The 72,089-nt window shown below is 35.9% G+C and overlaps 3 protein-coding genes across 3 annotated transcripts; 2 read left to right on the forward strand and 1 right to left on the reverse strand.

The window, feature by feature from the left end:
* The first annotated feature begins 18,702 nt into the window (after positions 1–18,702).
* On the forward strand, positions 18,703–46,887 carry LOC101896797 (poly [ADP-ribose] polymerase). Its single transcript, XM_005175548.4, has 7 exons — positions 18,703–18,911; positions 43,136–43,277; positions 43,333–43,678; positions 44,105–44,641; positions 44,760–45,332; positions 45,392–45,548; positions 45,614–46,887. Exons 1-7 carry the CDS (start codon positions 18,792–18,794, stop codon positions 46,745–46,747), a joined length of 3,009 nt encoding a protein of 1,002 aa, XP_005175605.2. The 5' UTR covers positions 18,703–18,791; the 3' UTR covers positions 46,748–46,887.
* On the reverse strand, positions 19,502–22,547 carry LOC131802483 (uncharacterized). The gene is made up of 3 exons (XM_059122836.1): positions 21,657–22,547; positions 21,127–21,604; positions 19,502–21,070 (listed from the first exon to the last, which is right to left on the reverse strand). Exons 1-3 carry the CDS (start codon positions 21,845–21,847, stop codon positions 20,663–20,665), a joined length of 1,077 nt encoding a protein of 358 aa, XP_058978819.1. The 5' UTR covers positions 21,848–22,547; the 3' UTR covers positions 19,502–20,662.
* Positions 46,888–66,866: 19,979 nt separating the features above from the next.
* On the forward strand, positions 66,867–70,398 carry LOC131802484 (uncharacterized). Its single transcript, XM_059122837.1, has 2 exons — positions 66,867–69,590; positions 69,651–70,398. Exon 1 carries the CDS (start codon positions 67,490–67,492, stop codon positions 69,353–69,355), a length of 1,866 nt encoding a protein of 621 aa, XP_058978820.1. The 5' UTR covers positions 66,867–67,489; the 3' UTR covers positions 69,356–69,590; positions 69,651–70,398.
* The last annotated feature ends 1,691 nt before the right edge of the window (positions 70,399–72,089 follow it).

Consider the following 72,089-nt stretch of genomic DNA (forward strand, 5'->3'; position numbering starts at 1 on the left):
ATCGAAGAGGGAGATTGGACTCTATTCTAATTTACAGTGTTATAAGACAATTTGATATACAATCCCAGTTTAATGGGGTATTGTATGATTCTAATACATTGTCTGCTTGCCCGGTGATCTTGTTTCTTATAACGCTAATAATTCCGTAATATTTGGCAGTGAATTTGAAGAATCCTTTCAACGCTTTTTTTCCATGATATAAATTCCATACTGTTACCTGAAAATTCTCTTAGAGTTTTTACGATATCTGGAATTTTATCTAGGTCTCCTATATTAGCCCTATGTTCTTGATTTATAACCTGATCCGTCCCTGAGAATTCATTATTTGTATGTATTAGATAAGTCGTTATTTGAATTTACTAGTTCTTTTTTCTTTTTAGGGTTGTTTTTATAATTATGGTTTTGAATTGTTTCTTTATATATTCAGTTTGTAGTATTTTATGAAAATTATTCTTTTCTTCTTGTGTTATTTAGTTAATAATTATGGTTTTGAATTATTTCTTTATATATTCACTTTGTAGTGAAATTATTATGAAAATTATTCCTTTCTTCTTGTGTTTTTTAATAATGTTTAATTTAAATTGTTTAATAATTGTCTTAAAATTAGAACTTACAAAATAAATATTTTAAGCACCATCCCACCGCTGATTCCGATTTGGTCCTTTTTGCGACTGCTACTTGGGATCTTCTTTTAGACAATTATGAGGATGTCCTGCGTTGCTGTGTCACGATATTTTTTTTAATGTTCGTTAATATGCTTCTTCACTTTCTTTTTTTGTTTAAAGTCGAATCAATTGACTGATTTGGATAGTGGTTCACATTCACTTGATATTTTTTATTGCTCTTTTGCCAGTTAGCGATTTATTTATATTGTCTCTTACTTGTTAAAGTTTTAGAATGTTTTAGTTATTTTATTAGTTCACTAAATTTTCACTTATATATTTAATTTCTTTTTTTATTATTATTTTTTGTGTTATTAGTGTTTTTTTTTTTTTTTTTTTGTTACATTAGTTATGTTTCTTTCTTAAATTTATAATGTATCTCTTTTGAGTTTAAGTCATTATAAGTCACTAATATATTTTAATTTTTCAATCATAAATATATATATTTTTATAGCTATTTTTGTTTTTGGCCAATTAGTGATTTATTTATATATTCTTCACTTCTTTAAGTTATAGAATGTTTTAGTTATTTTATCATTTATTGAGATTTCTTTATATGCTCTTTATTAAAACTGATTGTTTATTATTTTATTGAATTAATTTTGTTCACCTATTTTTCACTAATTTTATTATTTATTGAGATTTCTTTATATGTTCTTTATTAAAAACTTTTTGTTTTTTATTTTATTGAATTAATTTTTTCACTTATATTTATTTGTATTAACTTTTAGTTTGAAACGCCGTTTTATCGCGATAGACACTTAGCAGAACCCTCGAACGTTGGGCGCCAATTAATAAAACATATAATTTATTTTATTAAAAAAAATAATTTAATTTATGTTTTATTGGAGTGAACCTCCTTTATTGAGTTATAATAAACAACTGAAATAATCTTATAGTTTCATTTGTCATTATGGTTATGATTCTGTTTTCTTAAATTATAAAGAAATCACCTGATGTGATGGCAGACATGGTGTCAGCAAATTTTGGTGGGAACAGAAATGAGAACGGATGCACGTGCTACTGCAAGTATCGTGGGAAATGCTTATTTTTGTGTATTGCAAGAAATGTTAATATTTTCAATGTTAACTCCTCCGCCCTTAATTTCGATCGTCCGCGTTCGTTATAAAGAAAGCAGGGTTATTATCAATTATTTCTAAAGGGGCTGATATTTGCAATTTTTTTGATTTAGCAATTTTAAAAAACTTTGGAATTATTAATATTATGATCAAAATTATAATTAATGTAAAACTTGTTGCAAATCCAATAATTTGTTTATTTTCTATTAATTTTATTATTGATGTATTATTAATGTGAAGTTGCTCTAAACTTTGTAAAGAAAGTGTTTTTTCAAAGGAGTTTATAGATGGTAAATGTATAATCGCAGGTAATGGTTTGTAAAGGATTGTCTCAGTGAGACTATAATGTTGATTTCCGATTGTTATCGATGTATTTTGATATCTAATTACGTATGTTCCGTTCAGATTAACTAATTCTCCGTTAATTTCAACTTTATTTTTAAATTCATTTAATATTATCAAACCGGGTGTAATATTTTCAACTATTGGTATATGAAATCCGTTAGTAAGAGTACATTGTGATTTTTTTTCCTTTCAGTAAGTTAGGTAAACATGTATCATTACTTAAATCTAACAAATTTTCGTTTTTACATATTTTTATATTGTAAGCTATTTAACATTCTTTTCTTACAGCAAATATTTTGTTTTTACAATTAATTATTTCATTATTTTTGAATTTATATATATAATTATTTTTCTTGAAAGGTTTAATTCATTTTGACTCGCAGGTCTCTTTTTCAGTAATTGGTATATCTATAATGAATATTAGTTGGTCTTGGCTACTTGCGATTTTGGTTTCGCTAAATTCTAATGCTTCTTCTATATTAATATATTCTATTTTGTTTGTTTCAATTTTTTCTTTAATAATATTTATTTCATCTTCTTTTAATATATATGAGTTAATAATGCCAACTTTTGACCAATTTATAGCATGTTCTATATTTATTAATTCTTCTTTAATAATTCTTATTTTTTCTTTTATAATAATTGCCAATGCATTTTGCACGGATTCGCTTTCTAATACAATTTTAGATAATTTGTTAGTTCTTTCAGATATTTTATTGATATCATTAATAATATTTCTGTTTATCGTATATTGTTTATTATTGTTATTTATCAATTCGTTATTTTTATTATTTAATAATATTAAGTCATTACGATCCGGAGTTCCGGCTATAAATTTCCATATCGTTCCTAAGTAATCGATAGATCTTTTATTCTCATTTCTTAATCTAAGTTTACTTAATGCTAATTTGGATTGGGATATTTCATAAGTTAGGAAATGATGGATGGGATTTTTAAGGTTTAAATTCTGATAAATGGTGTTATTTATTTCCTTCAAAGCTATTTGGTATTGGGATATGTTGATTGAGTGGATAATTTTAAAGGTTCCTGTTTGTAATTGAGTGTGTCCTGTATCGAATGTTATTATCGGCGAGTTGGAATAGTTTAATATTTCCACTTAAGCAACACATATTGTGCTGAAAAATCTGTAAAAATGTTTAATTTCGGATAAGACTTTTATGAATTATTTTATTATTTTTTGTAATGACATTATCTGAATTATTTTCTAAAACAATTTCCTTTCTATACCTTGATGAAAATTTGTTTCTTGGGTGTTTATTTATTGTCACAAAAATTGTTTCTCCTATAGCATAATCTTTATATGGTTTTCTATTTTTATTATGATATTTTAAATCTAATTCTTGTTTTGCTTTTAATCGTTCAATATTATCTTTTCTAAATTTTTCTAACTGTGTTGGATCTGTTGTTACTCTATGTCTAAAGAATGATTCTATTGGTTTAGAATTTGTTGTACTATGGATAAAGCTTGATATAGTAGGTCGGAAAATGAATCAAACGTCTTTTCCGCTTTGATACATCGCATGATTTCATTCAACGTAGAGTGAAATCTTTCTACTTGCCCGTTTGTGGTACTAATATGTGGGGGTGTTTTAAAAATTTCTATTCCAAATTGGTTTTCTAACATGAATTTTATTGAAGTTGCTGCTAGTGATTTTTCATTGTCGACTACAATTTGTTTGGGAAAACCAAATGAAGTTATTAATTCGCGAAGAGGTTCTTTAATATCCTCGACAGATCGTGATTGTACTATTTTTGCCTGAGCGTATTTAGAAAATTTATCTATACCTGTAAATATTATTTTATGTTTTACGTAAAATAGATCTAAATGGACTATTTGACCTGGATATTCTGGAATTGGAGTTTCTTTCAAAATCGGTTTGTTCGATTTTAGATTGCATACTAGGAAAGTTAAATCTTTTTAGTAGCTGATGTTTATTTTCTTTTGCGTTTCTGTGTGCTCGTTTATGTTCTTTTATTATCTCATTTTCCAGCTGTGATTCATTTGTCAGATCGGTAACGATTTCTCTTGAAAATCTTAATTTGAAATTTCTAAAATGAATAGGATAGACTCTTTGTAATCCTCCTAAAGTTCTTTCATCTGTGTGAATGCCGTTTATGACTGATGGATTAAGATATCTTTTGAGTAAAGATACAAGTTCTTCGCCAGTATAGTTGTTTTGAAATATTTGGTTTTTATAAACATTTATGGGCGAGTTGGAAAATTGTATTAAATTTTCAGAAGAACTTTCGTCGCTATGCTGCGTTGGTGTTAGTGAATTAATTTGTGGTGCTCTTGAAAGTGCGTCTGCAACAAAATTAGTTTTTCCTGGTTTGTATTGCAGTTCATAATTATATTCTTCAAGGGTAGGTTTCCATCTTCTAAGCTTACTATTAGTATTTTTATTGCTAAGTGCATGTGTAAGAGGTTGGTGGTCTGTAATTATTTTTACTTTAGCAGATCCATAAAGGTAATTTCTTAAATTTTCTAATGCCCATATGATAGCGAGCATTTCTCTTTCATTTGTAGCATACATAATTTTCTTCAGTTTTTCTTAGAGTCCTGGATATAAAAGCAATTGGTCTATTTTCTTGCGATAATACCGCACCTAACGCAAAGTTTGATGCATCAGTGGTGAGTTCAAATTCTTTTTTAAAATCGGGATAGGCTAGTACTACGTCTTGACTGATTAAGGAATTTTTTAGCATATTAAAAGCTTATATTGCTTGGCTATTGAGAGAAATTACTTGTGCATTTTTTAAACCATTGAATTCGTATTTTCCGTTATTAACCGAAAACGGTGTTTTTTCTATATCTTGTTGTCTTAATGGGATTTGATGGAAACCGCTTTTGAGATCTATAACCGAGAACCATTTTTTATTACCTAACTGCATCAATATATCGGATATTTCGGGTATAGGATATCTATCTGCTATAGTTATCTGATTAAGTTTTCTATAATCTACTACCATGCGAAACTTTCTTTTTTCGGAAGCGTCTAGTTTTTTAGGTACTATCCATACAGGAGCGTTGTATGGAGATCTTGATGGTCTAATTATACCGTTTGCAAGTTATTCGTTAATTTGTTTTTCCACTTCTTCTTTTAATGAAGCAGGATAGGGATAACTTCTAGAATAGACTGGCTTGTCTGATGTAGTTCTTATTTCGCCTTTCACAATTGTTGTGTATGTCAATTTTTCATCTGGGTCCAGGAATAATTTAGGATATTTTTTTGTTAATTCTCTGATTACATTTTCCTGATCTAGAGTCATATGTTGGGTTCTAATTCCTATAGTATTAACGTCACTAGTATATTGTTGGTTTATTTTTATTTTCTTTCCTCCTCTTATTACTAATAAGCTGCGTTCTATGTAAGTTATTGCTGAAAGTTGTTTTAAACTGTCGTTCCCTAATGTGGCATGAAAAGATTTGAGTGTTGGAAGTACAAAAAATTTTATTGGAATTTCATTATTTCCAAAAAGATTTGCAAAGACATGGTGGGTTTTCATTTTTGATAATGTTGTTTGATAGGTTTGATTGAATGTAGTTTTTATTTGAACCTGTATCTAAAAGAATTTTGAGAAATTTTCCATCGTTAGTCCTACAACTAATATAGGGTAACGAGGATTGCGTTAGCCTAAAAATTAATATCTGTAAAACTTTCTTCAGAATTTTGTGAGTTTTCTTGATATATATTAATTAATTCCTGTAAGGTTTGATGTTGGTTTAGATCATCTTCTGTTTCATGTTTTGCCACGGTGTGAAAATTTCTTTGCACTTTTAGAGGTGGTCTAATTTGAAGTGATTGTTGTGGTGGTCTTTTCCCTTGGAAATTTTGCATAGGTCTTGGTCTGTTTATATAATTTATGTTACGAGTTCTTATACTGTCGTCAACTTCCATTGGTTGGGGTGGTTTAGGAGCAAAAGGTCTAGGTGGTGGTTGTAGGTTATTTTGGAATGGATTAATTTGGAATTGATTATTTCTTGACTGATTGTTTTGGAATGGGTTAGGTTGGAATTGGCCATTTCGTGATTGGTTATTTGGGAATGGATATGATTGGAATTGTCCGTTTCTTGTCTGAAAAGTCTGATTTCTAGTGTCAAACCATGGTTGGTATGGTGACGTTGGTTGATACGAAAATTGTGGATAGTTTGTTGTTGGTTTATTATATCTTGGAGGCAATTGTGGTGACTGAACAAATTTCTTTATTTTGGGGCGTGAATTTTGTTCTAAAGGTTTGGTTAGTTCTAAAGGTTTGGTTTTCGAATTTTTGGCACAATGCAAGTGCTTGTGGTAAGTCTCTATGCTCTTTTATTGCTAAAAGTCTTGGCATATCGCCATTTAGTCCCCTAATGAATGAATCTAAAGCTTTTTCTCTATAAGTTTTAGTTAAAATGTTTGTAGCTTCATTCCCTATTTCTAAGGATGATAATTTATTTAGGATAAGGGTTAGGCATCCATATACTTCATGGTAAAATTCTTGGATACTTTGCCTACCTTGGGTCAAAAAGGTTAATTGATATTCGAGAGATGATACATCTCTTTTATCGGCGTAATGTGTTTGTACAAAATACTTTGTACATACTTTTGAGGCGCTGGGAAAATGTAGCAATAAAAAATAAATGTTCTAAAATTAAATATTTTCCAGCCGCCACATGTGAAGAATTCAGTGATCTTGTGCGCTGACGCATACGATAATGTGTGAGATAATAAAGGTTATGACCCACAGGCACAGATATCGATGCGCTCAGTAGATGCACAAGACCACTTGAATGAAACTACAAGCAGCCCTGCAATGTTCTCCATTCAATATTAGAATAGATAAAAATAATTGTGTGGCTGCGATTAGGTTAAGTTAGATTAGTTTTAGTACTACGTAAGGAACATATTTTAAAAATAAAATCAGAATTGAAATAGCACCCTAACGAAGCGGTCGTGTTTCTTTTCTCACAGAAAAAGGGATAGAGTTGACAATCGAAGAGGGAGATTGGACTCTATTCTAATTTACAGTGTTATAAGACAATTTGATATACAATCCCAGTTTAATGGGGTATTGTATGATTCTAATACATTGTCTGCTTGCCCGGTGATCTTGTTTCTTATAACGCTAATAATTCCGTAATATTTGGCAGTGAATTTGAAGAATCCTTTCAACGCTTTTTTTCCATGATATAAATTCCATACTGTTACCTGAAAATTCTCTTAGAGTTTTTACGATATCTGGAATTTTATCTAGGTCTCCTATATTAGCCCTATGTTCTTGATTTATAACCTGATCCGTCCCTGAGAATTCATTTGAATTTTGATTAATAATTGAATTAAAAATGTGTATTCCCTCCGTTCTAATTGCTTGTGATACTATTCCTGTTATTGCATTTCTAAGATTGACTGACATACCTTCTTCAGGTCTATTTTCTGGGGGGTTGAGTAATGGTGGTCGGATAAGATTGTTGGGATTTTACATGACGGAAGATAGGTTTTTTATGTTCGGGAAAAGGATTTTAAAATTATATCTTATCAATTAATTTTAATAATTTTTTATTTGTATGTATTAGATAAGTCGTTATTTGAATTTACTAGTTCTTTTTTCTTTTTAGGGTTGTTTTTATAATTATGGTTTTGAATTGTTTCTTTATATATTCAGTTTGTAGTATTTTATGAAAATTATTCTTTTCTTCTTGTGTTATTTAGTTAATAATTATGGTTTTGAATTATTTCTTTATATATTCACTTTGTAGTGAAATTATTATGAAAATTATTCCTTTCTTCTTGTGTTTTTTAATAATGTTTAATTTAAATTGTTTAATAATTGTCTTAAAATTAGAACTTACAAAATAAATATTTTAAGCTGCATCCCACCGCTGATTCCGATTTGGTCCTTTTTGCGACTGCTACTTGGGATCTTCTTTTAGACAATTATGAGGATGTCCTGCGTTTAGAAACTGCAGGATGTAGAGTTCCGGGTTGCTGTGTCACGATATTTTTTTTAATGTTCGTTAATATGCTTCTTCACTTTCTTTTTTTGTTTAAAGTCGAATCAATTGACTGATTTGGATTAGTGGTGTTTCTTCTATTCACTTGATATTTTTTATTGCTCTTTTGCCAGTGAGCGATTTATTTATATTGTCTCTTACTTGTTAAAGTTTTAGAATGTTTTAGTTATTTTATTAGTTCACTAAATTTTCACTTATATATTTAATTTCTTTTTTTATTATTATTTTTTGTGTTATTAGTGTTTTTTTTTTTTTGTTACAAGTTATTAGTTATGTTTCTTTCTTAAATTTATAATGTATCTCTTTTGAGTTTAAGTCATTATAAGTCACTAATATATTTTAATTTTTCAATCATAAATATATATATTTTTATAGCTATTTTTGTTTTTGGCCAATTAGTGATTTATTTATATATTCTTCACTTCTTTAAGTTATAGAATGTTTTAGTTATTTTATTATTTATTGAGATTTCTTTATATGCTCTTTATTAAAACTGATTGTTTATTATTTTATTGAATTAATTTTGTTCACCTATTTTTCACTAATTTTATTATTTATTGAGATTTCTTTATATGTTCTTTATTAAAAACTTTTTGTTTTTTATTTCATTGAATTAATTTTTTCACTTATATTTATTTGTATTAACTTTTAGTTTGAAACGCCGTTTTATCGCGATAGACACCTAGCAGAACCCTCGAACGTTGGGCGCCAGTTAATAAAACATATAATTTATTTTATTAAAAAAAATAATTTAATTTATGTTTTATTGGAGTGAACCTCCTTTATTGAGTTATAATAAACAACTGAAATAATCTTATAGTTTCATTTGTCATTATGGTTATGATTCTGTTTTCTTAAATTATAAAGAAATCACCTGATGTGATGGCAGACATGGTGTCAGCAAATTTTGGTGGGAACAGAAATGAGAACGGATGCACGTGCTACTGCAAATATCGTGGGAAATGCTTATTTTTGTGTATTGCAAGAAATGTTAATATTTTTAATGTTAACTCGCGTATGTTGCCTATACGAATGGAAAAAATTGCATAGATAAACGCATGTACAATGACAAGCATTGATTGGCATTAAAATACGTAAAAGCATATCGAGCGATTCCATTTCCATTGTCCGGATCGTTAGATCCATTCTCCCAATTTTGCTCGTCTACAAAATATAATGCTTATAATATTCTTCCAAAATATCTTACTACTAGTTTTAAGATTCTACAATTAAAATAAGTCATACCTCAAATCACTCCAATATTTCCTCCACTTGGCATCATCCTTCATAGTCCCTTTAAATTGTCTTACTTGTCGTTCGCCAAATCCACATTTTCCTCAAGGAAATTTAATTTAATCCATTTTCATAGAGAAAATTTGTATGAAAAAAATATTTTTCAACTGAAAACTTTTTTGATTCAATTTTCATGATTGCATAGAATCGGAATAGCTTACTTTGTGAAAATCTGAAAAGACTAGTTTCATTTTCTATCGTTCCTTTCATATGAAAACATTAAAACATATGTTTTTATGTTTTCATAGAACTCGAATCAGTATTTGTATGAAACGGTGAAAAAAGTTTTCATTTTACGTTTTCATGAAACCAGAATTGACCCCCAGGTGTTCTACCTACCCAATATTATTCTCAGTTTTGTATTTTTGTCACACGTCCCTCGTGTTGTAAAAGAATCAACCTGAAACTTGACATCACTTATTAACATTTAGCCGGCCTGGCGTTCAGCACGTTCGATGCATTAAATTGCCGATTATAAAAAGTTATAATGGGAATGAGCGCAACAGATTGACTTTGTTTATTTCACGATTCATAAACAAAATTCTTACAGATTGTTTACATACGCTACACAAATAAAACAATTAAACACATTGCTAGTAACTGCCAACAAAATTTGAGTATTTTCCTTTTTTTATTTTTTACGAAAAAACATTTAAAGAAATGTCTGCAACTCTTTTCCTTTTTCCTCTCTGTTCTTTAAATACGGCCACCAAGGACGCTCAATCAAACTTTCCCTCTTTTCCGGATTTTCCCACAATTTCCCTGATATTTATTATTTACCTATATCAGGTGTTCTACCTACCCAATATTATTCCCAGTTTTGTATTTTTGCCACACGTCTCTCGTGTTGTACAAGAATCAACCTGAAATTTGGCATCACTTATTAACATTAAGATATACCATTTTTTGATATAAAAATTCGCTGCAGCTCAATTTTTTTTGGCATTTCCATTTGTTACGTTTACATGTTTGGACATATTACTCTGACGCTGGTTACGTTTGGTGTACAATAACACTTGCTGTTACCTCTATTATTTTACCATGGAGAGAAACCACAAAATCTGAATGAAAGTTGGGGTTATTCCACAAAATTTAATCTAACAGTACGTTTACATATAAGTGGGTTAACCCACTGGATTTGGATTAAAATTGTCATATCCATTACTAATAGTTCAAATAAATCCTCTTGAAGTAGGTTAACCCTGCAAAAAGTTCTAACGTAAACATAGCATTATATAGTAAGACAATACAGTTATATCCCAAAATGGATTTTTTTGCCCAATAACGTCGAAAATAAGAAATTTGGTTACAACTGAATTTGGATTGTGTCAATTTATTTTATTTTTTATTCAAAACAATACACACACAAATACAAACTGTATATATGTTATGACAGAATAGGGGCACCAAAAAAAAAAACAATTGTATTTGGGAAAAATTGTACCTTGGTCTGTTTCAGAACTGAAAGAATGTAAAACCGAGTTTTCCATTACTATATGGAAAAAAATTGGAAAAATAGTAGATCCTTGCAAACAAATTAATGTCTTTTTGGTTTCTGCGTAAATTCAAACTAATAGGCAGATTTGTACCTCAGATAAGATATTAAAATAGATATATAAAATTAGTTACATTCGCAAACATGTAATATCCTGTACCATTGTTTTTTTCTTTTTTTTTTTTTTTTTGTTTCCTTTTGTCATTTTAATACATTTTACATTTATTTTGGTTCAAGTTTCAATAAAAAGGCCACAACAATCCTGCTTATAACTCAATGCTTCGGAACATTGCTATTTCAAAAAAAAAATAAAATGTTTTTTTTCAAATAAAAAAGTTTCTTATGCGACACCAACCAGAGGTTATGATATCTATTTTTCAACCATTTTACAAATTTGAATAATTTGACATTCACATTGCAGCAGCATGTTGGCATTTTGGGTGAGGAGAGTAGTTTTTGGTTGGACTAAAATTTCATCCAGTTTCAACCTCGCATTAGCAGAACAAAACTAATACATGTATACGCATGAAAACAAAATATATAAAAAAATACACACACTAAGCTGTGTATACGTATTCAATTTAAGACAGTTTCATTAGTCTCGTGTGTTTGGGAAAACACTTTGTTTGGACTAAAAATTACTCTCGAGTGAATTGGGCAATTCAAGACACTTTCAGAACTACGACGAAATGTGTGCCATTCTTAAAGAATTGAATTGAAGAATTGAAAAAATAAAATATGAAATTTCAAAACTAAAAATTGAAAAATATAGTGCAATTTTAAAAACTTTCAGGATGACTGAAAATTATGAATGAAAGATATAATGTTGAAAGGCGTAGTGAATTCAAACGAAAGTAGATTTTGTTTTCTCTATTTCATCCGAGCTACGCCTTTTGTCAACGAGTTTGAATTTCGACAGAAAAATGGAAAGAAAAAGGTAATACTTTCAAAATTTTTGTATCGACAAAAAACTTTTTTGACATGTAACTCTCCAACCGAATTTAAAGACAAAAAAAATAAGGAAAAAATGTAAAACATCAACATTTATACAAAAAGTTCAAAGCATAAATGAAAATTTTTAAATGAAAGATAAAATAAATCTTTTGAGGAAAGACAATTTATTTCTTCCAGTACCTGCAAGAATCTACGAGTTTTGCCATATTTTTTTCATATCATCAAGGGAAAATCGGTTATCATAGTAAAAACTTTTACATTCTTGCAGTTCTGGAACAGACCAAGTAGTTTCTTCTATTATTATTATTGATGCAAATTGTATATATTTTTGTACAAATTCCTATAAAAATCAACACACAAAAAAATTACGAAACGTGCCGTATGAACGCGTTAAACCGTGTACCTAATTCTGAGAGCGAACAACGTGATTGAAAATGCAATGAGAACATAGCATAACCTTGTTCGAATGCCAATAGTCTGGACATACCAATACATACCGACTTATGCTAGGAACACAATTGGAGCGAACGACGAATTTCGCCCTACGCGGCGACAAAATGAGCCGCGAAAATTCGTCGTATGGAACACAATACCGACGAAATTATAAAACAGCTGACGAAGTTGTTTACTTTTTGCTCATTTGTTGACTACAATGAATTATACAAGAACACATAATTCTTTACGTTCTCTATTATAATTTCACTTATGTCCATCTTCTCTATTATAAATTCACTGATATCCATCTTCACTCAGGCGCAAGTACACAAATAAATAAACAAATTAATTATGTTTTTTTTTATACGAGTAACAGATAGTAGAGTGACCATAACAAATTTTAAAGTAAAAAGTAACTTTATTTACTAAAACACATACAATTCGTACAAGTATGGCCACCTTGTACTGTTTTGTTCGCCGGTCGCCGGCGTATGAAATAGAAATAAAGCTAATTGAGTTCGCGGCGACCGACGAAATTTTCGCCGGTGCCGTGATTGTGTGCACTTCCATATACACATATGTGTTTTATTTTTGACGACGAACATACGCCGCGAAAAAATTCGTCGTTCGCTCCAATTGTGTTCCTAGCATTATGCATGGTAGAAGAATATAGGTAGACGCGTCGACACAGCAGCTGGGACAATGAACTGTCAAACCAATTTTGGAATTGAAAATGTTAATGAAAAATTATTTAAATTTATAAAAAATTTTGAAAAACGCGAAATATGACGTAGATAAGAAAACATATAAAAATCTACTTATATTTGAAAAAACATTTACATTTTTTGACATATCAATGCTCCCAAGAGTTGATGCATCTACCTGTATTCTTCTGCCATGGATTTATGCATGGCAGACGAATACATGTAGATACATCAACGCTTCGGAACATTTTTTATACCCTCCACCATACATAGTATGGAGTTCGTCATTCCGTTTGTAACTCATCGAAATAATCATTTTAGACCCAACAAAGTATATATATTCTTGATCAGCGTAAAATTCTAAGACGATTTAGCCCTGTCCGTCCGTCTGTTGTAATCACGCTACAATTTAAACGAATTAGGATAGGAAGCTAAAATTTTGCACAGATCTCTCTTTTGTCTGCAGGCAGGTCAAGTTCGAAGATGAGCTATATCGGTCCACGATATCGTATAGCCCCCATATAACGGTACCCCCGATATTCGGTATTTTGAAGATGTTAGCCACATTTTTCAATGGAATTGTCTGAAAATTCACACAAGTAGTTCCTTGTGAATACTTCACCCCCTGAGAGAGAATTGTCTATATCGGTCCACGATATCGTATATCCCCCATATAACGGTACCCCCGATATTCGGTATTTTGATAACTTTACCCACATTTTTCAATGGAATTGTCTGAAAATCCACACAAGGAGTTCCATGTGGGTACTTTATACCTCAGCACATAATTATCTACATAGGTCCACGATATCGCATATCCCCCATATAACTGTACCACCCGATATTCGGTATTTTGAGGATTTTACCCACATTTTCAACGGAATTGTCTGAAAATCCACACAAGCAGTTCCTTGTGGGTACTTTATATCTCAGCAGAGAATTATCTATATAGGTACACGATATCGTATATCCCCCATATAACGGTACTCCCCCGATATTCGGTGTTTTGATGATTTTACCCACATTTTTCAACGGAATTGTCTGAAAATCCACACAAGGAGTTCCTTGTGGGTACTTTATACCTCGGCAGAGAATTATCTATATAGGTCCACGATATCGTATAGCCCCCATAAAACGGTACCCTCGATGATGATGATTTTAACCACATTTTTCAACGGAAATTGTACACAAGGGTTTTTTGTGAGCACTTTACGGTACCCCCGATATTCGGTATTTTGATGATTTTAGCCACATTTTCAAATTGTATAGTCTGAAAATCCACACAAGGTGTTCTTTGTGAGCACTTTACCCCCTGAAAGGGAATTGTCTATATAGGTCCGCAATATCGTATTTCCCCATATAACGGTACCCCCCGATATTCAGTAGTTTGACGATTTTAGCCACTTTTTCCAATGGAATTATCTGAAAATACACACAAGGAGTTCCTTGTGAGTACTTTGCACCCAGACATAGATTTATCTTAATAGGTCCACAATATCATATATACCCCATATATCGGCACCTTCCTATATTAGATATTGTAAAGATTTAAAAAAAAATTAATGGATTTTATTTTTTTGAAAATTTTCTAATTGGTTCCAAATGATGGAGGGTATTCAAAGTTCGGCCCGGCCGAACTTACTGCTTTTTTACTTGTTTTCGAACGTTCCCACGCCTCACATCCCAACCCCTGCCGACCGAGGGGGAAACCACCTTTTACGTAGGGATCGCGAGCACATCATGATCCGCATCATAATTGGAATTTAATAAACCAGCTACAGAATCTAATTCGTCAGCTAGTTTGTCAAATAACAAAACATGTATTTTAATTGTTTAAAAATGAAATTATTCTAGATTTAATAACTTCTAAACTCATACCAAAATCTACATTACAGTACAAAGAATTAAAGTCACACACACATGCTACTAAGAGGTTCGCCCATTGAATAATTCGTGTGGTGAAAATCGGTATATAAAACTTGGTAGTATATACTAGATTTAATTCTAATAAATGAGATTAGGAAATCTGAAAGTATATTACCATTTAATATTTTTATTACAAACATGCTTTTAAGTGTAGGTAATCTAATTAATTTTAACCTGCTAGCATAAGAAGGCAAAACAAAATCACTATTCCAATGTAAATCTTGTAAGGCAAATAGCAGAAATTGTTTTTGCACGGATTCTAATTTATCTGAGTATATTGCATATTGAGGATCCCATACAACAGAACCGTATTCTAATATAAGTCTTTTTTTGTTATATAAGGATCAGAAAATTCTTTGGCCCACCGTTTAACAAAACATAGAACACCATTTGCTTTATTTACCATCGTTATTATATGGCTACTAAAATTTAATTTTGGATCCATCAAGAGGCCAAGATCGACAAATGAATCTACAGTTGATAATGAATTACCGTAAATATTATATTACAATATCAGAGAAGAAGATCTGGAGAAGCACATATGCTTACATTTGCTTAATTTTAAATCCATAAAAATTAACCTGCTCCATTGAAAAAGGCTATCTAAATCGTTTTGAAGTAAACTAGCTGGTTTATCACAATTATGGGAATTGAATAATTTAATATCATCTGCGTACATTAACAATTTCGAGTAATTTATGGAATTAGGTAAGTCGTTGATAAATAAAACGTGACTTCCTTGCGGAACACCCGATTTAACGTTAATCGATTTGGATAGATAACCTTCAAACAAAACTAACTGTGATCTATCTTATAAGTAAGATGATATTCATTTGACTAAGTTTGTGTTGAAACCCATATAATTTAATTTATATATTAGAGTTCATGGTTAAGCCTATAAAAAGCTTTACTAAAATCAGTATAAATTGTATCAGTTCGTTTACGCTGAACAAATCTCTTTTTCTTGTTGACGTAAATTGTATAAGATTTGTTGTAGTTGAAAGACCACTACGAAAATCATGCTGATTTGGACTCAATAGAGATTGAATTTTCAGTGAAATTTCTGGAGTTATTAATTTTTTGAACTATTTTGGAATGGCACTTAATTTTGCAATAACTCTATACTTTGGCACATTAGTTAGACTACCAGACTTATGTAAAGGTATAATATAAGATTTTTTCCAGAAAGTAGGAAAGTGACCAAATTTAAGTGAATAATTAAACAATATAGTTAAAGGAAGTGCTAATGTTTCTGAACAATATTTAAGAATTATATTAGGTATGCCATCCAGGCCTGGAAATTTAATCGATTTCAAACTACGCAGACTATTGGACACCTCTTTGCGTTGTAGAAAAGGCATACAAATTTGATCAGCCTGTGACAACTTATAAGGATACGAATCTTTAATTTGGCAAGATGTACTGGAATAGGTTGTAGCAAAACAATCTGCGAAACATTCAGCAATATCTGTGCCTGTGACAAATTCTTTATTTTTATATTTCAAGACTGAGGGATTTGAGGAAACCTTTCGTTTTAGGTTAACGAAATCATAAAAAAAATTGGGATTGGATTTAAAATTATTTTTTATCTTGTATAGTATTTTTAAGCCTGATGTTTATATTAACGAAAAAGCTTGTTTTTAGAATTTTCTAAACTTTATAACTCAGGGGTTATTCATGGATATTTGTTAGAATTTTTAACTCTAGTAGTTGGAAAACATTCCAATTTAAATCTATTTAGAATATCATACAATTTATCAATGACATATTCCAGATCTTTATGGCTGTTACACAGGCACACAGAGGCCCAATTTACGAAGAAAATGAGGGTATTAAGTTTTCGAAAATTAGTTTTTTGTAATTAAGGACAGTTTTAAATGAATCGGATTGACTTTCTTCAATTACATAACTGTGAGTCATGGAGATATATAAAGTTTTAGGGTACATATCTTCAGGAGTGCATATTGGTGGAATTCTGAATATATCAAAATGCTGTGTTATATTTACAAACTCCAAATCAAGAATTTTGCCGTGGGAATTTTTCACGCTGTTTATTTGATAAAGATTTAAGTCACAAAAACGATTTATAACTTCAAATGTATGCTGAGTACCGTTCTTTTTGGATGGCAAAGGAATCAAAGCTTCAGGATCTTGCATTGAAAGCCACCTAATGGAAGGCTTATTAAACCACCAAGATTCAGGATGCAATCTGAATCTTTTATTTTTTCAGTGATTAAATTTACTGATTATAAATGTCAAGTGAAGATGATGGTGGAATATAAGAGCAAGTTACAAACAATTTAGATTTGCCCAATTCAATGGAAACACCAATCAACTGCAATAAGGACGCCACCACCTTTTTTACAAACACGATCTTTTCTGAATATTTGATATTTTTTTGCCAGTAACAGTCTAGGGACGATCGCTAGATATCGGAAGAATTAATTTCTGAATGTCATGAGTAGATTGTAAGGTTTTATTAGAAACATCACTATCAATATTCATAACATCAGGATCAGCGAACGAAAACAAACGAAACGATTCCCCTCTTCCAAAGACACAAACTTTAAATTTATTTTTCACTCGTTTTGTACTCCAAACAAAACAAAACCACAAACATTTCAATGCCAGAAGTACACAAACAATACGATTGCCTTAATGTACATCGGCTGTGATTTTCCGTTAATATACAGGAAAACGTTTTCAAACGTTTGCAATGAGTTTTGTACTGTTTCGTTTCCAATGATGCGTTATCAAGCATCTACACAAACAGTACAAAATAAGAAACAAGTCCCGTTATCTTAATATCGGGTTCGTACTTCGAAGAAATACAGAACGAAACAATGGCAAACGTTTTCAATAGTTTATTTTCGTTCACTGATCAGGATTATTTACCCCTTTATTTATATCGCTGTTAATTGCCGGAACTGGGTGTGTAACAACGCTGGCATACGACTGTTCACGCCCAGTTTTACTTGTATCAGTGGTATTAAGTGAAAACGGTTTTGGAACAGTGTTCTGCACAGAAACAATGGCTTTGCGACTAGGCATTCCCTTAGTTGGTGCCTTTTTCGCAGCTCTTTTGCGTTTCTTACCAGACACTGACGGTGACGACGCAAACTCATCTTATTCTTGGTATTTCTCAAACAATGTAATGAAATTCTCAAATCGGACTGATAGGGAGGAAAAATATTTTCATCGTTGTCTATTCCGACTTTAAAATCTTTACAAAATTTTAAAAATCTCCAGAGTTTCCTACATTGCACTCAATACCAACGAACACCAACATTATTTCTTATTGTGTCTACGACTTTTGCATTAATCCTAGCACATTTAGCATGCCATTGATTAAGACAAAAACAACAGGTAATACACAATTCATCCTCTGCAACAATATTACACAGTTCAAAGGGCACGACATTATATTTATCTTAATTATAATTATTTCTTTTTTTAATTATACACGTTACAACTATATCTTTAAGAGCAGATCTGTAGCTGGAATTTTTTATTTATTTTGATATGTCAAAAAATTTAAAATGTTTTGACAAAAATAAGTAGATTTTTAAAAGTTTTCTTACAAGACTCAAATCGGGGGTTGTTATGATATGCATTTTCGAAAATTTTTACAAATTTCAATAATTTCTCATTCAATATTATCAATTTCAAAATTGGTGTGACAGTTCATTGTCCCAGAGTCGATGGGACTACCTGTATTCTTCTACCATGATTGCTCATCAACTTGATTTATCGATAATACATACTTCGATTTGTAGGTCCCTTGATGCGTCGCTTCTTAGCTAGTTTTAATTCAGATATTTCATATATTGGCGCCGTTACTGTTGTGAAATTGTTTGAGGTTGCTTTGTGTTTGTATTTATTGAAATGGATGTCTCTATCGATTTGCCATTTAAAGCCGAATATGCTAAAACAGGAAGAGCTGGTTGTAAAGGATGTAAGACTAATATAGGCCAAGGATCTTTGCGGATAGCCGCTATGGTCCAGGTATGTAGAAGTGAAAATGATGTATTTGTATGTAAGATTTTCAACTGCTTGACGTCCATTACAATAATCATTGCTTATAAAACGCCGGATAGTACTAATAGTACTCCTTAAGATTGATAAAAAAAATGGAAAGCATGATTAGGCTTCAAGGAACAACTCTAGTTTAGTAAAAACTCTTCGATTTTTTCGAAATTTTTTTTCCAGAGGTAGGTATTTTTACCCTGATTCCGGAACACAATTTGTTCTTGGGGGGCGGACATAGGCAATATATATCGTTGGAAAGCTTATGAAAATACCTACCCAACAAGTGGTCACATGAGTAAATGCTCAAGGTTCAGAAGTTATAGTCAAAATATCGATTTTTTGGACACATATTTTTTGTAAAACTCCCAAAAAGTCCAAAAAGGGCCTATTATGGGGATCAACAAAATTGATGGCAAATTATAGCTGACATTCTTACCTTTCCAAAATGCTACAATTTGGGCAAATACTTTTTTCGGGTCCAGAGATATGGGTCTTTCCGTTCGCATAACCCGATTCTAACCAGTTTATTAAAATTGTTTTCAGTAAAACAAGGTTTAAAAGGAGCAAGTTGAGTTTAGGGGCTGTGCTCTGATCATTTTGAAATTTTTACCACAGGTAGGTATTTTTAAACTGATTACGGCAATATAAATTTTTTGTGGGGGAAATAACCGGTTACCCGGTTATTGGACCCGAAAGTTCAGATACAATGTTCGGTTTTTATCCGGTTCCACTGAACCGATACAAACAAAATGGGTATCATTGGAAAGCTTATGAAAATACCTATCCAACAAGTGGTCACATGAACCGGTTACAAGAACCGGTTCCAGAGTAATGCAAGAAAATTGATATTTTTTACCAGTACTTTTTGAAAAACCCATAAAAACTCAAAAATGGACCCATTATAAGGTATTAAAATCTACATACCGTATTATAGCCAACAATATTGCCTTTCCAAAATGGTATCATACATGTTGATATCTTTTGTAGTTCCGAAGATATTAGTGATAGAAGTCATTAATTTGCAATTTTTTCTCCAGTCAAATGTATCTAACCTCTATAGCATTTTTAAACAGCCGGCCTTCGGCCGGGGTTTGAGATTTTCTTCTCTGGGGTATGTCCAACACCGGCTACGCGATCGCTAGTTTTTCTTAACATCGTAATCTTTGTAGGTAGCCGGCCTTCGGCCGGGGCTTGAGATTTTCTCCTCTGGGGTATGTCCTACACCGGCTACGCGATCGCTAGTTTTTCTAAACATCGTAATCTTCGTAGGTAGCCGGCCTTCGGCCGGGGCTTGAGATTTTCTCCTCTGGGGTATGTCCAACACCGGCTACGCGATCGCTAATTTTTCTAAACATCGTAATCTTCGTAGGTAGCCGGCCTTCGGCCGGGGCTTGAGATTTTCTCCTCTGGGGTATGTCCAACACCGGCTACGCGATCGCTAATTTTTCTAAACATTGTAATCTTTGTAGGTAGCCGGCCTTCGGCCGGGGCTTGAGATTTTCTCCTCTGATGTATGTCCAACACCGGCTACGCAATCCATAGTTTTCTAAACTTTTATAATTAAAACACCTTTTATTCTTAATCAATTTTTTTATACTTTTTCTTAATAAATAACGCTAAATTACAAACTATATGAACAAATTAGGAAACAAACTTAAATTAGAAATAACAATAACAATAACAAATTTAAATATTAAAAATTAAACAATTAAACAATTAAAATTTTCCTAGGTGCGCCTTCTTTTTTGAGGTGGTGCGTCCTCATCTTCTGAACTATCGGACTCCTCAGGAGCACTCACCTCCAATACCATATAGGGTTCCGCTGAATCCATTTGGAATTCCTGCCTTTGCTTTTCAACTTTACTATTTGTGGGGTCATAAAGTTGACCAGCAAAGCGCAGGAATTCCTCAAATGGATTTTTCAGATTTGCGTGACACCACCTCAAGAATATAAATTTCTGTATATAACCGTTGAAAAATATTTTTCTACGGTTATATGCAGAAAGTGATACCTTGAGGTGGCGCCACAAACCCTCTATGGTATTAGTGTGGTGCCCCGTTTCGGGATCCACAAAATGTTCAGAATGGTTCACCTTTCGATGGGTGTACCCCTCCTCATCCAAGGTATCATAAGCCTACAAAAATAATATTTATTATAAAATAAATATGTCAAGATATTATATATTCTTACCTTCCAAAAATCGGAAATAATCACGGAACCGGGTCTTACATACTTTTTAATGAGGGGCAGCAAGGTTTCTTTCGAGCGGTCTTGAACGGGAACAATAAAGCATTTATTTGTTTCCCGTTCAACACCGCCGAAAACCCATTGCCCCTCAACAGGATGGCCACGGTGGTACTTCCTCTTTCCGATTTTAGACTCGTCGATCTCGACAATTATTCCAGGGCCGCCTATTTGCAATTGCGTCTGGAATGAACTAAAGACAACAACTTCTCTACAGAAGTTGTTCCAGTCCACTGCAGTCCGCTTATCAATTTTCGTCTCCCGTATTATGTCTTTGAGAGGGCCTCCCCTCTCAACCCACATAAAACTGAAGACGATAATTTGGCAAATTGAGAGATGCGAATTATCAAAAAACGTTCCTTTTCGTAAGGAACGTTTCAGATTACAACTCCCAGTTCGACGGCCCCGAAACTTCTTCTGACACCTAAAAATAAATATAATAAGAACTTGAAATTTATAAAATATAATTTACTTACCTCCAAATCCACCCATCGCAACAATCAACGTATGGACCCAGCTCCATGCAATGCCCACGATTGCATTTTAATTGTCCAACATCAGGAATTAATCCCCACTTCTGCAATTGGTGGAGGGCACCTTCAGATAACGCTCCACTGCGTTTATAATCGAAAATTTTATAAATTTCCAAAAGTTCGACACTTTCCATTGTAACGAAAATTTTAATTAAAAACTAGCTAAATTATAACGGTACTTTTTAGATATTCCTTTTCCACCCACATTCGCAGAAATTCTTTGTATCTTAATTCCCTTTCTACTCAGTTTCGTGAAAAGGAATGCAAAAAATGACGTTATATTAAAAGCACTTTTTAATCAACACCGAATTCAAACCAAAACAGATTAACAAAAACGTTAAACCCGACATAAAACTTGGCTTCACTCATACTACTTTCATAAGTAACAACTTTAAAAGCCAATATCTTCGGAATTACAAAAGATATCAACATGTATGATACCATTTTGGAAAGGCAATATTGTTGGCTATAATACGGTATGTAGATTTTAATACCTTATAATGGGTCCATTTTTGAGTTTTTATGGGTTTTTCAAAAAGTACTGGTAAAAAATATCAATTTTCTTGCATTACTCTGGAACCGGTTCTTGTAACCGGTTCATGTGACCACTTGTTGGATAGGTATTTTCATAAGCTTTCCAATGATACCCATTTTGTTTGTATCGGTTCAGTGGAACCGGATAAAAACCGAACATTGTATCTGAACTTTCGGGTCCAATAACCGGGTAACCGGTTATTTCCCCCACAAAAAATTTATATTGCCGTAATCAGTTTAAAAATACCTACCTGTAGTATAAATTTCAAGTCAATCCGAGCACAGCCCCTAAACTCAACTTATGCCGTTTAAAACAACAATGGGCCCATTTTCGACTTTTTGGGGGTTTTATAAAAAAGATGGGTCCAAAAAATCGATAATTTGACTATAACTTTCGAACCTTGACCATAAGCTTAATAAGCAACGATACCTATATTGTATATATCGAGTAATTGGATCTGGGTCTAGTCGGGGTCCTGAACCCGGACTTTGGGGTAAAAAGTCTGGGGTCCCGGGTCCGTCGGTTCGAAAAAATTGATGAGTTTTTACTAAACTAGAGTTAAACCTTTAATTAAGTTTAGCCCCAGTTGGTGGAAAATTTTTATCGAAGATAGGTCTTGTTATCCTAGTCACAGTGACATAATTTTTTTTTTTGATATCAGTACTTCCCGATACATAGGGTTCCAAGATCCACAAATATCGCTTTTTATTTGCTATTTCTAAACCAATAATCGAAATAGAAACCTCATAATGGTTCTTGTATCCTGATTAAACAACAAAACATTTCTGGGAGGTGGGTCCACACTTCCCGAAATACAAGGTTCCAAATGTTAAAAAGTACCTTCCTTATATTTTGTCGGTTATTTAAAAAAATATCGGACATACCTCAGAGGAGAAATTCTCAAGCCACGTCCGAAGGCCGGCTATTTTTAAATTTTTTGGTTTGGAAGCCTATATTTCGGGAAGTATGAAACCACATCCCGAAAATATTTTATTGTCATTAGGGTACAAAAACCTATCTGTAGTGACATTTTGAAGTTTTCATTTCGGCTATTGGTTTAGAAACAGCAAAGTAAACAAGTAAAAAAGCAGTAAGTTCGGCCGGCCCGAACTTTAAATACCCTCCACCATTTGAAACGAATCAGGAGATTAAAAAAAATAAAATAAAATCCATTAAAAGTTATGTTAAAATCTTTAAAATACCTAATATCGGAAGGTGCCGATATATGGGGGGATGTACGATATTGTGGACCTATATAAACAAATCTATGTCTAGGAGTAAAGTACTCACAAAGAAGTTCTTGTTAGTATTTCAGACAATTTCGTTTAAAAATGCGGTTAAAATCATCAAAATCTCGAATATCGTGGACCTATATAGACAATTCCTTTTCAGAGGCTAAAGTGCTCACAAGGAACTCCTTGTGTGAATTTTCAGACCATTCCATTGGAAAATGTGGCTCAAATCATCAAAATATCGGGGGGTACCGTTATATGTGGGCTATACGATATCGTGGACCTATGTAGACAATTCTGTTTGAGGAAATAAATTGCTCACAAGGAAGTCCTCGTGTGGATTTTCAGACTATTCCATTGGAAAATGTAGCTAAAATTATGAAAATACCGAATATCGGGGGTACCGTTATATGGGGGCTATACGATATCGTGGACCTATATAGACAATTCTCTTTCAGGGATTAAAGTGCTCACAAAGAACTCCTCGTGTGGATTTTTCGACTATTCCATTGGAAAATGTGTCTAAAATCATAAAAATTCCGAATATCGGGGGGTACCGTTATATGGGGGCTATACGATATCGTGGACCTATATCTTAATTCGTTTTGACTGTAGCGTGATTACAAGAGACGGACGGACAGGGCTAGATCGTCTTAGAATTTTACGCTGATCAAGAATATATATACTTTGTTGGGTCTAAAATGATTATTTCGATGAGTTACAAACGGAATGACGAACTTAATATACCCTCCATACTATGTATGGTGGAGGGTATAAAAAAGGGGTATTCTTGGAACCCTATATCCATTTGAAAAATAACTCGTGTAAAAATATGTGTGTAAATGTAGAAATCCAAATTCCAAACAGTTCTGTAAAAAAGTTGGCTTTAATCATCAAAGTAACAAATATAGACAAACGTTGACGTATATAGAAATTGAAGAACCCATTTCAGAATTCAAATGTGTTAAGTAATTCCGATATAAATTTTTGGCTAAAATGGTCAAAGCACCAAATATTGAGAAGTACCTTTATATTGCAGATATAGGAAAACGTGGACCAATATAGGCAATGTTCTGTCAGAGTAGGTACAACATATTATGAACTCTAAACAGACCAATTTTTAACTTTTCTGTTAGAAAGTATGTTATTATAATATGGGGGCTATACGAAAACGTTGACCTATATGGCTCATCTTCGAACTTAACCTGACTGCAGACAAAATATAACTCTATGCAAAATTGTATCTTCTGCGCCGTTTAGACTCTCGTGATTACAGCAGAAAGACGGACTGACGGAACCTTGTTACAAATTTAACACACGTATTTATGTAGTCTACGAGTGCATATTGAATTTGTCGTATGATAGCAGATTAACTTGAACTGTTCAAATGAGTGGTTGCTTCATATATATTTCATATTTTTTGTTGTGTTGGTGCAGTTTTTTGTCATATGATGCTTTTGTAGGTGAATCACAGATGATTTTTACACTAGCGTTAATGTGGTTAAAACAGAAACGAACCGCTATTTCTGTAAATAAAACGAAACATGAACCGAACCTTTGTGTAAAAAACACCTTTAAAAGCAAACTAAAAACTGTATTTTAATTTAAAAATTTGTTAGGATTTTTCCCGAAACGTAAACAACGCTTTATTAAAATCATATAATTACGACCCATTTCCAAAAAAAAATATGGTGCAAAGTTAGTGTGAAAAACTGAACCGAACCAATCCAAATCGACAAGTTGTTTGCATCTCTAATTTAAAGTTTTATTGATCGTATTATTATTGTTATGAATGTTTTATTAAAGTTTGGATGCCATCGATTTGATACGTCAAAAAAATTGTAGTTGGAATTCGCCATAAAGTTGTATAACCGAAACTCAAACGGAAACAAGAAATAAAACTAGAATTGTTTGCACGCTTTATTAAAATCATATAATTAAGACTAATTAAAAGAATTTTGAAATGCAGGTTTTGTGCCGAACTAGATAAGCACTGAACCAAACCAAAAACCAACTTAGGTGAATTTTTTAGCGATAATAGTTTTTTGTTGAATCAGCTATGCAATTTTAGGGAAAATTGGGAATGTTGAACATGTAATTCTTAGAAGTTTTATCTTAAATAAGAATTCATTTAAAATCCATGAATTGAAAAATATTTTAGAGGAGAAAGGTCTTAATATTTTTGGTGTGACAAACTTACAAACATACAATTTCGAACGAAGCTATAAAAATACCGGATTATATTGCTTACAGAAGGGATAGACCTGGTAGCAGAGGAGGTGGTGTTGTTTTGTTTGTTGAACAGGATATGAGTCATAAACTTGCGTGTAAAGTTCTTATGGAGATGCTGAATATGTTTTTTGTGAGGTTATTGTTAATAACAGTGTTTTCTTAATTTGTTTATTTGCCTCATGGTGATATATTGGCTTTGGGAGATGAAATTTCTGACCTTGTGGTAAGGTATTCCAATGTCATCATTATGGGAGACTTTAATAATAATATGTTTGATTTGAACCGGTGTGTATTTGTACTTGGTGTTTGTAGTCGATTGAATTTATCTGTTGTTCATAATTCAATGCCAACACATATTGACGTTGCGCACAATTTGACTTCGTTGTTGGATTATTTTTTGTGTCATGTTTGATTTTGTTAGCGTATTGAAATCAATTCTCTTGTCCGGGCATTTATATTTTTGTCTCTCAATGTACCTAATTGTCGTGGTCGTCTGTGAATATGCGGACTACAGTAGCAGTAGCGTTTTCGGATGCTTTGGCTTTATGCAACTTTGACGACGTGTTTGCAGAGGCAGATGTTGATTTACAGGCTAATATATTAAATTGTGGTCTTCAATGTTTGCATACAGTTGTCCCAATCAGAAGAAAATTTTATAAGAATAGTGATTGGTTTAAATCTTCTGACATCCGTTATTATTTTTCCCTTACAGATTCTGCATATAAGGCGTATCTTCAAAATAGGACTTTAGATAATTGGATGAATTTTTGCCGTTGTCGGAACCGTGCTAGAAAGTCATAAGGAAGTTGAAGTTAATTGTTTGTGAATAAAACCACAAAAGAAGTGTGGTCAATATTAAATAAGAATGGTTTGAGTGATGAAAAATGTGAAGTTGAAAATGTATTGTTGCAGTGTTTTCTTAATTTGTTTATTTGCCTCATGGTGATATATTGGCTTTGGGAGATGAAATTTCTGACCTTGTGGTAAGGTATTCCAATGTCATCATTATGGGAGACTTTAATAATAATATGTTTGATTTGAACCGGTGTGTATTGGTACTTGGTGTTTGTAGTCGATTGAATTTATCTGTTGTTCATAATTCAATGCCAACACATATTGACGTTGCGCACAATTTGACTTCATTATTGGATTATTTTTTGTGTCATGTTTGATTTTGTTAGCATATTGAAATCAATTCTCTTGTCCGGACATTTATATTTTTGTCTCTCAATGTACCTAATTGTCGTGGTCGTCTGTGAATATGCGGACTACAGTTCTGTTGACGCAGTAGCGTTTTCGGATGCTTTGGCTTTATGCAACTTTGACGACGTGTTTGCAGAGGCAGATGTTGATTTACAGGCCAATATATTAAATTGTGGTCTTCAATGTTTGCATACAGTTGTCCCAATCAGAAGAAGATTTTATAAGAATAGTAATTGGTTTAAATCTTCTGACATCCGTTATTATTTTTCCCTTACAGATTCTGCATATAAGGCGTATCTTCAAAATAGGACTTTAGATAATTGGATGAATTTTTGCCGTTGTCGGAACCGTGCTAGAAAGTCATAAGGAAGTTGAACTTAATTGTTTGTGAATAAAACCACAAAAGAAGTGTGGTCAATATTAAATAAGAATGGTTTGAGTGATGAAAAATGTGAAGTTGAAAATGTATTGTTGAATTCTTGTATTTGTCTTCAATCAATCTATGGATGTCTTTAATATTTCTTGTGTTCCTGTAGGGGTTTTTGTTGGTTTTGGGTCTATGAAGTTATTAGTGCCTGTAATAAAATTAAGTCAAATGCAGTAGGTTATAATGGCTTTAAAATTAAATTTCTATAGTAGTCTGATGAGTACAAAACCATATCAGTAATGACAATTCTTTCTAAAATAGTTGAATATGTATTGAAAGATCAAACGTTAGAATATATAAATGAGCGTACACTATTGTACTCGAGTCGACGTGGATTTAGAAGTAATCGTAGCACAACATCTCTTCTGGTTGGATTGACTGATAATATAAGAAATTCTGGCAGAGCTGGTGATGGTTGTGTTTTATTATCACTTGATTTGGAAAAGACATTTGACAGGTTTAATCACGCCAATTATATCAGTAAGCTGCATCGTTTCTTCAATTTTTCGTCCTCGGCTTGTAATTTAATGTTTTCTTAATTGTTCGGGAGAAAACAGTATGTCTGCTGTAAACATGTTGTTTCCAATCTTCTTCCAGTAAGTAGTGGTGTGCCACAGGGATCTGTTCTTGGCCTTCTATTGTTCGCCATGTATATTAATGATTTGCTACGTTGTATTAATGGTAGCAATTGTATGTCGTTTGCATTTGCTGATGACATTAAAATTTTGTTTAAAGGAGAATATGTGTATGTATGTGTTGTAGTTATCAATTGATTTTAATGTTAATATTTTGGTAACTTGGTTTTCCTGTAACAGTGACTCGATAAATACTCAAAAATCTAAATTTATGTTTTTTGGCAACTTGCAACGTTTAACGTTTCCATTTATAGGACGCCTATAAATGTTGTAAGCTCGATGAAATGTCTTTGTTTGTTTCTTGATTCTGGTTTGGTGTTTGATGTGGATGTGAATTCTTTAGTGTCCAAGGTAAACTTTATTTTAAAGAAGTTGTATTGTTTGGATACAGTTTTGCCTAAGAAGATTAGAATTCAGTTGGTACATGCCTTAATAATGCTTCACTTTTTATATTGTATTGAGATTTTTGGGGGTAGTTATGGTTTTGTTTCTCGTAAGATAAAACTTGTTTCATAGAGTAATGCGATATGTTTATTGTTATTGTGTCAAACGTAGTGATTTCTCATTGTTTGCTCATTTCAATATTGTTTAAAATTTTTCATGGTTTTCTTGTGGTCATTTGTATTTATGTTTCCCTTACATAGCAGTTTCATCTAATAATTCAATCAATTGTTAATTTTGGTCATTTTTTTGTTAATTTGTTTTGATGTTTAATTTTAATAAGAATTTTAAGATTAAGGATATTATAATTAATTTAGAGTAGTCATGTATAGAAGTTTTTGGAACCGTTCACTGCCTTATGGGCTAGGATACAGTATAAATTGAAAATGAATAAAAAACACGAGCTACGTTCTATCCTGAAACCAATATCAAAAAAAAATGGTGCAAAAGTGTGAACCACTGAACCGAACCAATCCAAATCGGTAAGTGGATTGCAGCTATGGTCTATAGTTTTATTACTGTTATGAAAGTTTGGATGCTGTCGATTTGATACGTCAAAAAAATTTTAGTTGGTTTCGTCATTAAGGTGTTTAATCCGAATTCAAAAAGAAACAAGAAATAAACCTATAATTGTTTTTACCCTCAAATACATAGGGTATATAAGTTTTGTTACGACCAAAATGTGCCTCAGCGAAATAATGGTTTTGGACCCTATGTTTTTTGGACGAAATCCGTTTCAGACATATGGAGTCGGACTAAGGATGATTGGCAAACTGCACACAATTTTTTTTTAATTTTTTTTTGTTTATTTCTCTTTTGAGACGAACATAATGAACTGAAAATTGTAGTTAAAGAGATATAAACAAAAAAATAATATAATAAAAAAATTATTATCGTCGCCCACTCATTTTGAATTCATGGTCCTTATATTACAGAGAACCGTAATAAGACCCACCATAAGCTTTAGGTCAGATATCGTCAAGGAGATGAGTGACGCTGGTCACCGTTCGGAGATCACTGGCCATATTTTTTGAAGATATTACAACTCCTTCCAATCAGCAAGTCAGGCAGAATTTGCTTACCCATTAGCCTCGTCCTGACAAAGCCTGCAGTATTCAGTGTTCATTGCCAGATATATTACAATGACCAGGGCCCAACAGAGTTTGACAGACGACTTAAACTGTTTTCTGTTTTCCACCAGCTCCGTGGCTTTCCTGATAGCAAAGGTTTCTGCCTGAAAAACGCTTCAGTCGTTGTTTAATTTAAAACATTCAGAAAAGACCTCAGCTCCCGTTCCATTTTCCATCTTTGAACCATCGGTATAGATAGACGGCTATACCATTAAAAGGTGGAGTGTTCCGGGTGTCCCTGTTGGGTATATGGATGTCCAGTGATTGGAAACTGTATGTGATATATAACCACTTGTTAGCCCGACTTCCTATATTCTCCACATTTGTAAGGGAACCATGAACTGTTGTTGAAGGCCCCTTCTATGTCGAGACAGGCTGCCAAAGTGAAGCACCAGTCATGCATGTTCTTCTCCACAAAACCTATGACGTCATGCTGCGCTGTTTCAACAGGTTTTCTTTTCATGTAGCCATGATGAGCAGTGCTTATCGAAGTCAAAGGTAGTAGAGATTGTCTCAATATTAATTAGTCTTTTTTGAGTTTTCAATAGAAAGGACGAAAAACCTGTAGTCTTTTGGAAGTACATGACTCGGTTTCCCCGCCTTGGGAATACAAGTTACTGCAACTTTCCTCCACAGTGATGGAATGTGAGAGAAACGCAGACAAGCCTTAAAAATCTCTTTCAGTGATGGTATTATTACCGTCGATTCATGCTGTAATATGGCGGGAATAATGCCCTCCGGTCCCGGTGATGGATTTTGGGGGGCTCACAATCCTATCAATCAGACTCACCCCCTCTGCCTCACAGTGCTGATTATGTCGCCCTGTCAGTCGATCATTTCTCGCATTGGGTCAGTCCAGCTTCCATCTTTTCGTTTTATACATCCAATGGATTTGGGGTCCTTTGAAAGAACTTTACGAAATCTGGAAGCTTCATTGACATCTTCTATAGACTCAGTAAAGCTCACCCATCATGACCTTTTGGCCTTCTTGATCTCAATGTTGTATCTGTTGAAAGCAGATCGATCGTGCTGAACCGATTCATGCTGTAATATGGCGGGAATAATGCCCTCCGGTCCCGGTGATGGATTTTGGGGGGCTCACAATCCTATCAATCAGACTCACCCCCTCTGCCTCACAGTGCTGATTATGTCGCCCTGTCAGTCGATCATTTCTCGCATTGGGTCAGTCCAGCTTCCATCTTTTCGTTTTATACATCCAATGGATTTGGGGTCCTTTGAAAGAACTTTACGAAATCTGGAAGCTTCATTGACATCTTCTATAGACTCAGTAAAGCTCACCCATCATGACCTTTTGGCCTTCTTGATCTCAATGTTGTACCTGTTGAAAGCAGATCGATCGTGCTGAACCGGAAGGCAATATCAGCGAAAGTCGGTGGCTGCTCATAGAGGACCTCTGAGAGAGCTGGTCTTACTTGGCGAAGATCCCATTAGGCTTCAGTTCGGCAGTGCCACCCTTTACAAAGGAGTGAAAGTCATCATAACGAGGAATCCAAAAACCTCCTCCTCACCGCGGTAGCTGGCTTTCACGGCCTTTGGGAAGGAAGTGAACTGCGGCCAAGATTACCTTCAGTCGCTTGGGGTAGCTGCACTTCGGCACGGGATGGATTCGGTCCCGTCTAACGCCGCTACAGTAAGAGGGAAGAGGCAGCAGCTGCTTAGTATTATGCAGATTAATATACATCACTGCCAGCGGCAGCAGCTGAACTTCTCCTATTCCTCACTAAGGCTGAAGTTGACATAGCCCTGGTACAGATGAGCGAACGGTACATCACTTACGCCACCTCAAATGGAGGTAAAGTTAGAACGTGTATCGTCGTTGAAAAGAACTTGAACTTACTCTTCCTTAATAATTTCAGCGGAGGAGACGCCACAGGGGTTAGATTGGAGACACAATCTGGAAGCTGAGAAGTAAAGGCAGTCGCATCCGACATAATTCTAAATACATAATCTAAAGATATGTAATAGGGAAAACGAGGCTACATTTCAAAAGAGATGGAGATGAGGTCATTGAACTCACCCTAACCAATATATATGAATCGCTCATACTGAACTGGAAAGTATCCTGAATGTTCGTTTTCGGACCACCGGAAGATCATATTCCAAGTATTGGTAGTGGGCATTCATCAATAACCAAACTCTGTGAACTTCTTGACAAGATTCTTACTTGAATGCTATGAAGAGGCGTGTCCGCTTACATTCCCCGGCAAGAAATGCCAACCGGTTTGGTGGTCTAAGCACTTACCTGGTCTTAGGAAAATAAGTAGACGTCTATATAACAGGGCCAACAAGACCAAACTTAGTACGGACTGAGAGGCGTAGAGGTCGGCTTTCAATAAGTACAATAGCGAGATCAAGCGAGAATGGTCTTATCACCATTACTATGACTTTTGGTGATAAATAATGTAATAATAGATCTGGAACACAATGGAACTAAAGTCGTTGCTTACGCTGACGACGTAGTTCTTTTGATTGGTGGGAAGTTCCTGCAAACTATTTCAGACCTAATGCAGGGAGCTCTTGTAAGACTTTAAAAATTGGCGCGTTACAATGGGCTTGACGCCAAGCAGTCTAAAACAGAGCTTGTTCTCTATACGAGGAAGCGGAAACTCCCAGAATTTTTACCACCATGGCGTCACATTGAGTCTTTCGTCTGAAGCCAAGTATATCGGCACCATCCTTGACCAGCGTCTGAACTGGAGGAGAAACATGGAGGAACGCGCTAAACGATGCTTGATACAAATTCAACTCCTGCAACAACTTCATAGGGAAGAGCTGGGGACGGAAGCCGTATATCATCAAATGGTTATATTAGTCAATCGTCCGTCCGATTCTAACTTATATAGCAGAGAATCTTGGACCCAGAACACTTCACTTTTCAGCGGTATAGCTATCTATACCAACGGCTCTAAGATGGAAAGTGGAACGGGTGCAGGTGTTTTCTGCGAAAACCTGAATATCCGGAATTCATTCAAACTCAATAAAGATTGTAGCGCATTCCAGGTAGAAATCTTTGCTGTCAGGAAAGCCGTAGAATTGCTGATGGATCGAACAGTTGAACTGGATGGACCGGTGACTATATATGTCGATAGTCAAGCGGCCCTGAAAGCGCTAAATTCATCCACTATCAAATCAGTGGCAGTCCTGGGGGTGCAGGATTGTTCTGGAAAAAGTGAAATCCTTGATTGAGCTTTGCTGGGTTCCTGGTCATAGAAACGTCTCTGGCAATGAAGCTGCAAATGAATTGGCAAGAAGCGGTCCCGAGTCAACTATTCAGGAGATTGAGAGCTCGGTGAAACCACCCTTGTGTCACTTCTTCCAGATTATACACAAACACTATTCTGGAAAATTTCAGCATAACTGGCAAAATGCAAGCGGCTGTATTGCTCCAAAATACGGTACGGACTATTGTAGGGTTTGTCAAGACGAGGAAGAAATAGAAACACGGAACACTTACTCTATCAATGTCCAGCTCTTCGAGTCAGACTGAGGCTCACGGGTAAGTAAAATCTGCATGATCTTTCTCACTCTCCAATACTGTTCTTCAGCTAGCTAGAAGACTAAAAGGCTAAAGACAATACGATAAATTCTTCGTGGATTTACCCCTTTTTAACATAAGATTTTTTCTTTATTTCTTTATTTTTCACTCTACTAGAAGATCACAATGGACCAGCAGGTCTCCGGGTGGAACAGTTGCTATGCAACCGCGCCTCATTTAACCTAACTTAACCTTGGTCTTGTTGGCCCTATTATATAAGCGTCTACTTACTTTTTGATAGGTCCTTAGACAACCAAACAGGTGCTCTAACGTAGTTATCTATGCTTGAGGCAGAGGCTACCGATAAATCAACTTTAGATATCAGTCTCAGTTTAGTGGATTCCTATGAGATTTCTGACGAAGTCCCTCTACTGATATTTTGTATATTATTCTCCATTGATCCGAGAAGGAACATTCAGTGGAAACCTTCCAATTCAGTATGAACGATTCATCGATGTTTGTAAGGGTGAGATCAATGATCTCCTCTCAATTCTTATTTTGAAAAGTAGCGTCATTTACCCTGTTACATATTTTGAGATTATATTTAAGAATAAAATCAAAAATGGACTTACCTCTGGCATTTGTATCATTACTCTGCCTAATTGAGAAGGGTGGGTGTTGGCATCGTATCCAACGACGAGATTAGCCTTTTACAAAAATGTACAAAATGTAATTATCTTAAAATATGTGAAATATGTATTGTGAAATGCTGTATAATCAATTAATCATCGGTCAATCAATCAATTAATCATTAATTAATATTTTAGAAGCATGCACAGGGATTCGGCACTAGAAGCAATTGTAATAGAATTTATGGAGAGCCACCAGGACCTAGCGAGGGGCTATGTCAAAGGTTATCGAGTGGTTGCCGAAAAAAGTTCGTCACAGCTTACCGAAAAACAAAATTCTTCGGGACCACATGGTCAGACTAGACAGAATACGTTAAAAAAATTGTGTCACAATGAAAAAGAAAATGCAAAACTGGTGATGGTCCTTTTAAACAAAAATATGTGCTCAGTGAAATTAAGGAACCAATTTCAATGTTTATTTTTGCACAAAAAAAAAAAAAAAAAACTTTTGAACAGAATATTGACACTTCTACAGTGTTTCTAATCATGTGTTTTGTTTTGATTCCTGATTCAAACCATTTCGATACGAGTTTGTGACATACCTGTATGTTGGTGTTTATATCTGCTGCAGTACTATGTGTTTCTTGTAGGTAAGGCTTACATATGTACTTCCATGTTGACCGTGATATGATTGAAATATCTGTTGCTGTGTTGTTGTTGTAGCAGCTCATACATCTGTGTTCGTTCGGTTTCCATTTTCTGACTCAATTCAATCAGGTTCTGCCTCTAAGTCCAGTCTCAAAAAGGATGCAACCTGTATGGGTTGTGTCCATAACGAGACTGGAGTTAGGTGAGTAGGCTTAGCTGGGCAGCGAAATAAGTGCAGCGTGTCATGTGGGCCTGTGCCACATGCTGGGCAGATGTTCTGCTCGTCGCCGTTAATTCGGGCCCAGTAGGAATTTAGGCGGCTGCACCATCCGGATCTTAATTGAGCCAAAACTATTCGGGTTTGTCGGGGCAGCTCTCGTTCTACAGCTGCGACGGGAGGGGGATGGTCTCCTAGCACAGTATTCACTCTATATCCTTCAATGGCTTCTGAGACCGCATTAGAGTGAATACTATTCAGTCCCGCTTGATAGGCCTGTTGATCTAGAGGCTCTCTCTTATACCTCTGTACCTCTCTCTCTAGATCATGAAGGTCTTTCCTAACATGCCTGGGCGGAGGTTGCCTATCCACAAGATGGTGATTTGGATGGCTCTGTCTATAACACCCAAGCAGGTATTGCATTGACAGCATTTTGTTATGCTGTCGAACCGGTAAGACCTTCGCCTCCTCATGTAGGTGATCGACAGGTGTCATGAGAAGGCACCCTGTTGCGGTTCTAAGGGCGGCATTCTGGCAGGACTGAACATTTTTCCAATGCGTAGCACTGACGTTGGCGGACCACACCGAAACCGCATAGTTTACCACAGACCGGCCTATCGCGTTGTAAGAGGTCAACAAGGTTTCCTTATCAGCTCCCCAAGTACTGCCGGCCAGAGACTTGAGGATCTTGTTCCTACTTATAATCTTGTCGCAGATAGCTGTGGTATGTGCGGACGACTTAAAGAGGCTATCGAATGTGACCCTAAATACCTTGGGGTAGTTGGTGGTCGGAATAATAGCACCATCGACCTGCACATTCAAAGATAGCACCATCTCCGCAGTCCATGTGGTGAAAAGTGTGGCCGTCGACTTAGTGGCGGATATCTTCATATTCCTCGCAGTGAAAAGGCGGTAAGATCTACAAGGTAAGCGTTTAACCGATCACAAAAGTCATCAATAATGGGTACAGACGCCACGAGCGTACAATCATCTGCGTACGTTATAATCTCTATGCCGTCTGGAGGGCGTGGAATGTCAGAAATGTAGAGGTTAAACAGTTCCGGAGATATCACCCCACCTTGGGGAACTCCCTGTTTAACTCTACGGATGCTCGACTTCTTGTTTCTGAATTCCACGTACGACAGGCGTCCACACATGTGGTTTACTTTACAACGTTTCAAACTTGGCCGGAGAGTGGTGCGCTCAATGTCCTCGAACAGTGTGGCATGATTGAATGTATCAAAGGCTTTTGATAAATCAAGTGCCACCATAAATGTTCTATCGCACGGCCTGTTCTGGTTGAGACCTCTGCTGACATGTGTGCAAATGGTGTGTAAAGCTGTTGTTGTGCTGTGCAATTTTCGGAATCCGTGTTGATGATCGGTTACTGGGAAACACTCTCTTATGATGGGGAGGAGTAAAGCCTCAAGCGTCTTTGCTACTGGTGACAAAAGTGATATCGGCCTGTATGAATCACTTTTGCTGGCATCCTTGCCTGGCTTCAGTAGCGGGACCACCCTGCCCATTTTCCAGGCGTCGGGAACTACTAGGGTGGCTAACGACAGATTGGGAAGCTTTGTGAGATACTCCTGGTTCATCCAGTTGCTTCAACATCACCATTGAGATTCCGTCAATGGTCTCTGAAGCGGCGATTGGTATACTCTCTGAATTCTTGCCAATTGGCTTTCCCGTGGTTAAGGAAAGTGCAGCGTTCAGAGTCAATGGAGTCGGGTCGTCTGTTGATGGCGATAATAATGGGGAGGTGGTCTGAGCCTAGAGAAATGGCTGATTGCCAAGTTACGTCATTCGTCAGAACTGGGGACACGATGGATATGTCCGGAGAACTGTGGCAGTCTCCCCTTATTCTGGTGGGCGCGTCCTCATTCACTGTGCAAAACGTGGAGCTATCAATTAGCTCAGCCAGTGCCATGCCTCTCTGGTCATTACCTAGGACGGAATGCCATAATTCATGATGGGCATTGAAATCCCCTAGCACCAGACGGTTATTGCCTACCAGTAGTGAACTGATATTAGGCATATAACGTGGGGCACAGCTATTTAACGGCGGAATGTACACGTTGAGCACCTCTACCTCGGCGGTTCCACACTTGACCGCTACCCCCATACATTCCATGTACGGGTCACTAGAGTCAAGCTCAGGCGAGATAGGTCTGTACTGGACAGAGTGGTGCAATAGGAACGCTAATCCTCCACCTCCACCTCTGGAGCGATCCTTCCTCAGTACGTTGTATCTATCACGACTTTGAAGCCTGCAGGTGGTACTCAGCTTCGTTTCCTGGATCGCTGCGACCTTGACCAACTCATAAAGCTTACAATTTCGTTAATCTTACCTCTGAGACCAAATGATGCATTATCCGGAACCTGAACAGCAATGTGTGGCGTCAACTGCTGCGTAGATTGCTGTTGAGGAGATTGCGGGGGAGTCACATATTGCGACGACGATGAGGACGCCGAAGATGAAGACTCACTGGGGTCTACATTGACGCATCAGGAAGTAATGTAGTCCCTATCGCTATACTCCTGTATCCGGTTTAGGACGGAACAATTCCGCATCCTTTGCATCTCACCGAAACCGATCTGTGGTGGATGCGATTACGACAAACGGAGAAGAACCATGGTCCGGGGTTGGTCTCGATCCCGGCTCGGAACAAGAAAATACGGAGCAAACATTTCGGGTAATGTTGCTCCCACATCAGAAAAATGAACGAACACGAACATGTATTTGCTGGGTTGGTGGCCCCTGGTCGGAGAAATGTGCCTCCGAGTCAATCCGCTACATAGAACCGGCCGCCGTGGGATTGTGTTGCTGTGTTGATTTGTTTCTTGTTGATCTCCACGGTGGTATATTTTCGGTATATGGTATTGTTGGAAATGGAGTTGTTTTGAAGAGAAAACTGCGTTGTACCCTGCTTTGTCGGACTTGTTTGGAGCATTTTGCTTTGTGGATTTACCTCGCTGTGGTAAACCATAGTAACGCAAGTTTATCATGATCGTCCAGGGATTGGGCTTCTTTTTCGAAAACGTGTTAGTAGCGATTGTACCACACTTTCCGGTTCATAAACGAAGTCTGTAATGGAATGTGAAAGAGATTCCATTAATTCTGCTTTTGAAGTGCTGGGACTCGTAGCATCTTTAGTATTTTCAGCATTCTGTGTTTGAAGTATAATTGTTAATTGGTGGAGGAACTGCGATTGCTGTTCAGCAAGAAGTTTCCACATGTTTTCGCTTGACATTTTGTTTGCATTGATTATGCGTTGATTTTGAAAGATGAATTCGAATTAAATAATTTTTTTTTATTCACCGTACTCGTCCCAGTTTTTGTGACCTTACGTTTGTAGTAAAAGACTTAATTGTGCTTTTATATTATGAAAAAAAGACTCCTTATTAATTAACAAACTTAAGCAAGATTTATTCTGTTTAATCCTGGAAATTGAAATACATTACAACCCTGCAAGCATTTGGAAGTGAGTAACTCACTTCCATTTTAAGATGCCACTTCTGCGACGCTTCTAATCCTAATAAATGCGATAGTATGTAAATTTACAATAACAAAACTACTGTTGTCTACTTTCTATCTTCACGTAGTTACTACTTAGTGGCGCAAGAAAGGTAAAAGAAGGTGTCTCGTGTGCACACACTATCTAGTGACTGCCACCGGATAAAACAGTGATAGTTTGCAATCATTCACGAATTGAACATAAATAAGACTTTATTTTATCTGAGGAATATAAGACACTGTGGCGCAGTGGTAAGCATGCCAGCTTTGCTCTCTGAACACCTCGGTTCGATTCCAAATCCAGACATCACATTTTTAAAACGAAAAAAAATGTTTGAATATTTCGTCTAATAAGTAAGAGTTATATTCAAATGAACATTGGAAAAAGTAACAAAAACAATAAAAAAATAAATTCTTAAGTCTGGAGTAAAAAAATTGTTTTTTGTTTTTTTACTTCCAATACCTATCAAGGAAGTGACTTCCACGATTATTAGAAAAATATCGCGGGCGTGGTTTATCTCTTCCCGAAGGATGCTCCTTCCGGGGTGAGAAAGCGATATCAAACGCGATGATTTCTATCGCTTAGGCGTGACTTCTAAGTGATTTGGGGCATAGTTTTTGCTTGCTGGGAAAGATGATGTACATGTTCCCAGCAAGCATTTGGAAGTGAGTGACTCACTTCCATTTTAAGATGCCACTTCTGCGACGCTTCTAATCCTATTAAATGCGATATATGTACATTTACAATAACAAAACTACTGTTGTCTACTTTCTATCGTCACGTAGTTACTACGTAGTGGCGCAAGAAAGTTAAAAGAAGGTATCTCGTGTGCAGACACTATGTAGTGACTGCCATCGGATAAAACAGTGATAGTTTACAATCATTCATGAATTGAACATAAATAAGACTTTATTCTATCTGAGGAATATAAGACACTGTGGCGCAGTGGTAAGCATGCCAGCTTTGCTCTCTGAACACCTCGGTTCGATTCCCAATGCAGACATCACATTTTTAAAACGAAAAAAAAAATGTTTGAATATTTCATCTAATAAGTAAGAGTTCTATGTAAATTAACATTGGAAAACGTAACAATAACAATAAAAAATAATAAATGCTTAAGTCTGGAGTAAAAAATTTTTTTTTGTTTTTTGTTTTTTCACTTCCAATAACTATCGAGGAAGTGACTTCCACGATTTTAAGAAAACTATCGCGGGCGTGGTTCATCCCTTCCCGAAGGATGATCCTTCCGGGGTGAGAAAGCGATATCAGACGCGATGATTTCAATCGCTTAGGCGTGACTTCTAAGTGATTTGGGGGATAGATTTTGCTTGCTGGGTTACGACTTGTTGTTTTCTACCATGACAGTGTTGTTTGTAAGACTGATTGAGACCGACTATGTGTGAGAGATCAGTGTAGTGGCTAGTGTGAGTGTATATGAGGGCAATATGTGTATTCGCTAGTTTACAGTGATGTTAACTATTTGATGTTTATAGTATTACCTAAACAGTAATGGTCAGAAGTTGAACTTTAAGATATACATTGATGTCTTGGTTTGCTGTATAAGGTTTCAACTACGGATACTGCATTGTCTAGATGCGTCTTTGACTTTTCATATTAGTGACCGTCTTTTTGTTGTTGTCGCAAGTGAATTCTTGTCGGGAGGTCATCTCTGGCACCTCTGGTCAAATACAAATGCACGTTATGTGTATGTTGATCTTCATGTTCTTCAAAGTCATTGTAATGTTGAATCGCTTCTTCGTGATAGATTCGTATTTTGTATTGAGTATCTGCGTAGGCTACTAGACTTTTGTTTATTTGAAGACGGTGTATCGTGGCATAAACTTCGGTTTTTATCGAATTCTTAGACAAGATTACTTATTTTAAGTCTGTTATTTATTGAACTTTATTGAATTTGGTAATTAGCGTATTGTAGTTACATTATATAAGTAATGGGCCCTGTGGGCTTCTTAATAGTTCGCTGTGTAATGAAATGAAATATACTATACTATGTACTGTACGATTTTGTTCGAAATTGCCAGGATTATTATGATGATATACAAAACATTAATTAGTGATACAAGTGAATGAATAAATACATTTTCTTTTACTTGCTACAAAATAAAAATTTTTTTCTTTCAACATCCCACACAGAACTACTTATTTCTTGTCTTTCCTGTGATTCACTGTGCACTTTTTATTCTATGCCCATGTTTTCAAAATATTATTATTATTCAATAATATTTAAAGAATAGTAGTTGCATTTTCCGTAATCCTTGGCACGGATTGGGGCGGGACAAAAAAAGATTGAACTTACCAGAAGAAGAACTCATGGTTGAATTTCTGTGAGACTGTAGAATGATTCATGGTAATAGCAAGGTTTCGGCACTGTCAAGGAATCCCTAGCCAATTGGTAAAGAAGATGACGAATGGACAGACTCTAGTCTTAACTTCCTACACCTCGTAGCGAGAGTACATTTTGCTAACTCTGAAGATATCGGAAATGGTTGCAGTGGGCGCAACTCCATTCCACTTAGGTCATAGGGTGATGACAACCTGCTAAATAGGCTAATTAACAAAACAAACTTAAGTGATACTTTCCAGCCTGGGCGGGGTGGCGTCATATCTGCGATGTTACAGAATTCTTCATCGCCTGTATTCGATATTCTGGAAACGATATTTAACGCTTGTTGGTATCACCTGCGAACGAAAACAAACGAAACGAATCGCATACTGCTCACACGAAGTCACAAACTATAAATTTTTTTCAATCGTTTTGTACTCCAAACAAACAAAACCACAAACATTTGAATGCCGGAAATACCCAAACTATACGATTGCTTTGATGTACTTTGGCTGTGAGTTGCCGAACAAATCGCCGAGAAACGTTTGCTTGACTGCTCCACATTTTGCACGGTAAACGAGGATGCCCCTACCCGAATAAGAGGGGAGTGTCAAAGCTCACCAGATTTAACCATTGTGTCACCCGGTCTGATAAATAACGTGACTTTGCAACCCGTCATTTCTCATGTCTCAGACCATCTCCCGATAATCGTCTTCATAAGCAGATCGCCCGATTTCTTAACTTCTGAACGCCGCACTTTCCTTAACCATGGGAAAACCCACTGGCCTGAGTTCAGAGAGTTCACCAACCTTCGCTTCAGAGAACTGCTCAACCCTTCTGATGTTCGGGTAGTAGAAAGGATTTTCCGGGACAGAGTCAGTGAACTGACAGTTGAAGTCAACAGGTTGGTACAGGAGCATAAGCGGAAAAGGTGGCTAAACCATCTGAAGTGTTGCAACATTGGAACCGATTTGAGTAAACTGTGGGTAACGGTAAAGTCACTCTCGAACCCTGGGTAAAAGGATGATAGGACAGCAGTCACATTTGACGACGTAACGGTGACTGATCCGAAAAGGTGCGCTGGCCATTTTAACCGCCAATTTATCGAGCACCACGAGTGTGATAGGGCGAGGCGAAGAGTACTACGTCGTATAAGAGCTCTTCCCGCCGAGCATGTACATCCACAGTTTACAATGGGTGATGTTTCGAATGTCATCAGAAACGCTAAGTCATCTAAAGCGTTGGGCCCGGACGGAATATCAATGGTAATGTTGATGCAACTTGATACGCCTTGAGTTGAGTATCTAATCAAAGTTGTTAGCCAACCACATAGTTCCCGAATCCTGGAAAATGTGCTACTGAAGCCAGGCAAGGATCCCAGTAAAGGTCCTGTAGTTGATGACATATGTGTTAGGATGAACAGCTATCTCGCGGAGCTTGCCGCCTTTTTCCATGCGAGGAATATGAAAATATCCGCCACTAAATCAACGGCCACACTATTTACCACAAGAACACAGCTGAATGTGCAGGTCGAGTGGCATATAATTCGACCACTAACTATCCCAAAATCCTTGGGGTCACATTCGATAGCATGTTCATCTGCGATAAACTGAAAAGTAGGAACAAGGTCCTCAATACGCTAGCCGGCAGCACTTGGGGTGCGGATAAGGAAACCTTGTTGACATCTTATAAAGCTATAGGTTGGTCTGTGGTTAGCTATGCGGCTCCAGCGTGGTCTGCGAATACAAATGCAACGCAGTGAAAAGTATTCAGACCTACCGCCCTCATGACCCCTGTGGACCATTTACATGAGCAGACGAAGTTTCTTCCCTTACGTCAGCATAATCATATGCTTTCGTTGCAGTACCTGCTTGGGTGTTGTCATGGGAGTCATTCTTACTACCGTATGGTGGACAGAACTTGCCCACCCAGGCTTGTCAGGAATTACCTTCATGATCTAGAGAGAGAGGTCTAGCGATATAAGAGAAAGCCCCTAGATCATGAGGGCTATCAGGATCTTTTGCTACAGCCCATAAAGGTAACAGAATTCCTAAACCAGGGTATCGAGGAAGAACCAGATTAATTAGTAAATAATCAACGGATGTAAACAAAACAATTAATTTTCAATAAATTATTTTAATTTCAAAAATATACATTTTTGGAATTTGTAGAATTAAATTTAATATGCAGAAGAATAGCTCCTCAATTATTTAGTTTGAATGCTTTCATACCATTCCCCTGAATGTACAGTTGTTAGCTGTATGTCCTAATCTCTCAACACTTCTAGCAATCGCTAGAAAATCGTGGAAAAGGCAACATCCCTTTCAAATTGAAAGCAAACTGTATACACACATAAAGTATTCTACATTTTGCAATTGTAGGAAACATGAAAAGGCCAAATTTAGATAGCTTTCAGTTTTACAATAAAGGAAATAATTTCTTAAAGTAGTAAGTTATATTTTGGTACTCCAATATTACTTCCTCATCGAATGCTCAACGCGTGCTAAATCGTGTCGAATAAAAAACGATCACGACGACCAAAAAACTGTTCCGGTCAACGCACAAACACGAAGTTTTGCGAACACTTATCTTCGATTTTGTTTTATAATTTTACAAATTACTATTTTAGATTGTTATTACGGAAGTTTCCACCACATCTCCAAACAATACCTTGCATTTTAATTTATATATGTATACATATGTATGTATATATGTAAAGTATATTTTCTTTGTTTCAGTCTGCCTTCCATGATGGTAAACAGCCAAATTGGTTCCACGAATCATGCTTCTTTAAGAAACAACGTCCCGGGTCAGTTGGTGATGTAGAAAATTTTGAGAGTTTGCGTTTTGAAGATCAAGAAAGGATTCGCAAAAAGATAGGTAAAACAAAAATACAATTTGTGTAAATTTGGTAATAGAAACCAAAACATTTCAGATGAATGTAGCTCTGTCGTGGAATCTTTGGGATCCAGTAAAGGCGGCAAAAAACGAAATATAGCGGAAAACTCTGCTATAAAAGATTTTGGTTTGGAGTACGCCAAATCTGGAAGGGCGGCATGCCGAGGTTGTGAACTAAAAATTCTCAAAGGTCAGATTCGAATACGCAAGACGGTATATGACACAGAAGTTGGTATGAAATATGGCGGACAACCACTTTGGCATCATGTTGAATGTTTTGCACAATTGCGCGGGGAGTTAGGATGGTTTGCTGCAGGCGACATTCTACCTGGCTTCAAAGATCTCTCGCCTGAGGACATGGAAATTGTAAAAAAGGCTTTGCCGTAAGTATTCATTATATATTATGAACCAGATAAAAAAATCGATCCATTTTACTTTCCCCATCGTTCGACTCCATTATAATGGTATATATCGTTTATTACTCATTATTTATTACCTCCGTATTCAAACTTTGACTTAAATGATGGTTGATCCTATTTTCAGCAATTCTGATAAAATTCTGTTAAAATATTGTCTAGTTTTTTACCTCATAAAAACATGATTTAAGCTAGGTTTAGACTTTCGAATTGCTATATTCAAGTCAAATAGTCCTCGAGATCTTAGTGAAATAGATCATATGTTACAACATATCTTATTGATGGTAAATATTTCAGCATGGACAACAGCCCTATCATTTTTTTAAACACGCCAGCACTCCTGCAGACTTTTTGATATGGTAAATAATTTATCAATATTTTTGTAATTTTTAGAGCTATAAAATCGGAGAACGCACCAGCATCTAAAAAAGTTAAACTCGAACAAATAAAAGGAGAAGACGAGGAGGCTGAAAAAGATTTAGAGAAGAAACTGAAAGAACAGTCCAAACGATTATACAAATTCCGTGATCGGGTTCGAGATGAAATGCACAAAAAGGATATAATTGAGTTATTGCAAGACAACGGTCAAGAACCAGTGCAGGGTGACCTGGAGAAACGTTTGGATCAGATTGCTGATCTTTTAACATTTGGAGCTTTGCCACCTTGCCCTGAATGCAATGGAAGGCAATTGTTATTTTTCAAATCAGGATACGTATGTAACGGGTCTTTGACGGAATGGACCAAATGCACTTATCATATTAAGGAACCGAAAAGGGTACCATGTAAAATTTCTTCTGAATTGAAAGGTGCCTATAAATTTTTAAAAGATGTTCACAAAACAACCGAATCTCGTGCCATACGATACATACCACCAAGTTCATCTACAATAAGTAAATCTATTGGCGTCAAAAAGGGCGATGAGCTTGATGGGTAAGTATCCTCCGCATTTTTGGTGAAAAATAGAAAGTACCAATAATGTGAAAATGCGAGACATGCCTATAATTTATACCATCAACAATTTTGTTTCCAATTTTTTAATTATTTATAGACCAAAAGTTAAACGGGAACGCCCACCATTGTATAATCTTGAATTTACACATATTGGCTTGGGATATCCGGAAAATGATTTAAGAAAAGAATTGACCGATCTAGGCGGAAAACTTGACTTAAAAATTACAGAAAAAACTATTGCTGTTTTCTCAACACCGAAAGAAATTAAGCGCATGGGAAGCCGCATGAAAAAAGCCAAAGAAATGGGACTACATATAATTCCAATTGAATACATTGAAAATGTAAAATCTAATCCGTTGGGTGCTATAAATTACATCAGCAGCATGAGTTTGTGTGACTGGGGCACTGATCCAGCGGCCCGTGTTCCCCAAGAGGAGGCGAAAAGTGCTAAATCAAAAAGCATTTACACTAAATCTGTTCCAAAATCAATGACTCTCAAATTGAAAGATGGCTTAGCTGTGGATCCAGACAGTGGCTTGGAAGATGTTGCACATGTTTATATTTCCCGAAATAAGGATAAGTTTAATGTTGTGCTCGGTAAAACTGACATACAACGTAACAAGAATTCTTATTATAAACTGCAACTCCTCGAAAGCGACAACAAGCAAAAGTAAATGAAATATATTTTGTTATCGAAAACTCCTTGTCATATCTACTTTTACTTTATAGATTTTGGGTGTTTCGAGCATGGGGACGAATTGGCACGACTATTGGTGGAAACAAATTGGAAAGCTTTTCAAATTTAATAGATGCAATTGCGTCTTTTAAGGATATATATTTTGACAAGACTGGTAACTATTTCGACAATCGAGCAAATTTCGTTAAGGTACTTATTTTTCTTTTTATGAATTTGAATACAATGTAATCTATTTCGTTTGGTTAATATCTTAGACACCTAACGGCATGTATCCAATAGACATTGATTACTCGGACAACGACAAAGTGGATCTTAGTGCCGATCATAACATCAAATCTAATCTATCTCAGGCAGTCCAGGACCTCATTAAGCTTATGTTCGATGTTGACACAATGAAGCGTACAATGATGGAATTTGATTTAGACATGGAAAAAATGCCTTTGGGCAAATTAAGTCAAAGTCAAATAAAGACTGCTTACAGTGTTCTTACTGAAATATGCAAACTAATTGAGGAAGGAGGATCAAATGCCAAGTTGATTGACTGTACTAACCGCTTCTACACTTTGATACCACACAGTTTTGGTACTGAGAAGCCACCATTATTAGATACGAAAGAACAAGTTGAAAAGTTGGTGCAAATGTTAGACTCCTTGCTGCAAATTGAATGTGCTTATAGCTTGCTTCAAAATGAAGATTGTAAGGAAGAAATTAATCCCCTTGATAAACATTACGAACAATTGAAGACGACATTGGAGCCGTTGGACAAGAATAGCAAAGAATATGATTTACTTACGAAATACGTAAAGAACACACATGCAGCTACACACAATATGTACGATCTCGAAGTGGTCGATATTTTCAAAGTTGCTCGACAAGGAGAAGCACGTCGTTATAAGCCATTCAGGAAACTCCACAACCGCCGATTATTGTGGCACGGTTCCCGCCTAACAAATTTTGCTGGTATACTCTCGAATGGTCTTAAAATTGCGCCTCCAGAAGCTCCTGTAACAGGTTACATGTTTGGCAAGGGTATTTACTTCGCAGACATGGTATCGAAATCGGCAAACTATTGTTGTACTAGCAAGCAAAACTCTACCGGCTTAATGCTTTTATCCGAGGTAGCACTCGGGGATATGCTGGAGTGCACTGCTGCGAAGTACATTACGAAATTACCTGCAGACAAGCATAGTTGTTTTGGACGTGGTAGAACTATGCCTGATCCTAAAGAATCATACATGCGTGAAGATGGTGTTGAGATTCCCCTCGGCAAGCCTATATCCGATGAAAACTTCAAGTCTTCGCTATTGTATAACGAATTTATTGTATATGATATTGCTCAGGTCAACATTCAGTATATGTTCCGCATGAATTTCAAATACAAATTCTAACCAAGCTTAATTAATATTAATGTCATGTGTTATTCCTATTTATTGTGGTCTTTTTATTATTGCTTCTTTTCATAGTAATAATATATTCCATACATTCAAATAAAATTGTTTGCTTCTACATCGAAATATTGAAAATAAAAGGGAACTGGAGTTTTTTTCATAAACACTGTCATTGCTCTGGAATTTTAAAAGCACATCATGCTGTCAATGAAAACTGTAGCTGTGTTGAGAACTTTTGAGAACAAACATCAGCAGTAAAGCTGGGAATACATAAAACGCTTATTTGGCTGGCTTAAGTCATCGGCTGGCTTCTTCGGAAATGAACAAAGGAGTTTTAGGTTGAAATAGTTCGATTTTGGCCCTAGGCTCCTTTGTTCATTTCCGAAGAAGCCAGCCAAATAAGCGTTTTATGTATTCCCAGCTTAATAATAACACAGCAAAACAAGATAAGTTCTGTGCACATATGTAATTATCAGGTATGTCGCAGGAACGAATTCAGTACGAAAGTGATTTTTATTTCGTAATTAGCTTCTTCAGGTATCGTAAAACGCAAAATTTGAAACAACTTTTGTTTTTGCAAGTGAAAAGTTATTTTTATGGAAACTTGTGACTTAATACTCTCTCCAAACACTTTTAAGTAATAAAGACGTTGTCTTAATTACAAATACACAATTAAATTTCCATTTTTATCTTATTATTCAAAATAATTAGCAAATTCTAACAGTTTTTCAAATGACGAAGCGTTGCCACATCATTTTTTTTTTCTTGAAAATAATTTTTTCTTCAAAGAAAAATTATTCATCTGTGAAAACCAAACAATGTTGTATTACGAATAATAAACTGAAGCAAAGAGGAACAACAAAACAAAAAGAACACAAAAAAAGAATTTTGTACAAAAATGTAATTAGTAATAAAAATGTAATTCCACGATACTGGATTGACTCGAAACAACAACATCCCAGTTTCGGCCAGCGACTGCCAACCCAGTATGTACATGTTTGTGTTTCTTTATTTTTCTGTATTGGGAGCAGCATATCCCGGAATGCTTGCTCCGATTTTATTGATCCGTACCGGGATATAGGAAAACCACGGACCTTAGTTCCGCTCGGTTTGTCGGAACGTCATCCACCATAGATCTGTTTCGATGCGATGTAATGGATGTAGAGAATGAGTGCAATTCAAGAACTGTTCCGGATTAAGACGTTTGCGAGACTACAGCGAGAGGGATTATGTTGCGACGTGCTACAGTAGCGTAGTCGCCAGCGAGTCCACTTCTTCGTCGTCCTCATCAGAGGCGTCGTCGGAGGATGGAACTCCATCGCAGTCTCCAGAACAGCAACCAACACCACAGCATCTAACGTCACATGTTACTTTTCCAACTCCGGATTGTGCATCTTTCTTGCAATTCAATTGCAACGGACTCCAAGCAAAATTGATGAGTTAGTGGAATTTATAAATCGGAGGAATATTGAGATCGCAGCGGTGCAAGAAACCAAGCTGAACGAAAATTGCAGCCTACAACGTTGTTATGGGTACAACGTACTAAGGAAGGATCGCACCAGAAGTGGAGGGGGGATTAGCGTTCCTGTTACACCATTCTGTTCAGTACAGACCTATCTCGCTTATGCTAGTCTACCGCTGTGAACCTCGGTATTTGCCAGATGTTAGCCCATTGTTTGTAGGCAACAACCACCTGGTACTAGGGGATTTTAATGGCCACCATGAGTTGTGGCATTCCGTCCTAGGTAATGACCTGCGCTGGCAGAGCAGATTGACTGCTACGGAAGCCAGCCAAGGATGCCAGTAAAGGCGAATCGTACAGGTCGATTTGGGTTTTGTCGCCAGTAGCTTAGACTCCTCCCAGCATTAGAGGAAGCTGTCCAGTTCTAACCATCAGCACGGAGTCCGTCCACAACATAGTACAACAACAGCATTACAAGCCATTTCCACACATATTAGTAGAGGATTGAACCAGAACAAGCCGTGTGATATAACAGTGTTGGTAGCCCTTGACCTATCAAAGGCATTTGATGCGGTCAACCACGCCATACTGTTTGAGGACGTGAAGAGAACCACCCTCCGGCCAAGTTTGAAACGTCGGATAATCAACTATTTGTGTGGACCTCAGTCGTACGTGGAATTCCGAAACAAGAAGTCCAAAGCCCGTAGAGTGAAACAGGGAGCCCCAAGGTTGGGTGATATCTCCGGAACTGTTTAACCTCTACCTTTAAGAATTCCGCGCCCTCTTGACGGCATAGAGATCGCAACGTATGCGGATGATTGTACGATCATGGCTTCAGGCCCAGTGGGCGATGACATATGTGAAAGGCTGAACCCCTATATCGGGGAGCTTGCCGCATATTTCCAAGCGAAGCCTCAGCTAGCTGGAAAAGTATCCAGACCTGCCAGAATTCTGCCCTGAGAACTGCGACAGGGTGCCTTTTCATGACACCAGTTGACCATCTACATGAGGAGGTGAAAGTCCTATTACATGAGGAGGTGAAAGTCCACTATTAAACAATTAATGCCGGAAAAGACCTTACAGTACTGAAAATTAAAGTTCATTCAGTCAGGAATATGCAAAATCAGGAATGACACGTGATGGACTTATATGAGGATATACCTATTTGGAGCCTGACATATAGCCCTAGAAATGAATCCTGTGCAATATTTTAAGTGTCTACGACCCTTATCATACTACAACAACGGGTGAAAAAAAGGCGGACAGAGTTTAACCGAAATAGAATTTGACAATGATCAAAAATACATACTTTACACACTGATGATAAAATAATAGCCAAATTTTGCTGCCTTGAACAGTTTAAAACGTTTTGAACTAATTTGGTACCCATAATAAGACCAGTAGTTACATGTCCGTGATGAAAATGTACAACAAAGCACATGATTAGAAACCAAAGACATAGAAGTATAAAGATGGGACAAGACAGAGTCAAGATGTGGCAACCCTGTGAAAATACCTCTGTTGTTATGATATCGTAACAACATACTTAGCAATGTTAAGCGATTTAAACCGCTTAGGCAATATGCAATTGATTGGGAAAGTCTATGGAATAGAATTTTGAAACCAAATTTTTGGAGTTTTCAAAGTTTTGTTTGTCATTTTTTTCTATAAATGTGTTTTTTTATACCCTCCACCATACTATGGAGGGTATATTAATTTTGTCATTCCGTTTGTAACTCCTCGAAATACTCATGTCAGACCCAACAAAGTATATATATTCTTGATCAGCGTAAAATTCTAAGACGATTTAGCCATGTCCGTCTGTGTGTCTGTCTGTCCGTCTGTTGTAATCACGCTATCTTTCGAACAAATTGAGATAGAACGCTAAAATTTTGCACACATGTATATTTTGCCAGTAGGCAGGTTAAGTTCGTAAATGGGCTATGTAGGTCCAAGTTATAATATAGCCCCCATATAACGGTACCTCCCGATATTCGGTATTTTGATGATTTTAGCGACATTATTCACCGGAATTGTTTCAAATTTGGCATTTGAAGTTCTTAAGGGATACTACAGGGTAAGACAGAAAATTATCTGTGCAGGTCTACGTCTTCGTGTAGCCCCCATATAACGGTACCCCCCGATATTCGGTATTTTGTTGGTTTTAGCGACATTATTTAGCGGAATTGTTCCAAATTTGGTATTTGAAGTTCGTAATAGATACTGCAGCATAAAACAGAAAATGGGCCATGTAGGTCCACGTCTTCATATAGCCCCCATATACCGTACCCCCAATATTCGGCATTTTGATGATTTTAGCGACACTATTTACCGGGATTGTTTCAAATTTCGCATGTGAAGTTCGTAATGGATATTTCAGCCCATGCTAGAAAATTGTCTGTGCAGGTCCACGTCTACGTATAGCCCCCATATAACGGTACCCCCCATATTCGGAATTTTGATGATTTTAACTACATTATAAACAGATTTTTCTTCAAGTTTCGCATGTAAATATTGTAATAACTTATGAAAAAAGTTGAATATGCAGGTCCACGTCGTCGTATAAGCATTCGGCATTTTTAAGGTTTTAACAGAATTCTTAACGGATTTTATTATTTTTTTTTTTTTTTTTGAAATTGCCAAATTTGTACCAAATGGTGGAGGGTATTAAAAGTTCGGCCCGGCCGAACTTACAGCTTTTTTACTTGTTTTATATTAACATGTAATCTAGACAGTGTAATCTAGACAATATAGACACAAACCATTTGCTCAGAATGCATTTTGTCCAGTCTTTTAGAAACATTGCAAAAGTGTAAATATTCGGTCCAATTACGGTTGTTCGTTTCTATAGTCGTCGTCGATTTTATGTGCAAGTCACCCTCGCCGTCGCTTCGTTTCAAAAATGGTATTACGGTAATGCATAGGAGCGACATCGACAGTTCAAAATAAAAGTTGGCAACATTAAAAAAAACGTTGGCAACACTCCCTTGTTATGGACAAAAAAAGATAAAAAATTTTGTATTTTGAATTATAATTTCGTCTCGGAAAAATAAAAAATATAGTTGTTTAATTTAGAATTGCATAAAATATTGCTATTTATTGACCCCTGGTTTGGTCCTTAATTAGTCGTTAAAATGTACGCGCTACGGTTAATTGCGACCTTGTGCTAGCGCCTTTGACATTTTAACTGCTAATTATTTGACACTTGTTTTGCCGCCTCCTTTAGACATCAAGTAGTATTTCGCTGTCATTCGGACAGACAACACCCGCAATATCGTTTGCAAAGGAGGCGGCAAAACAAGTGTCAAATAATTAGCAGTTAAAATGTCAAATAAACCGTAGCGCGTGCATTTTAACGACTAATTAAGGACCAAACCAGGGGTCAATAAATAGCAATATTTTATGCAATTCTAAATTAAACATGCCGACCCCCTTGAAACATCAAAGCATGTTTCAACACAATTAACTTAATCTATATCAGTTCCAGTAGTAGGTACAGGTTGTATAGTGCAGCGTGAGCTTTTTATTCGAACAAAATGTAGGGAATGGAAACGCAAATGAATCTGCAGTAACAGATTCGGGATCCATCTCCCCTACAACGATAATATGAAGCCGCAGATGAATCTGCAGTAACAGATTCGGACTTCAATCAAGCATATTATTACACGAAATGTAATATTTTGAAGCCGCAGATGAACCTGCAGTTACAGATTCGGACTTCAATCGAGCTACGTGTTTCCCGAAACGATATTCGAGGGGGGTTCCAATTGAGACCCTGTGCCAATGTCGGTATATACATTGCCAGTTGTCGCGAGACCGATTTTATGTGAAGGTCGCTTTACAACATTGCTTACAAATTTACGTTTTGTTGACTGATTACCTTCCGATAAATTCATTTTTATAAACTTAATAAGGTTCCTTTTGGACATTTTGTACAGCGATTTCGAACGAACAAAATTAGATTTAGGATTTTCGACTCCAACCGATGTGGAGGATGTATATTTTGAGGGACGAAAAACTGGGGCTGCAGCTGACAACAACGATTTTGACGAGCTTGCCTGAGCTTTTGGAGTCAGAACCGGAAACGAACTATTCGGTTTTAATGACTCGCGATGTAGTAACGTGTGATGACGTTGACCACATTTCCAACAACTATTTTTACTAGTACAATTTACTAGTTTATGTCCCTTTACCAAACAATTTATACAATGTTCGTGGCGCTTGACGAATGCAAACCTTTTTGCGGGAGATAATTCCTTAAATGTTGAGCACAAATGAAGGCGATGGGTATTCTTATGACAAAGATGACACGATTTTCCAATAGAAGGGGGAGACGAACATTTAGATTTGGACTTTCTAGCGGTGTCAAGCGAATTTGAATCCTGCAAAGGAATGGATTTCTCTCTATAATTTTCCAAACACACAAGCGTGTTTATCCGCTATGAAAGAAATGTGTCTAAATCTTTCCACGAAGAAAGAGCCGATTTGTTTTTGATACCTTGTTCCCACAGCAGTGTCGTTTCTTCCGGTAAGCGTTGCAGGCAAAGAAAGACAAGTATCGGATCCCATTGATCCGTGGGAACGTTATAAGTCGACATGAAGGAGATACAACGATTAATTCCAACTCTAATCTCTTTCAAACCAGAGATTGTTTCCTTATCTAGAATTGGAAGACTAAATAACGAAGACAACTGACGATGTACCAATATACGAGTATTGTCATACTCATCATTTAATGCTTTCCAAGCGAAAGCGAAACCACGATTTGTTAAAGGAAATTGGGAAACTATTTCCCTTGCATCACCAGTAGTCTTTTGCAGCAAGTAATACAGGCGCTGCACATCACTCAACCGAGAGTTATTTATAAAAATTGCACTAAACAAATCCCGAAAGGAAGGCCAAGAAGAAAAATCTCCTTTAAAATTTTCAATATCAATTGTGGGCAATGCCATATTGTGAACGATATCACAACCGGAAGAAATATTTGTCGCAATATTATCCTGCGATTCAGGAGCCAAAAGTAATTGAGCCGATTGCTCTTGATTTTTATCCGCGTTTTTAATCAAATTTTTTAATATACAACGAGTTTTTATAATTTTTCTATTGATTGTGGCCATAGTGCTCGAATAAATGTTTAAAGAAGCGATGTGTTTATTTTCTGCCAAATGCAGATGTTCTTTTCTTATATTTTCCGAATTTTCTAAGAGACGCAACGATTTATTTACCGATTGCCATAGTTTTTCTAGCTTGCTCTTCCTTTCCTCTAGTATACTAATATCTAAATAGTCACCTTTTATTGCACCGATTTGTGCACCAAATTCTGTCAGAGCGTCAGAAGCTCTAATGAAAGTTTGTAGAGGAGCGAAGGCCATACTTATAACACGAAACGCCGAACAAGTTTGGGGAAAAATACAAAAATAAATAAAATAACAATTGTATTTTTATTTATTTAATTAGTCAAAATGACCGTCTATATAAGTTTACTAAAGGATAAAAAACAACGATCAAAATTTAATACACGATAGTATTAATATTATTCTTACTTCAATAATAACAATAATTTTACACCCAATACCAACTAATATAACAAACAGAGGTGACCGACCAACGTAGTGTAGCTACTCAACCTAAGCGGACACGACAGAAAGAGGAATACACAAAAATATTCTTCCTTCGTTTGTTATGTTCGTTCACTGATCTAAAAATGCACAAACAACAAGTGCTGATCAGAGAACAACGACAAAGCAAGAAAGCAGCGGTGGGGGTTCAAACAGTGTTGTTGTTGTTTTCGACAAACAAAACAGAAAATGAATTTGACTGTTGTTACAACGAGAAAAAGAGAATAAATGTAACAACAACAATATGCAATATTAAAGCGGACAGACCAAACAAAAAGAATAATATTGCGATCTTTGCTTTAGGTAGTAAAGCACACCAAACTAAGAACTAACAACGACGACGTGTACGTTGGTATTAACGAAACGAGATGTTTAATGTTTTACATGAACCAAAACAAAATGAAAATTAGCAAACGATTTTTGCAACAATTTATTTTCGAGTTTTGTTTTGATTATGATGCTGCCGAATGCAAACATCCAAATTAGAAGCCAACGATTGGCGGGAAACAAAAAAAAAAAGAAAGACGTGACGTTGTAAAATGACCTTTGGACCTGAACAAAACCGAATGTTTTGTTATTGTCGCGGCAATTTAAAAACGCGAGCTCACTTAAAAACACTGCACTATACGTACCTTGTAATGCAGGAGTAATGGACTGTATATTTATGGAGGATCCAAGTATCCGTACACAAACGATGATCCAAATCTGGCTCGAGTTGACCAATGTTTGCGCCAATGCGGGGAAAGATGCAAAGCTCAACCAAACAAAATAGAATAAAAACACAATAGGGGGGTTTTAGTTTTAAGAATTATGGCAAAGGCCGTATTTATTAATAATAATAATAAATAATAGTTGGTAAGACAGATTACCTGATTTGCACAATAGCGGGGGAGCGCGACTTCGTATCGAGGTGATAGAAGAGACGAGTGTAAAACCAACGATCAAAACATGAAGGAAGGTGGAGGCTTTGGCGCCATTCGCCACTCGTTGAAATCTGTTTACATTTATGTTGACAGATCTAAACGAGGTTAATCATTTATAAATTAATTATGCGTTAACCCATTGTTAACGTTACAAACAAATAATTACCAATCTAAATTAAACAATAGTGAAAAAATGAATATCATAAATACGTTACATATCATAAGTTCAAGTGAGGATGAAGAGGAGAACGTATTAGTAGTGCAGCGGCGAGTGCTAAGGCAGCAAATAAACATATTTGCATTGTCTTATTTTGATTGTGTTGTTCCAAAAGTTTATACTGCTCTTTCAAGAGTTCAATATTTTCTTCTTTCCTTGATGACTTCTTACCATTGTTTTTTCTGGGCGATGAATAGTAGTCACATTAGTCTTGCCATCAGTATTGTCCACTTGCTCATTTTCATGAACTATAACGTCTGTTAAACTTATGTTTCCGTATTATCTACCTGGTGGATTCACTAACTGGTGGAAACTGCCTTACGTTCGCGACAGACTTCTTCCAAGGCGACAAAGCCATTTGCTTAAAAATGCAACCTCCAGTGCTGCTGGTTTCACTCTTATTGTGCATATATTTTTTACTTTTAAATTTTAAATCTTTCCAAACCCAGAAGAATTTTAGAGAGCTAACTAATAAAAACATACAAAAATAATTTTAATTTTAACATACTTTTTGCTAGCCATTGGAGTTTTGCTGTTGTTATTTTCATGGTCGACTCAAAAATATTTTTTTAAAATTTTTTTTTGTATTTTGGATTCTAATTTCGACTTTTTCGGAAAATTAAAAAAATAATCATGTTTTTTTCCACCCATTGCAATCTTTGGTGGGTGGTCCCGAAGAATTTTGCTTTTCGGTAAGCTGTGACCAACTTGTTTCGGCAACCACTCGATCAATTTTGACATAGCCATTCGCTAGGTTCTGGTGGCTCTCCATAAAATCTATGACAGTTGTTTCTAGTGCCAAATACCTGTGCCTGCCCATAGAAATTAATTAATGAGTAAATGATTAAACAGCATTCCATAATATACATTTCACATATTTTAAGATAATTAAATTTTTGTACAAAGTTCTTTTTTTGGGTTCTTTTTGTTTTGATTTTTCTCTTTGCTTCAGTTTATTATTCGTAATACCACATTGTTTGGTTTTCACAGATGAATAATTTTTTTTGACGAAAAAAGTGAATTTCAAGAAAAAAAAAAATTATAATGCAACACTTTGTTTGCTTCGTCAATTGAGAAACCACTAAAATTTTCTAATTATTTTAAATAAAAATATAAAAAATGTAAATCTAATTGTGTATTTGTCATTAAGACGACATTTTTATTTCTTAAAAGTATATTGAGAGTGTTTTAATGTCAGAAGTTTCCATAAAAATACAATTTCACTTGTAAAAACAAAAGTGGTTTCAAATCGAAAAATGTTACGATTTTTTCGTGAATTTTCTTTTTTTTTGCAATTAGCTCTAATTTTTTTAACTTTCTGACACTTTCAAATAACTCTTGTGAAATTTTCCTGAAATTGAAACATTTTAATTCCGTTTAATTTATTACTCTGGATACACGGTTCAAATTTTGGACGTTAAAAATTTTTGATTTCTAAATCAAATATTTATTTCAAGTATTCAAACTTTTTTGTCGTGTCGATTTAATTGATTTTTTCGACTCGACTCTCAACAAATATAACTTTTTGCCATTATTTCACTTATCAGGCAATATAGTAGAAATCAGCGAACGAAAACAAACGAAACGATTAACGTACCCCCCCTCACGAAGATACAAACTTTTAAATTTTTTCAATCGTTTTGTACTCCAAACAAAACCACAAAACTTTCAATGCCAGAACTGTACGAACAATTTTGAATATTGAGTTTTGCCTTGTTAAGGCGAAGATCATATGTTTTATGATTTATGTGTTTGTTTTCTCTTTCGAGACGAGCTTAATGATCTGAAATTTGCAGTAAAAAGGAAAGCCAGATAGACACTATCACACACTCACCACTATGCGACGCGTTTCGCCGTTGGTTAAGCGGCTCATCAGGCATATTTGGTGTGGATGATGGCTTACAAGGGCCGTTCTCTGGAAAGTAGTATATATTTCGAACATATTGCAAATTAGCATATGCGAATTATACACTAGAAACTCTCCAGGTTCGACTCAAGTTCTATTGGCAGATCTTTTTCACAGCAAAGTTTTTTTGTTTTTGTAGTGATGGATTTTTTGTCCACAACAACTACATTGCTTCCAATGCATACACTTGTTTTAGTCCTGCTTTAGGAAGACGGGTTCATGGCTCTGAACGTAGAGACGGCAACTTTTAGTTGGCTGCACACCGAGGTCCGCGGTTCAAATCCCACAGCCAGGCTCGGCTGAATTTTTGAGTTTTGCCTTGTTAAGGCGAAGATCATATGTTTTATGATTTATGTGTTTGTTTTCTCTTTCGAGACGAGCTTAATGATCTGAAATTTGCAGTGAAAAGGAAAGCCAGATAGACACTATCACACACTCACCACTATGCGACGCGTTTCGCCGTTGGTTAAGCGGCTCATCAGGCATATTTGGTGTGGATGATGGCTTACAAGGGCCGTTCTTTGGAAAGTAGTATATATTTCGAACATATTGCAAATTAGCATATGCGAATTATACACTAGAAACTCTCCAGGTTCGACTCAAGTTCTATTGGCAGATCTTTTTCACAGCAAAGTTTTTTTGTTTTTGTAGTGATGGATTTTTTGTCCACAACAACTACATTGCTTCCAATGCATACACTTGTTTTAGTGCTGCTTTAGGAAGACGGGTTAATGGCTCTGAACGTAGAGACGGCAACTTTTAGTTGGCTGCACACCGAGGTCCGCGGTTCAAATCCCACAGCCAGGCTCGGCTGAATTTTTGAGTTTTGCCTTGTTAAGGCGAAGATCATATGTTTTATGATTTATGTGTTTGTTTTCTCTTTCGAGACGAGCTTAATGATCTGAAATTTGCAGTGAAAAGGAAAGCCAGATAGACACTATCACACACTCACCACTATGCGACGCGTTTCGCCGTTGGTTAAGCGGCTCATCAGGCATATTTGGTGTGGATGATGGCTTACAAGGGCCGTTCTCTGGAAAGTAGTATATATTTCGAACATATTGCAAATTAGCATATGCGAATTATACACTAGAAACTCTCCAGGTTCGACTCAAGTTCTATTGGCAGATCTTTTTCACAGCAAAGTTTTTTTGCTTTTGTAGTGATGGATTTTTTGTCCACAACAACTACATTGCTTCCAATGCATACACTTGTTTTAGTGCTGCTTTAGGAAGACGGGTTAATGGCTCTGAACGTAGAGACGGCAACTTTTAGTTGGCTGCACACCGAGGTCCGCGGTTCAAATCCCACAGCCAGGCTCGGCTGAATTTTTGAGTTTTGCCTTGTTAAGGCGAAGATCATATGTTTTATGATTTATGTGTTTGTTTTCTCTTTCGAGACGAGCTTAATGATCTGAAATTTGCAGTGAAAAGGAAAGCCAGATAGACACTATCACACACTCACCACTATGCGACGCGTTTCGCCGTTGGTTAAGCGGCTCATCAGGCATATTTGGTGTGGATGATGGCTTACAAGGGCCGTTCTCTGGAAAGTAGTATATATTTCGAACATATTGCAAATTAGCATATGCGAATTATACACTAGAAACTCTCCAGGTTCGACTCAAGTTCTATTGGCAGATCTTTTTCACAGAAAAGTTTTTTTGTTTTTGTAGTGATAGATTTTTTGTCCACAACAACTACATTGCTTCCAATGCATACACTTGTTTTAGTGCTGCTTTAGGAAGACGGGTTAATGGCTCTGAACGTAGAGACGGCAACTTCTAGTTGGCTGCACACCGAGGTCCGCGGTTCAAATCCCACAGCCAGGCTCGGCTGAATTTTTGAGTTTTGCCTTGTTAAGGCGAAGATCATATGTTTTATGATTTATGTGTTTGTTTTCTCTTTCGAGACGAGCTTAATGATCTGAAATTTGCAGTGAAAAGGAAAGCCAGATAGACACTATCACACACTCACCACTATGCGACGCGTTTCGCCGTTGGTTAAGCGGCTCATCAGGCATATTTGGTGTGGATGATGGCTTACAAGGGCCGTTCTCTGGAAAGTAGTATATATTTCGAACATATTGCAAATTAGCATATGCGAATTATACACTAGAAACTCTCCAGGTTCGACTCAAGTTCTATTGGCAGATCTTTTTCACAGCAAAGTTTTTTTGCTTTTGTAGTGATGGATTTTTTGTCCACAACAACTACATTGCTTCCAATGCATACACTTGTTTTAGTGCTGCTTTAGGAAGACGGGTTAATGGCTCTGAACGTAGAGACGGCAACTTTTAGTTGGCTGCACACCGAGGTCCGCGGTTCAAATCCCACAGCCAGGCTCGGCTGAATTTTTGAGTTTTGCCTTGTTAAGGCGAAGATCATATGTTTTATGATTTATGTGTTTGTTTTCTCTTTCGAGACGAGCTTAATGATCTGAAATTTGCAGTGAAAAGGAAAGCCAGATAGACACTATCACACACTCACCACTATGCGACGCGTTTCGCCGTTGGTTAAGCGGCTCATCAGGCATATTTGGTGTGGATGATGGCTTACAAGGGCCGTTCCTTTTCACTGCAAATTTCAGATCATTAAGCTCGTCTCGAAAGAGAAAACAAACACATAAATCATAAAACATATGATCTTCGCCTTAACAAGGCAAAACTCAAAAATTCAGCCGAGCCTGGCTGTGGGATTTGAACCGCGGACCTCGGTGTGCAGCCAACTAGAAGTTGCCGTCTCTACGTTCAGAGCCATTAACCCGTCTTCCTAAAGCAGCACTAAAACAAGTGTATGCATTGGAAGCAATGTAGTTGTTGTGGACAAAAAATCCATCACTACAAAAACAAAAAAACTTTGCTGTGAAAAAGATCTGCCAATAGAACTTGAGTCGAACCTGGAGAGTTTCTAGTGTATAATTCGCATATGCTAATTTGCAATATGTTCGAAATATATACTACTTTCCAGAGAACGGCCCTTGTAAGCCATCATCCACACCAAATATGCCTGATGAGCCGCTTAACCAACGGCGAAACGCGTCGCATAGTGGTGAGTGTGTGATAGTGTCTATCTGGCTTTCCTTTTCACTGCAAATTTCAGATCATTAAGCTCGTCTCGAAAGAGAAAACAAACACATAAATTTTGAATATTGTTTTTTGCACTTTTTTACATTGTATTTTAGTCAAATAAATGAATAAAAATGAATAATTTTAACTTTTAATTAGTTGGCACAATTTTTAATATCGTTTTTTGCACTTTTTACATTGTATTTTATTCAAATAAATGAATATTTGTATTGAGTTAATATACAGGGAAACGTTTGCAATGAGTATTGTATTGTTTCGTTCCCAATGTTGCGTCATCCAGCAGAGTACATTTAAGTTTTCTTTCCACTCATCTGCACAAACAGTATAAAATAAGAAAGAAGTTCCGTAATTTTTCTTTGTTTTGGTTCGTACTTCGAGAAAGTACAGAACAAAACGATTACAAATGATTCCAACAGTTTATTTTCGTTCGCGGGTACAAAGGCGGAAAACGGAAAATTCAGAAACGTAAGCAGAAGGAAACCCATGGAGAAACAAAACGCCCAGTTAAAGCAAAAACTATAAATGTGAAGTTGATCTTGAACACTGGATTTTGAATTTCATGTTTCATCTTATAAGACAGACATGGAATATTCAAACAGCATTGTCACCTGACTGAGCGATATGAGGCTGACGAAAAACACTCTTTTTCGTAGATTTGAAGATATAATATTTTGCGGGGTGCTACCATTTCCATGTGTAGAGCTTGTCAGAGAAGATTTTACCGATTTAAGAGTCTGTAGTTTTTTATTATGTTAAACAAGATGACTGATATTTGGCATCGGATAGTGACGTACCCCGTAACGTCATCAAATATTCAAACCACTTAGTTTATATGTTCTTGACCAACTCCATAAATTTTGGAGTTTTGAGCTTAGAATTCCAAGATTTAAAAAACGTTTCTGGCTTAAGTAAGTGCAAAGGGGGCAATAAACTTAACCACCGACATTTTGCAAAACTAAAAGGCTTAAAATTTCTTATATACAAACTACAAGTAAAACTAGTTTCAAAGTTTCAAAAACTCTTACAAACACAAGAAATTCGCAAAAATTGATTTTAAATAATGGAGGAAAAAAAAAATTAAAAAATATTTTTGCTTAAAATATTTAAGAAATAGAAAAAATCTTTATGACTGGTGTTTACTGATTGCAGTGAACACGTAGTTTCAATCGACACTTGGGTAATTTTAGAAGGGGGTGAGCCACTTCGCTGATAACAGGTGTGTAGATCACGTGAAAAAGGTTTCAGATACATGCATTTTCTTTTGTGGTTCCTACCCACGTTTCAAAACGTCACTATTTTTGGATTGATATCAAGTACCCATTAAGCAAGCAAAGAAGTTGAACACACGGCGGCGGGTTCCATGATACCGAATTGACCCGAAGCAACCACATCTTTGTTAAAGCGGTTGCAAAATCTTTACATATATGTTCATGTTTGTTTATTTTTCTGCCTTATTTTGTAGAGTTGCGCTTGCCCTGAAAATTATAAATTTCGTTCACAGTAGAATAAGCAATTTACTTTGATTTTTTGGCAACGTCATCTATGTCTTAACCTCAGCCATTGCAAGCTTGCTATGTATCAGCTTATTGTTATTCATACTATATTTAATAATCTGCTATAGTAGTGAAGTGGAACTTGAAGTTTTTTTTAAGAAGTTTGGTGGAGTTATGAATCATGTTTCTCGGCCATTTGGTCGCTGGCTATTATTGGAGTAACTTCATTAAAACGTGATTTTATCAAGAATTGATTTATAAAGTTAACCTCAATTTTTACACTCCGAAAAAACTGTATATATTTCAAAAATCTTTGCCATTTGGCAAATTTTTTTTATATTAGGAATTATCCGCATTATTTTTGATTGAATATTTTTCAATCTTCAGATAATTTTAGTCGCAAAATATCATTGGATTGATAGACTCATCTGTGTGTCAAGGTAATTTTCATTTTTCTTCAACTTTTGAAGATCTTTCAATTATCTACTTTGGTGCAAATTCGATCAATCGGTAAGAATTTGCTTTTTGTTTTCTTATTCTCAATTCAAAAGAGATTAATATTTTTCTTCTTTGTTAGTTTTGGCACCAAATACCGCTTAAAAGACATCCATAAACTTAATTGAGCATGCAACTTGCATAACATAACAAGTAAACCAGTAAGGAAAGCTCAAAAGTCGGGCGGGGCCGACTATATGATACCCTACACCACTATGCATATTTAGTAGAGCTCTCGTAAAAAGGTTTATACAGAGCATTTCAGAGCTCTATGAGATATTTGGTACAAAATCAAAATCTATCTAATTCTATCGTGCATTTTACGAACTATAGCTATATCTGAACTGATTTTCACCAAGTTTGATGTATTTGATTCTAGGCTGAATTCGGTCAGATTTGCCAAAACCCAGGACATTTGGGCTGATATTGGACATTTGGTGTGCAATCAACACGAAATTGGATGAAGATATATATAGGAGGTATATCCAAATCTGAACCGATATTTGTAAAACTGAAAAAGAAGATATTTCTTGGCTGCATCTGATACCAAATATTATTCTTGTATCGTACATTTTTCGAATTTGAGGGGCTTAAAGTACAAATCGGATGAAAGGTATATATAGGAGCTATAGCTGTATCCGACCGATTTTCACTAAATTTGATGTACCAATATTAGCCATTTGCTGCACATTTAATCCGAAATCGGATGAAGATATATTTGGGAGCTATAGCTATATCTGAAACGACTTTTACTAAAATTGGTGTCCTTGCTTCTAGGCTGAATTTGGCCAGATATGCCAAAATTCATGCCATTTCGGTTGATATTGGCCATTTGTTGCACAATTAACTCGAAATCGAATGAAGATACATATGGGTGCTATATCCAAATCTGAACAGATTTTGAGAAAATTAAAAGCGACTACTTTTGGGCTTTATCTGATATCTGGTACCAAATATCATTCCTGTAAAGAGTATGCTATGCTATACTATATCCAAATCTGAACAGATTTTTATAAAATCAAAATCGACTATTTTTGGGCTTTATCTGATATCTGGTACCAAATATCATTCCTGTGAAGAGTATATTACGAATGTAAGGGACTTAAAGAGCAAATCGGATGAAACATATATATGGAGCTAGAGCTATATCTGAACCGAATTTTACTAAAATGTGTGTACTTGCCTATAGGCTGGTTTCGGTCGGATTTGCCAAAATTCATGCCATTTGGGCTGATATTGGCCATTTTTTAATAAAATTAAAATCAACTATTTTTGGGCTTTATCTGATAACTGGTACCAAATATCATTTCTGTGGAGTGCATATTACGAATGTGAGGGATTTAAAGACGAAATCGGATGAAACATATATATGGGAGCTATAGCTATATCTGAACCGATTTTTACTAAAATTGGTGTACTTGCTTCTAAGCTGGTTTCGGTCGGATTTGCCAAAATTGATGCTATTACGGCCATTTGGTGGTCAATAACCCGAAATCAGATGAAGATATATATGGGAGCTATATCCAAATCTGAACCGATTTCGATAAAATTTAAAACAGCTATTCCTGTGCTCCATCTAATACCTGGCACCAAATATCACGGCTGTGGAGTGAACATTACGAATGTAAGGGACTAAAACACTAAATCGGATGAAACATATATATGGTTGCTATATCTATATCTGAACCGATTTTCACTAAATTTGATATACTTGCTTCTAGGCTGAATTTGGTCCGATGTACTAAAATTCAGTCCATTTGGACTTATATCGGCCATTTGGTGCACAATTAACCCGAAATCGGATGAAGATATATATGGGAGCTATAGCCAAATCTGAACCGATTTCGATAAAATTACAAACAGCTATTTCTGGGCTGTACCTTATATTTGGTACCAAATATCACGGTTGTGGAGTGAACATTACGAATGTAAGGGACTAAAACACTAAATCGGATGAAACATATATATACTTGCTATATCTATATCTGAACCGATTTTCACTAAATTTGATATACTTACTTCTAGGCTGAATTTGGTCCGATGTACTAAAATTCAGTCCATTTGGGCTTATATCGGCCATTTGGAGCACAATTAACCCGAAATCGGATGAAGATATATATGGGAGCTATATCCAAATCTGAACCGATTTTCTCCAAATTTGTTGTATTTACTTTAAGGCTAATCTCGGTCACATGTGCCAAAATTCGGGCCATTTGGGCTGATATTGGCCATTTGGTGGTCAATTAACCCGAAATCGGATGAAGATATATATGGGAGCTATATCCAAATCTGAACCGATTTCAATAAAATTTAAAACAGCTATTTCTGTGCTCCATCTAATACCTGGTACCAAATATCACGGTTGTGGAGTGCATAGTAGGAATGTGAGGGACTTAAAGATCAAATCGGATGAAAGATATATATGGGAGCTATAGCTATATCTGAACCGATTTTCTCAAAATTTGATATACTTGCTTCTAGGCCGAACTCGGTTGGGTGTGCCAAAATTCAGGTAATTTGGACTGATAGTGGACATTTGGTGCTCATTTAACCCGAAATCGGATGAAGATATATATGGGAGCTATATCTAAATTTGATCCGATTCTCACCAATTTCAATAGGGTTCGTCCTTGGGCCAAAAAAATATTGTTTGGAAAATTTCATCTCAATCGGATAATAAATGCGACCTGCATTTTGTTCACAAGAATACATGGACAGACGGACGGACGGACGGACAGACGGACGGACATGCATAAATCGACTCAGAAAGTGATTCTATGAAGGTTCTCAAAAGTAACTATGGGTCTATCTCGTTTCCTTCTCCATGTTACAAACAAATGCACAAAGACATAATACCCTTACCACTATGTGGTGTAGGGTATAAAAACATTAAGTTCGTTCGTCCAAACTTTTAATACCCTCCACCTTGGGGTAAAAGAAACATTAGAAGAAATGTGGCAAAAACCATTAAAATGCCGAATATCGGGAGGTACCGTTATATGGGGGCTACACCGAAACGTGGACCTATAATTACAATGTTTCGCCACTCGAACTAGGACCCATTATGACCCATGATTACCAATTTTTAGACAAATAAGTGAAAAAATGTGGCAAAAACCATCAAAATACCGAATATCGGGAGGTACCGTTATATGGGGGCTATGTCAAATCATGGACCCATGCATGCAATGTTTCGCCACCGAAGCTGGAACCCATTATGACCAACAATAACCAATCAGACAAATCCGTGAAAAAATGTGGCAAAAATCATCAAATTACCGAATATCGGGAGGTACTGTTATATGGGGGCTATACCAAAACGTGGACCTATAATTACAATGTTTCGCCACACGAACTAGGTTATAACCCACAAATACCAATTTTTAGACAAATCAGTGAAAAAATGTGGCAAAAACCATCAAAGTACCGAATATCGGGAGGTACCGTTATATGGGGGCTATACCAAATCATGGACCCATACATGCAATGTTTCGCCACCGGAGCTGGAACCCATTATGACCAACAAATACTAATTTTCAGACAAATCCGTGAAAAAATGTTGCAAAAATCATCAAATTACCGAATATCGGGAGGTACCGTTATATGGGGGCTATACCAAATCATGGACCCATACATGCAATGTTTCGCCACCGGAGCTGGAAACCATTATGACCCACAAATACCAATTTTTAGACAAATCCGTGAAAAAATGTGGCAAAAAAAATAAAATACCGAATATGGGGAGGTACCTTTATATGGGGGCTATACCACAACAATGCAATGTTTTGCCACACGCGCAGGGACGTTATAACCTAAAAATACCAATTTCCAGACAAATCCGTGAAAAAGTGTGGTATAAATAATCAAAATACCGAATATCGGGAGGTACCGTTATATGGGGACTATACCAGAACGTGGACCGATATATCTCATTTTCAATACCAACGATCCTAGACACAATGCAAATAGCTCTGCTAAATTTTGGCGCTCTACGTCAAATAATGTGGTCTGTATCTTGATTTCAACAGACAGACAGACGGACATCGTTAAATCGACTGATTATGAATATATATACTTTATGAGGTCTAAGACGAATATTTAAGGATGTTACAAACGGAAGGACAAAGTTAATATACCCTCCTTTCCAAGGTGGAGGGTATAAAAATACCTGCTTACTCACCTACTTAGCCTCTACAACAAGCTAGCTCATTTAATTGCAATTTGCACGTTGTCTTATTCATTTCCAACTATTAATCGAGAAGAAGAGCTCTTTTCCCCAAAACAGATGTGCTAAATCTTACGTAAACCCCAGGAAATGAGTTAAAAGTGTCTATATAGTTGCCTAACAGAAGTGTGAATCAAAATTTTTAAGAAAATAAAAGCCATTTCAATCAGATTTCGTGTGGAGCATCCCAAATTTTGGAAAAAATCATATTTGTGAAGCCTGATTGAAGCCTATTGTAGTTACAACAACCACCACAAACCTTAAGTGCAGTGCAGTGCAGTGATTAATATACAATCTCTTAATATTATATTCTCTTATTGTAATTATACGTGGGAAAGGCCTGTCTGTTTTTTTTTGTCTTTCTGCTTTGGTTATTTTTTTGATCATATTGTATCTAATGCAAGGTTCCACCCTAAAGTGGGTAACTTTGTTCTTGTTAAATATTTCCCTATCATTTTGAATTAAAGTTCGGATCTTTTGTGTTTTCATTCATGAAGAGAATAGGTTTATTTTTAATGTATTTATTTTTCTTGATAAAGAAATTATTCCCTATAGATTGTATTGAAATCTAGGAATACTGAAATGGTTGATTTTTGTAGTAAATAAAATTAAAATGGATCATCTAAAGTAAATCATTAGCCTATTTGATTCCATGGTTTGGTAGACTTGCACTTACATCATGAGATTGGGAATCACGAAAGCTATAATTTCGACTGCCTGGAAGGCATATCTAGTGATTAGGTTGGGAGGGCATACCTAACGTGACCATACGTCCCGCTTTGAGGTTATCTGTCCCGCTGTCCCCAGCGAGAGCAAAAATGTCCCGCTTTCGAAAATACTGGATATTGATATTGATGAAAAATACATGAGTTATTTTTTTCCCGGTGAACATATAATTTATTTGCATAGTTTTTTTTCAAGCAACATTAACATTAAAATTAACTCGAAAGATTTTGTAATGCTAATGCTGGAGTTAATGTCGACGTCGTCGACGGCGTCAAATGTCAAAAAAATTGAATCGTATGAAATTTTATGAGAGCAGTTAATCTTAACGCCGTAAGAAATTCGACGCCGAAAAAGTTCAATCTGTTTCAACTTTTTCGGCGTCGTCGACGGCGTTGACATTAACTCCAGCATAACAAGGGAAATCACCAAATTAAAAATGCTTATAAAAACAGAAAAAGTTTCTGTCACTCTGTCAGTACCCTAAGCATAGACGCTCTAAATTGTTCTGGTATCTTTTCATCGCGGAGTCGGAGAAGGCGAGCAAAGTCAAACAATTTATTTTCAATGTTAGTGATTGTAACATTACAATAATGCCTAAACGCAAGTGTACTTTTAACATTTCTTTGCAAAATAAGTATCCATTTATAAAACAAAGAAGTGGTGAATCAGACGTTACGTGTGAAAAATGTCGTACTGATTTTAGTGTTGGACATGGTGGTGCCAGTGATATTGAGAAGCATTTAAAATCGGAAAAACACAAGCTTTCTGATCAAGCTGCCGCTTCAAGCTCGTCAATGCTTTCTTTTTTTAAAAGAACAAATTTGGCGACTTCCAAAGACTTGGATATAGCTGCAGCGGAGGGTGCGTGGGCGTACCACACAGTGCAAGAAAACCACAGTTTTCGTTCGAATGACTGTGCTTCAAATCTAATACAAACATGTTTTGAGCAAAAATTTAGATGTGCCCGTACAAAATCACAAGCTATAGTTGTAAATGTGCTGGCACCTATGGCGATGGGCGAATTGAAAGAACACCTTCACGAAGCCCACTGCATATCTTTATTAACCGATGCTTCCAATCATGGCTCAATAAAATTATTCCCTGTTTTAGTTCGCTATTTTGTACCATACGAAGGCGTGAGAGTCAGGATTTTAGAGTTTCAAAAGCAGCCAGACGAATCATCTGATATAATTGTGGATTATTTGAAAGAAGTATTATCTTGCAATGATTTGAATAAGAAAATTGTGGCATTTTGTGCAGACAATACAAACTGCAATTTCGGAGGAAAGAATAGAAAAGGGATAAATAATGTTTACGCCAAATTGAACCTATCCGTCGGAAGGCAGCTCATTGGGATTGGGTGTGGAGCCCATATAATTCATAATGCTATCAAAACAGCCGCAGATTGTCTCCCTGTTGACTTCGAATGCATCATTGTGAAAATTTATTCATTCTTCTACATCTACAGCATTCGGGTAGAAGTTCTGAAAGAGTTCTGTGATTCCACCGACACAGAGTATCAGAAACTGTTGGGCTACAGTAAAACAAGGTGGCTTGCTTTAATGCCGGCGCTTGGGAGAATTTTAAAAATGTTTCAGCCTTTGAAAACCTATTTTCTGAGCATAGATAAATTCCCTACTATTTTAAAAACGTTTTTCGAAAATCCCAGCTCTGAATTGTGGTTATATTTTTTGCACGCACAGACAGCGATTTTTCATCAAGCCGTGTTGAAAATCGAGGGACAAAACGTGTCCGCAATAGAGTCTGCGAATGAAATTAATCGTTTCCGATATAACTTAGAACTTAAAGAGAATTCGATTTTCCTTCCTCATTCCGTCCGCAATCTACTGGTAAAATTACAAAAAACTGACGTTGCTGTTGATGAGCAGAATGTGAAAACTGCGGCAGCGGATTTTTATAAGACAAGTAAAGAATACTTGGAACAGTGGTGCCAGTTCAATGCACAACTGGCAGTATTTGAATGGTCAAATTTGAGAAAAGTCCCTAATTGGGAAGACGTACAGAATGTGACGGATTTGCTGATCACACAAAGATTTCTTAGCAGTAGCCAAGATACGGAGGTGTTCGATGAGTTTTCGCTTATTTCCAGTTACGTCACAGTTGAAAAAATCAAAAGCTGGAACGATGAGAATGTTGCTACTGAAGACCGTTGGGTGGAGCTGTTTAAACACTTCCGTGCTAATAATCTCAACTGCACAAACTTTCGCACAATTATTGAGTATGTTTTATGTATGCCTGGAAGTAACGCACCTGTCGAAAGAGTTTTTTCCCTAATGAATAAAATATGGACAAGTGAAAAAACGCAGTTAAGTGTGACAGTTTTAAAAGCTATTTTAATTACTAAGACTAACATCAACAAACAATGTAATCAGCTCCATTCCTACTTGAAAACTAGACCCGATATTTTAAAACTAATTTACTCTGCTGACAAATAAAAAACAAATACTTAGACATAAGATTAATTTCATAAATTAGATTTATACGTATTCTCTCCGTTTTTGAATAAAATTTATTTTTTAAATGCATAATTTTTTTTTTTACAAAATTCCGCAGACGTCCCGCTCTGACGAAAAATATAAATGGTCACATTAGGCATACCGGACACAAATACATCAGTCGTCCGGATCGTATTGATGCCTTATAGAAATGTAACCTGTTTCTTTGTCTTCTGTATGTATTCAAAATTTTCCATCCATTGAGCACGAATAAATTTAAAACAATTTACCGTAGCTGAAGAGAAGGCATAGAAGATTCTAACCCATGCTGTACCCACGAGCAATAAGGCCGGTTGCAAGCGTGCTCATACCTTTTCTCAATGCCTGTGATACCACCTTCTTCTTATATGGACGTTGCATGCTACATTAATAATTATTTTTGGCGCCCAACGTGGGCCCCGAATGTGATATTTTTTATTATTAATATTAACAACATTTTCCAGGTTTCAAATTGCTGATTACATTGAACTAGATATTCGGCTCCTCAAAATTTTTCTACTCTTTATCTTCTAATTTCAGTTACTATTTTTATTCCTTTTATTAAATTTCTATACTTATTTAATATTTTATTGTGAAGCATGGAACGTGTTTTAAATCCAGAATTTTATTTATTTTGTAACACCCAATCTCAACGACAATCTACTTCTCCCCATCTTTTCCTTTTTCTGGAAGGAATACGGATTCTGGAACATTTAACTAGATCTGGCCCCACTAAGAGACAATGTATAAAATCTTTCAACCCCTCCCTGATCTTGGAATTTAGGTACTAATATGTTCCTATCCGATCTGGTGGAATTCTTTTCGAATAAAATTCCTTAGCAGCATTCCAATTGCGCATCTCACAAAAACTAAAAAAAAAAAATAATAAGTCCAAGTCTACTAGTATAGGAATAAAACAGGGTACTCCATTGACTTTACGTGCATCTTTCGGTATTAATATATAAACTGTTTTGTGTTTAGTATTCGTGTTAGTAAAATTTCTCTTGTGGTAAACTTTAAAGTTTTGTGTGAGGTAATGACACTGCTCCTTCCACTTAATAACTAGGTTTTTTCTTTAAAAAATTTGATTTTTTCCTTCGAGGATATATTTTAATTAAATATTGCAATAATTTTTCTGGTTATACAAAAAATCAATGGTGTACGTTTTCTCACGTTTAAAAACTATCAACACTAAATTAGAGAAATTAGAAACAGAAGTTCAGAATTGTATATCATTTGTGGTTTTGTTCCATGAGACAGGGTAATTCTAAATATAGATTCGATTTTCTTAACCATATAAAACTCTATATACATATTAAATTTACGGAGATTTTCGGATCTTACATTATCCTGTTTGTTTGATTTGGGGATTAGTCCTCTTGGCTGTTTTTTTTACATTTTTAAACTATGGCAACTAACACGAGTGATAATACCTCAGTCTCCAAACGGCTTGATAAACAAATATCTTGCAGTGCTTGCAATGAAAGGATTTCACTAAGTTCTTCTGGACAAAAGGTTGCATGTGGAGATATTTTCCACAAAAACTGTTTGGACAGGTGTTTAAAAACAAGGCCATACTGCCCTGTATGCAATGCTAGAGTAGCAATAGACCCACCAACACTAAGCACATATTACCACAAGATCTAAGGTCTAGACAAACTAATAACCCCATTTCTGATGAGGCAACAGGTGGGTCCACAACGCAACCTGCTAATACGGCTAGAACTCCCAGCAATGATATAGAACAAATCGAAAGATTAACGCAAGTAGTCACCAATATTGTTTCTTCACAACAAACTCAGATGATGATCCATCTTAGTGCACACTTGAGTAAGCTTATTGAAAGTAATATTGCAGCAAGCCTTTCTACGTTAATGTCAACTGTTCCACACAACAATGTAAATCAACTACCTCATACACCACCACAGCAGATGCCCACACTTCCTGCTGTGGAAGAACGAACTTTTAGAGAATTATTTGGTATTGCTTTACAATCTGGTAAAACAAATCACTCACATAATAGGATTCCTTCTGGAAACCCTAACACAATTTTGAACTCTTCATCACATGGTAACTCCACCTGCTCTGATTTAATCTCGCGGCCAGATAAGGTGCTGCAGATTATGTCAAATTGGAAAATAAAATTCAATGGTGGTATTAATTAAATAAAATTCAATGGTGGTAATTTTATCTATGGTGTGGAGGCCTTAACAGCACAAACTCTTCAGGGAAATTACGACATCCTCTGTGGAAATGTTAGCTCATTGTTTGAGGGTAAAGCCAGTGATTAGCTTTGGCGATATCATCGCTCTGTCAGTTCTATCAGATGGTTTGATTTGTGTAGAGCATTACGAGAACAGTATACTGACTCCAGAACTGACGTAGACATCCGGGAATTAATACGCGACCGCAAACAAAAACCTAACGAATCTTCTGATACATTTTATAAATCTATTGTGGCGTTAACTGATAAATTAAAAACTCCATTGAGAGATGAAATGCTGGTTGAGATTATCCGCCGAAATTATGAGATGAGATTTTGAACATGGAAATAAAATCCTTAGAAATGTTACGCGATACCTGTAGAAGACGCGATTTTTTTATGCGGGACATGCGCCGAAAGCATTGTTTAAATATCTTTTAACCCCATTCATTGCCTCAGAGGCTCGCTGAGTTGGAAGTAGCCGAAGGAGAA

This window comes from Musca domestica, unplaced genomic scaffold, assembly GCF_030504385.1.
Source record: "Musca domestica strain aabys unplaced genomic scaffold, Musca_domestica.polishedcontigs.V.1.1 21, whole genome shotgun sequence".
NCBI lineage: Eukaryota > Metazoa > Arthropoda > Insecta > Diptera > Muscidae > Musca > Musca domestica.

What these genes read in the sequence shown, in the direction of transcription:
- LOC131802483 (XM_059122836.1), bottom strand. Translation starts at nt 21,847, where the DNA reads ATGGAAAGTGTCGAACTTTTGGAAATTTATAAAATTTTCGATTATAAA. An exon ending in TGCGATGGGTGGATTTGGAG is followed by an intron (nt 21,605 to 21,656) that starts GTAAGTAAATTA and finishes ATTTATTTTTAG; the next exon opens with GTGTCAGAAGAAGTTTCGGG. An exon ending in TTATTTCCGATTTTTGGAAG is followed by an intron (nt 21,071 to 21,126) that starts GTAAGAATATAT and finishes TTATTTTTGTAG; the next exon opens with GCTTATGATACCTTGGATGA.
- LOC131802484 (XM_059122837.1), top strand. Translation starts at nt 67,490, where the DNA reads ATGCCTAAACGCAAGTGTACTTTTAACATTTCTTTGCAAAATAAGTAT.
- LOC101896797 (XM_005175548.4), top strand. Translation starts at nt 18,792, where the DNA reads ATGGATGTCTCTATCGATTTGCCATTTAAAGCCGAATATGCTAAAACA. An exon ending in GGATAGCCGCTATGGTCCAG is followed by an intron (nt 18,912 to 43,135) that starts GTATGTAGAAGT and finishes TCTTTGTTTCAG; the next exon opens with TCTGCCTTCCATGATGGTAA. An exon ending in GAAAGCGACAACAAGCAAAA is followed by an intron (nt 45,333 to 45,391) that starts GTAAATGAAATA and finishes TTTACTTTATAG; the next exon opens with ATTTTGGGTGTTTCGAGCAT.